The following is a 72,089-nucleotide window of genomic DNA, read 5'->3' as shown; positions in this document are numbered from 1 at the left end:
TAAAATTCAAATCCAAAGTTGAATAAATATTTCTTCAGTTTCAAGCCTACGTTGAAAAACACTTTGAACAAAGTTGGATTAAGCATGTTAGCACACTCAAACTTACCATTGCTTTACTAGGAAGATACTTTTCAAACAACTACATTTGTTATTAATAGACTACCAACACCTATTTTGAAGCAAAAATGTCCCTATGAAATTCTATATAACCGCATGCCTGATTTCTCTTCTATGCATATTTTTGGTCGTGCATATTGGCCTAACTTAAGATCTTACAATACAAACAAGCTCAACTTTTGCTCAAACACATGCATATTCATTGGCTATAGTCTCTATCATCAAGGGGTACAAGTGCCTTGATCTTTCTACTAGAAAATTTTATGTCTCACGAAATGTGGTTTTTGTTGAGACACTATTTCCATACACCAAAGAAAATACTTCCAACCCCTCTCAGCCACAATATGTTCCCTTTCCTCGCAATATCAATGTCCCACTTCCTCTCAGCTCCATAGATTTGCAATCTAACCATATTTCTATTAGAATGGCAACTGCACCTTGTTTGTCTCTTTCTCCAGGTCTAGATGAGGATATCAATCCACAAGCTACTACATATCAACTTCAAATCACAGAGCTTCCCTCGATTTTGCCATCTCATAGCAGTGTTGACAAATAGTCATCCCATGACAACAAGATCAAAGAACAATATTCATAAACCTCAACCATTTCTAAATGAAAGATCCATCACAACTATAGAATCAATCTCTTATACTAAAGCATCAAAATCAATTCTTTGGCAAGAAGCTATGAACAAAGAATTTAATGCATTGATGCAAAATGGTACTTGGTTCGTAGTTTGACACTCACCAGGTAAAAATGTTGTGGAATGTCGTTGGGTGTACCGAGTCAAAATAAAAGCTGATGGAACTCTTGAGCTTCATAAAGCTCAACTAGTTACCAAAGGCTTCCATCAGCAAAACATAATTGATTTTGTAGACATCCTAATTTTTACTAGGTCTCCCTAATAAGTGAGGTGCATGAGATCAATGAAATTTTGAGGTCCCCACATGGAACATTCATTTGAATCCTAATTTGAAAGAAAAATCCCGTCTATGGACCCCTGAGAACAAACCTTGTTATGAAAGTCCCTATCATTTGAGTTCAATCCCTAGTCCAAGTTTGCAATTGTCTTATTTATAATAAGTCCATGGTTTCTATTACCATAGTCCAAGTCTGCATGTAATGCCCCGAACCCTTAAACCTGGGTCTTGTGCGTTATACCTAATAAAATCCCTGATAATCCATAATCCATAATATATGCAGTGGAAAACATAAACATAATCTTCAAAAACCATAATATTGTAATACCACAATACCGTAATACCAGAGTTTACTACTCCTATCTATATTCCATAATATTCATCTATCACCTGCATTTCCATAAATACATACATCCCCAAAATATTTCAGTATTTTCACAACCATTCTTTCCTGAACAGACTTAAAACACAACGACATAAAACATAAAACATAAATATTTACATCCAAAATATCATGAACATATACCCTGTTTCTTTATATTCTTCAAAAAGACTAAATACCCTCGAGCTCCCTAAGCCCAACCTTGAGGATGTCCTAAAAAAGAAATAATCATATTTGGGGTGAGACACATCTCAATAAGAGAAGAAACATACATATTAAAACAGCGTGTGGCCAATATGAGGTAAATTGATATCATTTTAATTACATTTGCAAATCATCATATAAAATTGAAATCGTTTTCTGAACCTAAACAATCACATATAAATATTTAACCGACAAGATTACCCAAGGATAGGGGTGATTACTCGCCCATACAAGTAGCACCCCTCCTCTCTGATACTTAGGTAACCTTTAGGTCACAACTAAAGCATACCAGGGCACTCACCTTACTCAGTAAGCCCTCAAGTGTTAGATTGATCTTATACTCACACCGTTCAACAATAATTGACCGGAAAAGGCCCTAAGGATAGGGAAATATACCTGTCCATACAAGTAGGTTCCCTCTGCCCTAGTACGTTATGCGGCTACTGTCACATCTGAAGCTACTAGTGCACTCACCTTTCTCAGCAAGCCCTTAGGCAAAGAGCACGCCCCGCCCAAATCATAGCATATTCTACGTACATAAATACTTCTAATATCATAATACATCATTCTTCTTGTAATTATTCAATTATACACACCTGTTCATATTCATAACTTAAACATTACAATTACATTTCACTTTAAGTGACTTTTTCCCATTTTACTCGTTCACATTTTACATTTCATTCCATTGCCATTTCATTGCATGATATTTTCATTTCACTCCTTCGTACTGCAGCTGGCCTTTAGCCATCATTAGTTAGTCCACATAGAAATGCACTAAAATCTGCTAACACAGCTCCTTTTAGCTGTCATCAGTTAGTTCACAGAGAAATGCGTTAGAATCTGCTAACATGGTTGTCTTTCAGTTGTCTTACATTTACATAGTTGCATTTAGCATACACAAGCAATATTGTCTATATCATATTTTATTCATAATACTTTACTTAACCTGCATCTCATACATTTAACGTATATTTGCACAGAAGCTCATGCCACACAGTTTGGCAGTAAAATTTATACATATTCCTGTAAAATAGGTCAACCCACATTTAAAATTTATATGCTAAAAATACATTTCATTTCTTACATAATTTCTCAGAAATTACTTTTCACTTTCATCCATTTACGTTCACATATACATAGCTATATAAGCATTCCTAGGCTCAGAAAACATAGTTTTACATGGTTGGAATTTTAAACCCACATAAAAACATATATACGTAAAGAACACATATTCCATTTTAATTCATAAAAAAACCTGATTTAATACATAAATTTCCCCCTTACCTAACTTTCAAACTGCACCTGTAGGATCCCCAAACCGATACCCACAACGTTCACCTAGACCCTGAATCCAAAAATCCAAATTTAATTAAATAAATTCCAACTAACTCATATCTTAGGAAAAACACCTATTTACTACTTCCTAGGCTCCAAATAACATTATACATTAAGGAAATCCCAAAATAACTTACTTAACTAGATTTTGGGATGTTTCCCAAACCTCTCAACCCAACGATCAGCTCCTACAGCCTTGTAGAGAATGATCCTATGAACCTCGTGGTGGTTCTGGATCGTCAAACCGGGTCAGATCTAGCTCGAGATCAAAGAGAGAAGGTGGGAAGATCGTCCTAGAGAGAGAGAAAGAGGAGAGAGAGGTCGCGAGTTCTTGCTGAAAAAAAATGAAGAACTCTCTATTTATAAGCAGGGTTTCATTGACGAGACGTGTGGATTCGTTGATGAGGCACTATAAAGACATCGTTGACGAGAAGATACCCTCGTCGCTGAATTTCAGAGTTTCAAAGTTCTCTCTCGGGATTCCTTCATTGACAAGGAACAGACTTCGTCAACGATCTTCAAAGGACATTCGTCAACGAGGCCTGCTTTTCCTTCTTAAATCCTTCCTTTTTCCTTCTTAAATCTTTCTTTTTTCCCTTATTATCCATTAATCCTTTTCATTTATTATATTTCATAATGATTTTAATTTCCGAGTCATTACATTCTCCCCTCTTTAAGAAATTTCGTCCTCAAAATTTTACTAACTAATCATCCTTTCATATTACTTAAATTCATTTGCTAACTACCATCATAAGAATTTAACATGCATATCATCATATAAATCATTCAATCATTTTCCATTAAATTAAATCCAATAAAAATCCAAAATATTCATATAAGGACCAGTCTCACAATTCAGAAACAAAAACATCTAAGATTTACCATGGCTTTTCTGAGGTCGTTGATTGCTTCAGAAAAATCACAGGAAATCATTGACGTACTTTTGCCTCTAAATTACAAAACAAAATCCTATACTTCCCTACACGAAACCTATTTCTCAATACCTAACCTATTCATCTCCTATTTTCATCCTAACTTATTCATATACTCTGGTATAAATCATTTCCTAATTCTTAAAATCCCAAAAATCATTGCTCTGATACCATAATGTAATGCCCCGAACCCTTAAACTTGGGTCCGGTGAGTTATACCTGATAAAATCTCTGATAATCCATAATCCACAATATACGCAGCGAAAAACATAAACATAATCTTCATAAACCATAATATTGTAATACCACAATACCATAATACCAGAGTTTACTACTCTTATCTATATCCCATAATATTCATCCATCACCAGCATTTTCATAAATACATACATCCCCAAAACATTTCAGTATTTTCACAACCATTCTTTCCTCAACAGACTTAAAACACAACGACAAAAAATATAAAACATAAATATTTACATCCAAAATGTCATCAACATATACTCTTTTTATTTATATTCCTCAAAAAGACTAAATACCCTCGAGCTCCCTAAGCTCGACCTCGAGAATGTCCTAAAACAGAAATAATCATATTCGAGTGAGACACATCTCAGTAAGGGAAGAAACACACATATTAAAACAGTGCGTGGCCAATATGAGGTAAATAGATATCATTTTAATTACATTTGCAAATCTTCACATAACATTGAAATCGTTTTATGAACCTAAACAATCACATGCAAATATTTAACCCACGAGATTACCCAATGATAGGGGTGATTACTCACCCACAAAAGTAGCACCCCTCCGCTCTAATACTTAGGTAACCCTAAGGTCACAGCTGAAGCATACCAGGGCACTCACCTTACTCAGTAAGCCCTCAAGTGCTATATTTATCTAGGACTCACACCGTTCAACAATAATTTACCAGAAAAGGCCCTAAGGATAGGGAAATCTACTCGCCCATATAAGTAGGTTCCCTCTACCCTAGTATGTTATGCGGCTACTGCCACATCTGAAGCTACTAGTGCACTCACCTTTCTCTACAAGCCCTCACGCGAATAGTACGCCCCGTACAAATCATAGCATGTTCTACGTATATAAATACTTCTAATATCATAATACATCATTCTTTCTATCATTATTCAATTATAAACACCTGTTCATATTCATAACTTAAACATTACATTGCATTTCACTTTAAGTGACTCTTTCCCATTTTCATTGTTCGCATTTTACATTTCATTTCATTGTCATTTCATTACATAATGTTTTCATTTCATTCCTTCGTACTATAGCTGGTCTTTAGCCATCATTTGTTAGTCCACATAGAAATGCGCTAAAATCTTCTAAAACAGCTCATTTTAGCTGTCATCAGTTAGTCCACATAGAAATGCGCTAGAATCTGCTAACATGGCCTTTTAGCTATCTTACATTTACATGGTTGCATTTAGCATACACAGGCAACATTGTCCATATCATATTTTATTCATAATACTTTACTTAACCTGCATCTCATACATTTAACATATATTTGCACAGAATCTCATACCACACATTTTAGCAGTAAAATTCATACATATTCCTGTAAAATAGGCCAACCCACATTTAAAATTTCTATGCTGAAAATACTTTCATTTTTTACATAATTCCTCAGAAATTACTTTTCACTTTCATCCGTTTACGTTCACATATACATAGCTATATAAGCATTTCTAGGCTCAGAAAATATAGTTTTACATGGTTGGCATTTTAAACCCACATAAAAACATATATACGTAAATAACACATATTCCATTTTAATTCATAAAAAAACCTAATTTAATACATAAATTTCCCCCTTACCTGACTTTCAAACTGCGCCTGTAGGGTCCCCGAACCGATACCCACAGCGTTCACCTAGACCCTAAATCCAAAAATCCTAATTTAATTAAATAAATTCCAACTAACTCATATCTTATGAAAAACATATATTTACTACTTCTTAGGCTCCAAATAACATTATACATTAAGGAAATCCCAAAATAACTCACTTACCCTAATTTTGGGATGTTTCCCAAACCTCTCAACCCAACGCTCAGCTCCTACAGTCTTGCGAATAATGATCCTATGAACCTCGTGGTGGTTCTAGATCGTCAAACCGGGTTAGATCCAGCCCGAGATCGAAGAGAGAAGGTGGGAAGGTTGTCCTAGAGAGAGAGAGAGAGAGGTCGTGAGTTCTCGCTGAAAAAATGAAGAACTCTCTATTTATAGGCAGGGTTTCGTCGATGAGACACATGGATTCGTCGATGAGGCATTACAGAGACTTCGTCGACGAGAAGATACCCTCATCGCCGAATTTCAAAGTTTCAAAATTCTCTCTCTGGATTCCTTCGTTGACGAGGAACAGACTTCGTCAACGATCTTAGAAGGACAGTCGTCGACGAAGAAAAGACATTCATCGACGAGGCCTTCTTTTCCTTCTTAAATCCTTCTTTTTTCCTTTATTATCCATTAATCCTTTTCATTTATTATATTTCCTAATGATTTTAATTTCCAAGTCATTACACTGCAATTTTCTTGTTTAGATTAAGTCCATAATTTCTTTTACCATAGTCGAAGTCTGCAATTACCTTGTATTTTGGATTAAGTCCATAGGTTCTTTTATAATCAAATAAGTAATTTTCTTTTCAATTCTGGCTACAAATCCATATGTCCTTTTAGTATAGTTGAGTCCGCATTGGTAACTCCTTAGCAAACCTTTTTTAGACCATATTGTTGGAACTTAGTTTTTGTTAAGCTGTTCATGTCAAGTTTTTAAAACGAAGTCCTTGTTAATTAAAAACGGTTTACTTATATGAACTCTTTTGTTTGAAAACTAGCCCTTGTTCTTTTTGTAATTACCATTGAGTTCCCTTTTTTTTTTTTTTTTTTTTTGAGTCCAATGTTAAAGTCTTGAAATTGAAAGTCCATGTGGAGGCAAAAGGAATGAGTCAGCATTTATTATTATTATTATTATTATTATTATTATTATTATTATTATTATTATTATTATTATTATTATTGGTTCAAGAGTAGAGTCTAGAGAGGGGAGGTGAATGGAATCTTTTGCGTATTTAGGTTTTTATCTACAAAAAATAATTCTTGGCAAGATATAAACAATTATATCACAATAAATAAATGTAAATCATGCACAAGACGAAAATTAAAGAGTATAGGGAACATAAGCTTAACACCAATGTTTAACATGGTTCGACCTCTTGCCTACATCTACGTCTTGAGGCATACTCAAGGATTCCACAATCCACTATAAACTCCTTCACCGACGGAGAAGCCTTTACAACCGGGAACAAATCCCTTTTGCTCACCAAGAGCCGCAAAGCTCACCAAGAATCCTTGCACTTTGGTTCACTAAGAACCTTCAACCACGGTTTACCAAGAACCCTTTGCGATCTAGTTCACCAAGAACCTTTTACAACTTGAAGATGGAATACAAAACAAATTCTCTTTGAAAGAGCTGATAATTAATACAACCAAAACCTCACACAATTCTCTCAAAGTACTGATTCACAACAAAGTTAAGGAGAAATAGAGAAGTTGAGTACTTGAAATATGAACTAAAATGTGGTGTGTTTGGGAATGATATATGAACTACTAAATCAATGTTTCAAACAAGTCTTTGGACTTGTATTTATAGGTAAAATGGAGTACTAGCCGTTTTATGGTCGTTGGGTATGTAAAATAATTGTTTACTTTAAAAACTAGCCATTTATAGTTATTTCAGACTAAATCTCGACGCAAATCGTCAACTATTTGACCCAATTTATTGACTAATTTACCTAATTCATCGACTAATTGCCCCAATTAGTCGACTGTTTTAGCTTGGCAACATTCTACATGAAATCATCGACGAATTACGCCAAATTTTTGACTAATTAGAAAAATTTATCAACATAAAAGTTGTGAATTTTTTTCTTAGCTTTCCATAGACACCAAGATCGCCCTTTTTGGACTTTTATATCAAAAGTTATGCCCTAAATACCTAAGAGTGTTCAGGAAATTTGATAGGTGCATAACTGAGGTTTTAAACCCAACCAGGACCAAGTTTTTAAAATATTAACACTAATATGATTTAAAACTTGTCTCATATTAAAATACATTTGAGTAAAGGATATTTTTATAAAACTCTTGTTTTGACTTTGAAAACTCATAAGTACTGAACTTATGATTTGGTGATATCCTATATACTCTTATGTCCTAGTATGCATATGCAATTTGCTCAACTCTTGCTCAATAAACATGCGTGAAACAGAACGGTAAGAGTTACAATAGTTCCTACCTCAAACACTCTCCATTGTATATAATTCTACATTAGCTTCCTTGGATGTGCTTGAGTTCTTCTAAGTGAGCGCCCTTTTGATCTTTCCTACTCAAATGTTTACTCGATCTTATCTTAATTGCCTTTGATCCAATACCTTCATGTATTTGTCACTTATACCTGTACTTAATGTGATCTGCAAAGATATGATACACTTGGAACTACAAATAGGTTAATATCATCAAAACACATTAAATATGATTTTGTAGCCACTAAGGCTAACAATTATTATTAGAGTACACAAGAGTACGTGCCCAATAGGATACAATACATGCTTGTAAAATACAAAGGGAAATACATGGAAAAATAGAAAGAAAATACAAAAAAAAAAATAGAGAAAAATCTCCAAAGGGGCTGAGCCACACCTATGTGCCTTAGGATATTCCACAACATCTTTCAAAATATCCGTTCACCAATTCAAAAACAAATCAATGCAAAGGGGAGGGAAATTCAACTAAATCAAAGATTTAAAAGAAGAGAATCTGCAGAGCATGTGCAGAAATCACAAGATATGCGTTGATTCTGAATTAATTTGGAAACAATCCTTGGAAAATATCACAAAAATTAATTTAAGGATTTCTGAAAATTGAATTGTATCCACCCCCATATTCTTGGCCAAACTCTCTATTGAAAGGAGAATTGGCCATATCATAAGAAGGAGGGATTACATTGTCGTAGGCAGGATAGCACGCAATAGGGTTACTGCTTAGAAGGAAAGAATGAAGAAAGGAAAGACTAGATACTTCCTAAACTAACCTAGGACTAACCCTATAAATAGAGGAGTCTTGCACAGACCAAGACACGAAAAAAAAGAGAAGTGCTTAGACAATTCAAAGTGAAAGAGCAGTACAAGGAAATTCTGAAGAAGTGTCGAAGTAGAAAAACCCTAAAGGATCCCAAAGGTTGGAGTCCTCTCCTTAGAAGGCACCCCCACCGATGCCTGCCATCAACATTCAGAAAGCACACACATCATTGCTTCATCCCACACACAGAGACAAACCTCCTAACCCAAAAGGCTACTTTAGACAGACCCAAAAGACTATCCTAGAAAAGACTCAGAAGAGAGGAAAAGAAGACCAAAGGAGTTGAAGACTGTAAATAAGATTGGCTTTTCCTTCCATATTCTAATCCGTAATACTGAATTGTGGATGCATATTGTTGTTAAATTACTTCCTCTCAAGAAAGCAAAAACTTGAACCTAAATAGGAACCTGAACTTGAACCTAGACCTGAACCCTGAGTCACAACAGACTTGAACGACTGTGCCCTAAACCAAGACAGACCCAAACCTAGACCTGAACCCGTACCTGAACTTAACCCTGAACCTGGACCTGGACCTAGCCCAAACACATTTTAAAACCCTAGGCCCAAACTCCTTTTAAAACCCCAGACCCAAGCCATATTTTAAAAGCCAAGCATGTACCCATATTTTAAAATACCACACCTAAAACATATTTTTAAAACCCCAGGCCCGCAGCCACATTTTAAACCCCAAGCCTAAACACATTTTAAAACCCCAGGCCTAAACTCCTTTTAAAACCCCACCCCAGGCCTAAACCCATTTTAAAACCCTAGGCCCAAACTCATTTTAAAAGCTCAGGCCTGAAACCCATTTTAAAACCCCTGGCCCAAACCCATTTTAAAGAAAACCTCAGGCTCAAACCCATTTTAAAACCCAAGCCCGAAGCCTTTTAAAAAATAGACTAGACCTAACCCATCTTTTAAAGTGAGCCAAGGCCGGCCCATCTCTCTAACCAAAGCCCATTTAATAAATTGGCCCAAAGGTTTGACTCGGCTGAGTCAACCCTAAACCAAACTCACCAGGTTCACCAGGTTTATGGCGGGTTGACTCGCATGAAACCCTTTCACACACATGCAGATTTGAGCACATAATAAACACACACACAAGCCACAAAACTGAACATGAATCTAAACACACACCTGAGCAAAGATTTGAAAACACATCCAACACACACAGACTCTCATACCTAAATGAAATTTGTTGACTTTTTGAGTCCGATCCCTGGTTTTGATTATGGCAAACGGCATATTACTAATGTGTGTGCCTAGTACTTGAACAAATCATTATTTCAGTACACACACATGAGAAAGGATTGTTGGAAGCCTCAAAGACTTAAAGATCATACTCCTGGCATACTCCATGGAGAATCCTAAGAGCAAAAGAAAGAAGAAGAAGATTCCTATTGTAAATGCATTTATGTTTTAAATTTGGTCTATAATAATCTATATCGGTCTGAAATAATCTTTGCATGTCATGCATGTATGTAATTGTAAGCTCAACAAGACCGTAGTTTGACCATAGGGATCAAATGGCCTTAGGGCACCCTTTGGTCGACCTTCGGTCGACCTACACAAATGCAAAAAATAGTCCCCGTATAATCACTTATAATATCAGGTGTAAAAACCCCAAAAAGATATATAAAATATTAGTGGAATGATTTCAAAAAATTAATTAATTAATTAATTAAACGGATTTAAAAAAAAAGGAAAAAAATAATAATTAAAATTAATTTTTATTTTATTAATAAAATATATTATTATTAATATTAATTATTATTATTATTATTATTATTATTATTATTATTATATATGTTAAAGCACTTGAAGCAAAGAAGCTTAAGGTGCCTTCAAGATAATTCCTGCACCGGCCCCCCCCCCCCCCCACCTTTATTCTTCTTCTTCTTTTTCTTCTTTTTCTTTTCTTTTCTATTCTACAGCTTCTGAACTCTCTCTCTCTCTCTCCTCACGTTCTCTCTCCCTCTCTCCTTGATTTTGTGGCGAATTTTTGCCCGATTGAAAATTCGAAGATACCACTGGACTCCATTCGCTGCTGTCGTCATTTCTACCGGAGCGGATCGGTGGTAGGAGCGGCATAAGCGTATTCCCTGGGGTAAGTCATTTTCCCCTTTTTTCTTTAATTTCTTGCAAAATATAAGTCCAATTTATGAACGGACATCACCACGAGAATCTAAGGATGATTCTCTACAAGTTTAGTGGGACGGAATTCTCGTGGTGGTGTTGAGCCAAAACCCCAAATTTGGGGTGCAGGGGTTATTAAGGGGCTTATTTTTAATTAATTAGTATTAATTTACAAATGCTAAAATATTAAGTATCTGGGACTGAAGTAGGATTTCTAGAATTTAGGACCTAGGTGAGCGGCGGGTGTAAGACCCGCAGGCAAAATTTGGAAAATTAAGTGAGGATTTTAAATAATAGTTTAAATATTAATTTAAGGTATATGGAGCCTAGAAAAGGCTAGATGAGTATTATTTTGAAGAAATAGATTAATTAATCTCGGGAAAATGTAAATTGCAGGAGTTAAATTTCGAGCGCCAAGGGCGTAGGATTTGGGTCCTAACGAATTTCTCAGTAGCCAGGTCAGGGAATAAACGAAAGCAGTTATTTTTCATGCAAATTATTATTAATTATGAGTAAATTTATTTTAAGAAAAGCATACGCTATATTGTTTATTATGAATGAAATGTGCGATTGGGAAAATAATGCTATGATGATTTAAATATATATGTATGTATGAGATGCTGGAAAATCACGATTTTAGAATATGAAGTATGACTTTTAACAGCATATGTGTGGCATGAATATTATTTTATGTGAAATGTATTATGATATGAAGGATTCTACGAACAAACCATGATTTCAGGTATTATGAAAAGATGAGTTATGTTGTGATGATTTTGACGATTATATGATTAATGATTTATTTTTAGAATATATATACCTGAAACGATTTTGGAGCGAGGCCATGTATTTATGTTATCGGCACGAGGTCATATTTATGATATCGGCGTGAGACCGTATTTATGTATGATTTCGGCACGAGGCCGTAATTACTATATTTTTGGCACGAGGCTATAATGATGTTATATATATGATCATGTATTATATGTAATCACAACCAGGATGTTAGTTTAGTTCAGTTTAGGAGCTCGGTACCGTAGCTATATTGTAGATCAGATATCTACGTCAGATTAGTGCTAACCATCCCATGAGGGGATGGGAGATGGATAGTCGATGTGGCTTTCAGTAAAGTGTGGACGTCCACCTGGCAGTCCGGACCAGGGTGTGGCGGGCTCATTATACTTACAGACATATTTGACTCGGTAGTTGTCGGCCAGCCATTGTCGGGTGCCGCCTTCGGGCTTCACAACTCGTCATGAAGGGTAATACATGACACCAGCTAACTATTCATCATAGGTTTGTTTTCAGTATTACCGGTATAACAGATGTTTTATGTATGATATGACTTATTAGAAAATATGAAAGCATGTGATTATTCAGTATGATATAATGAACATTTATGAAATATGAAATGTATTGTATATGTATAATTGCATTAAATATTCATGTTGTCACACAACTGTATTTAGTTTATTTTCCCTTACTCAGAACTGTCTCACCCCCAAACTTAATTAATTTTTCAGGAGTCCCTGAGAGACCAGCGGGTCAGGGCCGCCGTTGAGCTAGTGGGATTACCCTGTGAGAAAGGTAAGATTTTATAATAAGATCAAAGTTATTTTGTGTTTGACCCTAGAGATATTTTGATGTATATGAGGATGTATAGAAGTACAGTTTTATAATGTTATAGAAAGCTCTGGTATTATGTTTTATGATTAGATGTTTGAGATTTTATGTTTACTGCTGCTAGGTTTTTCGTTGTGTTTGACAGGTATCTCCACTACCCATGGGTTCGGGTTAACCATTTGATCTATTATGTGACATTTTATGTTAAGAAATTGAGGGACGTTACATCAGGGGAATTAGTTGAAGTGAAAATGGACTAAATAGGCAAAATTTGTGAGAGATCGGGCGACTGAACCCCAGGAGTTCAAAACTCCTCGGGCTCCCAAACTTTTGAGAAGTCAATAGTTTGACCAAGCTTTGGGCGACTGAACCTATTTTGACCCTATCTCCCTCGGGCGCCCGAACCCTTTGAAAAAGACATTTCTCCAACTCGGGCTATCGAGCATTTTAGTTCAAATAGGCCCCGGGCAACCGAACATGTGCGTTCGGGCTATCGAACCTAGGGTTGGGCACCCGAACCGATGAACAAATGTTTCTGACTTTTGTTCGGGCTACTGAACCTACACTCAGGCTGCCGAACCATTTTTAAGGCCTTTTAAAAATGTGTTTGTTTAGGCGACCAAACCTCGGTTCAGCCACCCGAACCTTGTCAAGTCAAAATTATTTTAACCAAGGTAAAATTGAGTTAATTAGGGTTAATAGTGCTTAAGTATTTTAGAACTTTTCTAATAATACCCAATAAGTCCCAAACGATTATGTTTTTTACATTGTCTATAAATATGGGTTCATTTGTGAAGATTAAGCAGAGATTAGCCAAAATAATTAGCAAAAATCCTCTCCGCCTCAAAATCTCATTTTGTCCAAAATACTCTAAAATATTTATTCCCTTGATACATCTTGATATTGTGAGAGTTTATTGATTGTTCTTGTGTTTATTAGATAGTGCTAATAATCCCATTTGTTTGGTTGATTATTTGATTCATTTTTGGGAAGTTTAGTTAAGTTTATCACACAGATTTCAATATTATAAATCTTGTGTTGGGATAAACCAACAATCTTAGGGATCTTTGCATTGTCATTGCAAGATTCCCTTAGCTTTGATTTTGTTGTATAAAAACATTTTCTACAAGCTATAATATTTTTTCAAACTACTTTTGAACTCATTACATTGAATGAAATTATTTTGAATTAGTTTGAATATTTGATTAAGCATTTTGAAACTCTGATTGAACATTGAGATTTGATATTAACTTGTTTCAAAGATACAACTTGTTTAGAACACTCGTGAACATTATTATGGTCATATCTTGTTAAGTGCTATTCACATATATTCACATCACTGAACTTATATTACCTATAATGTTGTCGTGCATGTGATAGATTATATTGGGTACATATCTGCTTTACTTGAGAAGCATAATCACTATACTAGTTATGTTGTGAAAAATACTATTGTATTCCAGGCGTGACCTAAGGGGACGATAATCTAACCCGTAAGGATTGTTAGGGTCTTCTCCGCCCCGCAAGGAGAATTTGTCAAGGTTGAGGTCAGCCCTGTGCTAATTGACCTGGTTGTATTAGGTGCTGCTCCACCCGTTAAGTGAGCATTAGTAGAATCTTTGTGCTTGCGAGCTAGAGGCGGGGACGTAGGCACAGTTGGTCGAACCGTCAAAACATATCGTGTGTGTTCTTTATATTTCCGCAAATTTATTTTTCGCACTTTTATTTTCAACACATATATGTTGTATGCTTGATTCATTATATGTAGTACATGTGTTGATTGGGTTTATAATTAAATAGAAAGACTCTAGGTTTGTGTAATTCAACTATTAGATTGGTTGACCTAGGGACAAATTTTTTAATACCCAATTCACCCCCCCCCCCTCTTGGGAATACACCAAAGCTAACAAAATCACACACACCCGAATCATCAAGCCAACACTCGAAACACGACATTACACCTACACAACATCACAAAAAGCACACACATTCACAAAACCCAAAAAAAAAAACACAATCAGAAAGGGATACTTATCTTTGAGTTCGGGTCAACCCTATAGATACCCACCATCGCAGAACCATTGATCAAATCCCTCATGGATCTCGAGGTTATTTCAAAAGGGGAAAAACTAGAAGACCACATGGGGTTTCACTGAGGAACAAAGAGAGAGAGGGGGATCTAGGGTTAAAGGTTTGAAGTAGGACAGAGAGAGTTAGGGTTTTAGAAAAGGATGCTCGTAGGTATAGAGAGAAAAGGAGGGTGAGGGAAAAGAGAAAAGGTTAGGGTTTCAGGTGTGCTCACAAGTATAGAGAGAGAGAGAGAGAGAGAGAGAGAGAGAGAGAGAGAGAGAGAGAGAGAGAGAGAGAGAGAGAGAGAAAGAGAGTGAGAGAGAAGAAAATGAGAGTGAGAGAAAAGAAAAGAGAGTTAGGGTTTCGGAGGGCTCATAGGAATAAAGAGAGAAAGAGATTAAGAGAGAAGAGAGGGTTATGGAGAGGAGAGAGAAGGAAAGTGAGAAAAATGAATTAAAAAGGAAGATTTGGGCTTTTTTTATGAAGTGCTTTCGAGGCCACATGTCACCACCGATGTGTGACACTTGGCAAGCCATCCTCCACGCATTTTGATGCAGCATGGCCTCTCTAAGATTGTCCAATTTGTGCTTTTTTAGGACAACCCAGATCTTGCCACGTTAATTATCCTCATCCCTCAAACCCATCCACCCAGTCATTGACACGCATCCTAGGTGATGTCGTGATGATGTGTGGAATTGACATATGGCCCGGCTTACTGACCCAGACTCCTTCCCCTTGAACCAATTGACCCGGTTTAGACCGATTTAAACTGGTTCATTTATTTTCCTATTTATTTTTGATATTATATTATTTATTTAATTTTTAAATTGAGAAAAATAGTAGAAAATTAGGAAAATCACCAAAAATTTAAAAAAATCAGAAAAATGCTGGAAAAATATTTTGATTTATTTTGACTCAGAAAAATGAGAAAAATTCCCAGAAGTTATAGAAAATTTTCAAAAATGCTCATAAAATTATAATAAAATAATCTAGGAGTATTTTTCTTAAAAATAATTTCTTTATTTTTAAAAGGGGTGTGTCATTATGATTTTAAAAATGACAATAGGCCTTTCAAGTCTCACTTGTGTTAGCACTAAGGGAGGTTTTTCTAATGATATCCCCACTTTTGAGGGTCTTATTAGACAATTCCTAAATCACACCTCGTTTCGATTATACTTTATAAAAAAAAATGTGCATGTTTGTTTGTTTATTTGATTGTACATAGTTGTTAATTTAAAAGGGGCAAAATAAAAGGTTTTTAGAATTCAATTTGTAGGATAATTTTTAATTAATTAGGTACCATTCGAAGAATGGGAGCATAGGGGGTGTTAGTACCTTCCCCTTGCATAACTGAACTCCTAATCCCGATTCTAGTATACACAGATGGATATTATTCTTGATTGAGTAGTAATTAGGTATTCTAACCACGCCAAGAAAAAAGGTTAGTGGCAATTCCAAACTTTCAATTTTTCCTGAAAATCAACATTAAATATTTTTATTCACTTCCCCGGGGCACCCTCGCTCCCGAGATGTCGCAACAGTTTAGCGACTCCACTTTGAACAAACGGTAAAAAGTCGAACCGTTAATTAATTAGGAATTGTCCCATGTTAGAATTTAATAAATCTTTTAATTACCCCTTCTTATTTTGTGAATATTGTATGTATACTTGTGAACATCTGGTTGAATGCTTAGTTGTATATTTACTTTTGTATATTTTGTGGTTACATATAGGCTTGAATATATTTGATTAAGTTTTTGTTAGAATAAGCATGAGAATAAGGGATGAATAGTATATCTGTTTATATGATTGGAATATGTGATGATATATGCTTAAATGACAATTTTGTGAATATTATTGTAAAGATTTTATATATGTTTGATATGTGATTGTAAGTATATGATTAATTGTGGATTATTAAATGTTGCATGATATGTGGGGAGAGTGGGAATAGGCTATATATATGAGCTCACACACATTTTCACGAGCCTTCTACCCAAGCCTCACCTTTTAGGACTAGATAGGAGTGTATTATCGTTTGTCCCCACGAGGCAGGATCTGTGAGGACCCGCGAACCACTCCACTTAATTTGAACTTTATCCAAACCTGTTGGGTGAGGATAGGGTACATGTTAGGAACCTATTGTCAATAAGGATTAGAGCTTTACTACACATACTTGGCTATAGGATTCCTTCCCTAGGATAGAGCCTTAAAGAACATTGCAAATAAATAGATCTACCTTGGGTTATGATAGGAGCATAAATAGATCTTTGCACCAATGGCAAAGCTTTTCTCAAGTAGTGAACTTGTCAAAACAATCTAATATGTAAATATATATATATATATACTCAAGATTAGTCTCTCAAATAATATGCAGCAATGGATTTTAAGATGAAACAAAGTTCTTTGGGAATAAAAATTAACAAGTAAATCGATTTAGATGAAAAGCTCTATAAAAGTGAATATTAGCAAGCAAATCAATTTACCAAACCTCAATACCAAAATGAAAGCACAACTATTGCTAGATTGTCTTTTGAAGATCAAGATAGCCTTAGCTCAAATTTGACGTATAAACTTTGAAATCCCAAGAAAAAGTTTCAACAGTATGTTCAAAGTTCTCCCAAGTTGTGCTAAACGTACAATATCCTCAATCGTATGCCAAAGGTTCTTTCTCATTGGGGCACTAGGGTTTAGATGTTGATTATATAGATAACCTTGCCCTTAAGATGATTTCTAATCGTTGTATCAACTTGATGTAGAAATAACTCGCGTGTTCTCTCATTAAAGATTAAATTTTTAATCTTTCCCGCAGGTTCAGACAACTAAGGGCTAAGGCTCAGACGAATGAAGTTCCTTAGAGTTTCGAAAAATTAACCTAGACACAAAGTTCGATGACTAAAGTTAGGGTTCAAACTTCTAAAGTTGCGGGCTCAGACGACTGAAGTCAAGGTTCAGTCTTCTAGTGTGCATCTGCCTGTTTCTGTGTTTCTCCAATAATTCTTTAGACGACTGGACTTAATCTTTGATCTTCTAAAGAAATTTTTCAGACGACTGAGGTTAACTTCAGTCTTCTGAAGTTGAATCTTCAAAAGACTGATCAGGGAGTTCAGTCTTCTAAACAGTATATTTTCTGGATTTTTATTTTTAGTTTCAAAAATTTATTTTTGTTCCCTTTCTTTGCTTTTTTATAAAATATTTTTCGGGCTTTCAAAAAGATCTCTAAGTCCATTAGTATCCCCTAAAGATGTTCATAAGATGCATGAATCCTAAGGTCAGTTTAGGGTATATTTTGAGCTTCGAATTAAATCATATGAAATATGTAAATACATTCAATTCTAAATACTCATTCCCATAATGGTCTTGAACTTGCCGCTTGCATCTTCATTTTTTAACTCTTTTAGTTCCATGAATTTTGCCAAAATGTACATGCTTTAGTTTTCATGCCTTTCGTGACTTTCTAGCCTTCCGTACATGCTCAAGGTTCAGTCTTCTAGTGTGCATCTGCCTGTTTCTGTGTTTCTCCAATAATTCTTTAGACGACTGGACTTAATCTTTGATCTTCTAAAGAAATTTTTCAGACGACTGAGGTTAACTTCAGTCTTCTGAAGTTGAATCTTCAAAAGACTGATCAGGGAGTTCAGTCTTCTAAACAGTATATTTTCTGGATTTTTATTTTTAGTTTCAAAAATTTATTTTTGTTCCCTTTCTTTGCTTTTTTATAAAATATTTTTCGGGCTTTCAAAAAGATCTCTAAGTCCATTAGTATCCCCTAAAGATGTTCATAAGATGCATGAATCCTAAGGTCAGTTTAGGGTATATTTTGAGCTTCGAATTAAATCATATGAAATATGTAAATACATTCAATTCTAAATACTCATTCCCATAATGGTCTTGAACTTGCCGCTTGCATCTTCATTTTTTAACTCTTTTAGTTCCATGAATTTTGCCAAAATGTACATGCTTTAGTTTTCATGCCTTTCGTGACTTTCTAGCCTTCCGTACATGCTAAATAATGTTCCTGTTCACAATTTCAATGAATAGATAAAAAACCAAGTGATTTATCATTATCAAAATCGGATTGGACTCATAAAGTCAACAATCTCCCCCTTTTTTATTATGACAAATATACGAGCAAAAATATAGAATAGGTTACACCTAATAAGGCTCCCCCTCAAATAATGCATGAAATATTCAGCAAATGAAATATGCTCATGTCAAATAAAATATGCTTATGCTCATACACAATTAGTTTTTCCAACATTTTTGTCCATTTTTGCTATAGCTTAATTCTTCTCCCCCTTTTGACATCAACAAAAAGGTGTATAATAAACATGAGTGGACATAACCTAATATTCTTCTCCTCCTTTAAATCTTAAAGTCTTAAACTTGTTCAACCATCAGATATTGAAAATTTGTATTATGAACTACGTCTCCTTGTGTTACTTTAATTTACTTCGCCCCCTTTGCCAATGCATAAAGCTGCGTTATTGAATGTAAATTTCCATGTGAACATACAAAGTGTAGCAAATTTCATATACATGGGTAAGCCAACACAATTACTAAAGTTCAAAGATTATGTGAGGATTAACAGGTGTAAGTCAATGTGCTCTTATCATGATATGAGTTTAATACCAAAACTGAACAAATGTGATACCAACTGGGAACAAATGAACATAATTTGAAATTTTGTTAACCAATTGTGAATATTAAGTGATGTTGCTCCCCCTGAATTATGCCATCCATTATAATTCTAGGTAACGTCTTGACTATGCATCATGTTGACTTTACGAGTCCAATCCGATTTTGATAATGACAAATCACTTGGTATTTGATCTATGCATTGAGATTGTGAACAAGAACTATATTTAGCATGCACGGAAGGATAACAAGTCATGGAAGCCATGAAGATTAAAGCATACATATCTTGGCACAATCCATAGAACTCAAAGAGTACAAGAATGAAGATGCAAGTGACAAGTTCAAGAACGTCATGAGAATGGGTACTTAGAAATCATATATTTACATTTTCATATGATTTAATTTGAGGCTCAACATATACCCTAGAATTACTTTAGGACTCATGCATTTCATGAATATCATTAGGGGACATTCATAGACTTAGAAATATTTTTAAAAACCCTGGAAAATATTTTTATAAAGGAACCAAGAAAGAGAGCAAAGCATATTTTTAAACTAGAAAGAGAAAATTAAAAAAATGGGAACTTCAATAGCCTAAAGTTAACCTCAGTCGCCTAAAGAATTTCTTCAAGAGACTGAAGATTAAGTTTTGTAGCCTGAAGAATTAATGGTGAAACACAGAATCTAGCCAAGGCACTTTGGTCGCCTGAACTTTGCACTTCAGGCGCCTAAACTCGTCACTTCAGAAGGCTGAACCCTACTTCAGTCGCTTGACCCTATGTCCAGGTTATTTTTTCGAAACTTTAAGGAATTTTAGCTGCCTAGGCCTTCAACCTCGGTCGCCTGAACTTGTGAGAAAACTTAAAATTTTAATTTTTATTAAGAGAACTCGCGAGATATTTTTTAATCCAACGGTCAAGATTGATTCAATGGGTAAGACACCTATATATTGAACATTTAAACCCTAGTGTGTAAGCCAAGACAAACGAGAAGAGAAGAGAGCATCTTGTTGAAAAGAGAATTGAGAAACTTGAACATCTTGATATACAATTACCTGCACTCCAACTTATAATCATCAAGTTTAGGCAAATCAACTCAGAAAATCAAAGGGAATCTATTTACACATCTTGATTTCAACTTGGTATTGAGGTTTGGTAAATCCATTTAGTGTTTTTCAAGAGTTTCTCATATTATCATCTGTTATTGAATATCATTAGAGAGTTTGATCTTAAGTGTTCCTAACCATATAGAGATTGTTTTTTGACAAGTTTGTTACTTGAGAAAGTTCTATTGTTCCATTGATATATATTTTTCAAAGAACTTCTCATTTCAAAATCTATTGTTGAAATAGGCTGAGTGATAGATAGTGAGTATACTTTTATATAGATTATTTAGATAATCTCACTACTTGATAAAGGATTTCATCATTGGTTAAATAGATTTGATTCAAGTGTGTGTTCAGTTAAAGGATCCAAATTTTAGATATATTAAAACACTTGATTAAATATCCTTGGTGTTCATAAATATACATTTTATTGAGGGATATTTTCTAAAAGATATTACATTGGGTTTTTGATCTTTGGAATACATATCGTATATATATATTTGCATATTACAAAGATCGTGGTGTAATTGAATATTTGAAAGAAAGATTTTTTATCTAGATCTTTAAAATATTCAAGACAAATTTTTAACAAGTTCATATTTGATATTTGTGCATCATGTCTTCGAGGCTATTACTCATAAAAATATTTTGGAAGATTTGATAAAAGAGAATTTGCGTGTTGAAGCATATTATTCATAAACGATTGTATCGTTTCATACATTCTGAGCTTCAAGTTTCACCATATGATTATGTATTAGGAATTTCCATTGTACTCACTAGCTTTGTTAGAAGCAACATTGAGTATTTTGCATATTTGATTATATTGTAATCAAGGTTCGAGTTGTGAACCGAGTTTGAGGAGAGAGTTGTATCTATTGTAAGCAGCGGATTATGAGAGAGTTGTATATCTTGTAAGCAGCAGATTAGGAGGGAGTTGTACCTCTTGTAAGCAGCAAATTGTAAGGGAAGCTCCATCCCAATTTAAGGAGCAAGGATTATAGTGGAATCCTTGAGTGGGTTGTTCAAGGCGAGGATGTAGGCTGGGTTGGTTGAACCTCGTAAAAACTGTGTTTGCATTCTCTCTTCCCTTATCCTTTTAATTTCCGCAACGCACTTCATTACTTACATTGCATGTATGTTTGTTGAATAATTTCACGAACTTGTTAAGTGATTGGTTACATTTAGACATAGAGAATAAATGGTGAATAAGTTTAAAAGAATTTTTAAAATACCCAATTCACCCCCCCCCCCTCTTAGGATTACACCTAAATCAACACATCAGACCTAATTCAAGCCTAATTTGGATAAACCTATCCTCTGCAAGTTGTTTCGTGAATATGTCTACCCATTATTCATCTGTGCATACAAACTCAAGTGTCACATCTCTTTTTTACACATGATCACAAAGAAAATAATGTCTTATTTCTATACGTTTAGTTCGTGAATGTAATATGGGATTCTTTGAGATGTTTATTGCACTCGTATTGTTGCATCTTATAGGAATTGTGTCATAACTTAATCCAAAATTCGTCAATTGTTGCTTCATGTATAGAGTTTGAGCACAACAACTTCCTGCCGCTACGTATTCTGCCTCAGCTGTGAAAAGAACAACTGAATTATGCTTCTTGGAAAACCAAGAGACTAATGAATGTCCTAAGAAATGACATGTACCACTTGTACTCTTCCTATCCACTTTTCTACCAGCAAAATCAGCATCTGAATAGTTAATAATCTCAAAAGATATATACTTAAGATACCATAACCCAAGTTCCACGATTCCTATCAGGTATCTAAGTATTCGTTTGACAGCTAAAAAATGTGATTCTTTTGGTGCAACCTAAAATCTTGCGCACAAACATACACTAAACATTATGTCAGGTCTACTGGCAGTTAGATATAGTAAGCTATCAATCATTCCACGATAGAGTTTGACATCTACTAGTATACCTTGTTCATCTTTGTCTAATTTCAAAGAAGAGCTCATAGGTGTTCCTATTATTTTTCCATCTTCCATATTAAACTTTTTGAATGGATTTCTAATGTACTTCGATTGGTTTATAAATATTCCATGTTCTGCTTGTTTGATCTAGAGTCTTAAGAAGAAATTGAGTTCACCCATCATGATCATCTCAAATTCATTTTGCATAGTTCTATCAAACTCATTGCACAAGTTTTTATTTGTAACTCCAAATATGATATCATGTACGTATACTTGAACTAGGAGCAAGTCATCTTTCTTAGACTTTATGAAAAGTGTTGTGTCTATTCTCCCTCTAATAAATCCATTGTCCAGTAGAAAGCCACATAGTCTCTCATACCAAGCTCTAAGAGCTTGCTTTAAATCGTACAAGGCTTTTGTTAGTCTATAAACGTAATCTGGATTCTTATGGTTTTCAAAGCCTGGGGGTTGTTCTACATATACCTCTTCACTTATATAGTCATTTAGAAACGCGCTTTTGACATCTATTTGATATAGCTTGAAATCCTTAAATGCAGCATAGGCTAAAAGCATTCGAATGACTTCCATTCTAGCTACAGGTGCAAAGGTTTCTTCAAAATCTATTCCTTCTTCCTCGTTATATCCCTGAGCTACTAGTCTTGCCTTATTTCTAACAACTATCTCATGTTCATATTTCTTGTTCTTATCTATCCATTTTGTTCCAATAATTGTTTTATCCTCAGGTCTAGAAATTAATGTCCATACTTTGTTTCTCTCAAACTGGTTTAACTCTTCTTGCATGGACAACACCCCCGATTCATCCTCAATTGCTTTACTCACATTCCTAGTTTCTTGTTGAGAAAGAAAGGCAAAGTGATTAAACATATTTCTAAGTGAGGATTGAATAGCTACTTCACATAATGGTTCACCTATTATTTGATCAATGGGATGATTCTTTATATATTTCCATTCTCTAGGTAGTTCATTAACCACATTTTCAATTTGATTAGTTTTAGCGGATGGTTCCTTAATTTCATTTTTCTTTTCTAAATCATCTTTAATGGACAACTTTTCAAATTCCTTATTTATCTCAATTTTATCTTCGCCAGTCCTTTTAGAGAAGGGATTTGACTCATTGAACACAACATGAGTGGATTCCATAATGGTCAATGTTCATTTATTGTATACTCTATAGACTTTACAATCTAAGGCATACCCTAGGAAGATACCTTCATCTGATTTCGCAACTTTCCTAAATGTTCATTATCTCTAAGTACAAAACATTTATAGCCAAAGACATGAAAATATGATATGTTTGTTCTATGGCCATTCCATAATTCATATGGAGTCTTATTTAGGGATGGTCTAATCAACACTCTATTTAGAAAATAGCAAGCAGTATTATTTGCCTCAGCCCAGAAGTAGCTAGACAGTTTATATTCGTTAAGCATAGTTCTGGCCATTTCTTGTATAGACTTATTCTTCCTTTCAACTACACCATTCTACTGTGGTGTTCTAGGAACCGAGAAATTATGAGCTATTCCTAATGAATTACAGTAGTCCTCCATACTTTGATTTTTAAATTCTATACCCCAATCACTTCGAATTTTAGTGACAGTATAACCCTTTTCATTTTGAATTTTCTTACACAAATTTATGAATTGTTCACACACTTCATCTTTGTGAATATCTTGAATAATCATCAACTATGACAAATGCGTATGATTTTCCTTCTAAACTCTAAATTGGGTTTGGACCAAATAAATCAAAATATTGCATTTGAAGTGGCCTAGTAGTAGAGATTACTTTCTTCTTCTTAAAGCTCGTTCTTGCTTATTTTCCTAGTTGGCATGCATCACAGATTTTATCTTTCACGAATTTTGTCTGAGGCGATCCCTTAACTAATTCTTCCTTAACAAGTTTAGATATTAAGTTCATGTTTGCGTATCCTAGTCTCCTATGCCAAATCCAACTGATCTCATTTATAGCAGAGAAACAAGTAACATGTTGAGAAGCAAGGTTATCAAGGCTAGTGATGTATACATTTTCATGACAATTAGCAGTAAACAATATTGTTTTTCAGACAGTGCATTTGTCATGTTCAAATGAGACTTTATAACCTTTATCATATAGTTGACTTATACTCAATAAGTTATGTTTCAATCCATCAACTAACAACACATTATCAATGACAAATGAAGGTTCCTTACCAACCTTACCAACTCCAATGATTTTGCTTTTAGAGTTATCCTCAAATGTAACAAATCCTTCATCTTTGGATATGATAGATGTGAATTTAGCTTTATCTCCTATCATGTGTCATGAGCATCCGCTATCCATATACCACTTGTCCTTCGAGGATGACAATCTCAAGCACATCTGTAGGATATAATCAAATAACTACTTTTGGTACCCAGATTTTCTTGGATCCATGGGGGTTAGTACTGATTCTCCTTTGACTTTCTAGACTTTCTTAAGTTTGACATCTTTATTTTTGAAAGGACGGTCAAATTTTATGTGAACCAACCTCTTACATTTAAAACATGTAATATTTCTATGATAGTCATTAGTTGGAACATATGATTTTGACTCTCTTATAAAATATCTCATGTAGAGATGTTTTAGTTTTAGATTCTCCTTCCCATTAAAACCAAGACCTTCCTTCTCTAGGGAATTTCTTTGAGCCCTTAGAAGTTTTTCAAAATTATTTTGACCTTCTGTAAATTTACAAATAATCTTGGATTTATCTTTCAAATTCTTTTCTAACTCCTCAATTTTCAATTCCTTGTCTTTCATGAGAGATGCATGAGATTCATTTTAACGTTCAACTAACTTTGAAAATTCTTTCAATTTTTAATTTCAAACCAAAACTTTTCTTATTCATTTTCTCAAGCATTTTAAGGGTATAAAAATATTCCTGATGCAATTCATCATAAGAAAGCATGCTATTTTCATTTTCAGAATCACTTGAATAGTAAGATGAAGCAGAACAAAAGGATTGTACCTCATGGTCATCGTGAGCCATCAGACATAGATTCTCAATCTCGTCATCACTAGATTCAGACATAGATTCTCAATCTCGTCATCAGACATAGATTCTCAATCTCGTCATCACTAGATTCAGATTCTGAACTACTGAAACAGTGTGTGTCCCAGCCCACCTTTAGAGCCTTCTTCTTCTTTTTCTTAGACACTTTCTTCAGCTAGGGACAATCCGGCTTCATGTGTCCAAATTCTCTATAGTTATAACACAAGGGAGGATCATATTTTTGCTTCCTTCTGCTTGACTCTCACTTTTCTGCTTTTGAGCCCTTGAATTTTCTGGTGTATTTCTTGTTCTTTCTCATGAACTCACCAAATTTCTTAGTGATGAGTACCATGTTATCATCTCATTCTAAGTCACTTCCCTCACTGGAGCAGTGAGATAATGCCTTAAGTTCTGTAGCTTTCTTTGCTTTTATTTGCTCATTCTTCCTCTCATTTATTGCAAACTCATAGGTGATGAGCGATCCAATTAGTTCATAAACCGACATCTCCTTGATATTTCTCCCTTACGCTATTGTAGTAGCTTTAGCTTCTCAAACTAGAGGTAATCCCCTGAGTATTTTCCTAATCAACTCACACCCCTTCCTGAGAAGGAAACACTACTAGAAGTATCATCCCTATCTTCTGAGTTTAAAGATGTCATCTCTAAGCCACCTAGTGAGTCATCTCCCATGAGAGACAAACAACATGTCACTGACCTTGTTCCTTTTTCATCTCTGTCTCATTTACCACATCATAGAGTGAACCCCATGAGGAGCTAAAACAAGTGAATGAATTGAAAGAATATGACTTTGTTCAGAAGATTTTAGGTCCACTTACTTGCCAAGAAGATAACACGTTGAACATGCATCAATAATAGAGCAACCAACAAGATTTTCATCGAGCATAGGTTTCTCAAGACCATTGTTTCCGATAGAGATGTACAACTCATACGTTACTTCTTGAAAGCCTTGTGGACTATGTTACGCTCATATTTTAGTGCCTATCATCCACAGACTAATTGGAAAGTTAAAGTAGTGAATAGGATACTTAGGGACCTATTGAGTTGTTTGGTAGTTGAATACATCATAGCTTGGGATTTATGTCTTCCTATGGTCAATTTTGCCTTCTGTAGTTCAGTGGATAGGACCGCAATACTCAGCCCATTTCAAGTTATCACAAGATATAGTCCTAAAAAGCAAATAGATCTTATTCCACTACCACTTAAGTCTAGGGTGAGTAAGCCAAATGATGCTTTTGAAAAACATATACACAATCTACACTCTAAAATAAGAATGAAGATTAATTTGAATCATGAACATTATAAATCTATTGCTGACATATATTACAGGTTGAAAGAATTTTCAAAGGGTGATATGGTTATAGTCCATATTTGTCCTGAGCAGATTCCTATAGGAAAGGTGAGGAAGTTACATGCTAACAAGATGGATCATTTCAAAATTTTAAAAAAAAATCGGTTATGATGCTTACATGCTTGATATTCCTGTTGATTTTAACATAAGCAATGTGTTTAATGTTGAAAATCTAGCCCCTTTTCTTGAAGCGCCATATTTTGTGAGGCCATCAAATACGAACCTTGCAAGTGACCCCACTCCTCTTGAACCTAAAAACCTGAAATTGCATTTGCCTCTACCCTTACCCATACCCAAGAAACTTAATGCAATCTTTGATGACAAGATAATGTTCACACAAGTGGGATCATACTAGAAGTTCTTAGTCAAGTGGAGAGGTAAGCCATTTCCCAAGAAGAGCTAGAATTTTAAAGAATACCTCATTCGTCTTAACCCGGAGTTATATTCCCAGCACAACACTTTTAATTCATCGAAGAATAACTCTTTTGGGCCTAGGAGAGATTATGGGGATCAACATGCCTTACCTATCTCTTTTACAGATGTTGTGACATGTGGAGGACCTCCTGACGTCTACTCCTGTGCTAATATTCTATCACATGGATGACCCCCAGATGTCCACTTTAGTTCATAACTGTTTTACAAGAACCCATGGGATTAACGGAAAATCATACTTGAAAACTTCTTGTGATGGAAGACTATTTTGAAGACTTTGTTATTGTGTTGACTTTATATTGTGCTAAGATGTATTATTTCACAAATATTAGGTACTTGAAGACTTTCGATAGGAGAAGATCCAAGTGAAATATTAAAGCAAGAAGACACATGTGAGTGCCACACGGTCTTATGGGCCCCACAAGAAATTGACTTTCTTTTGGATTATGTTTTTATATTTAATTTGTAATAAGTTTAATTCAACTAAGCAACATGTGTGTGCTTTGTGAGTTGTGCTAGTGTTTATGAGCTTAGTAACTTGTAAAAGTTTAGTATATGTAGTAGTTAATGTGTCTTGTAAGTTGTCATATTTATTAGCTTGTCTCCCATGCTTGTATAGGGAGTTTTAGCTAATTAAAGTTTTGTCCCCCCAAGCTAGCTTAGCTAGTTAATGCTTTGTCTCCCCCTTCCCCTTGCTAAGTATATATATGTCTTGTATCATTGTAAGAAATGAGCTAAGTTTGAATAAGGAAATATTGAAAGGAAATTTATTTGTTGAAGCTTGTTAGCTTTGTCCAATCCTTATTGTTGGCCTAACAAGGTTTAATCTCATTTTGATGATAACAGATCAAGGTTACTTAACATGTCCATCTAAGTTTGAGTTTTAGGTCTTAAGTGATCTTATGGTTTCAAAGGGATGTGCTTGAAGAGTTTGAATGAAAATCACACTTAAGGCTATGAGACATGATAAATATAAAGTTTCAAGTCATGTGAGACACGAAGATTCATTGAAGTAATGCATATCGCCCATAAGAAATCTTTGAAGCTTTGCAACATGAAGACTTAAGAACGTAGATAAGAATATCGTATAAAAGTCTCATGTAAGTACCTCAAATTCCAATATTGAATGATTGAAGCTCCTAGGATATGTCATTGGACTTAGAAACCTGATTTTATATATAGAAAATATTTTCTCAAAGTCCAAATTAAGTTTTCCAATACATGAATTTAAGTTTGGAACCAAAAATATTGAAAAACAAGTGTTGTTGAAAGGACAGGCAACTGATGATGTTTCATCAGGCGACTGTAGTGCTACAGAGTTTGAAAATGTAAAAACAGAATAGGCACAGGCAACTGATCTATCAGGTACAGTCAACTGACTCCATTCTAACTTTCAGAATGCGCTATTTTTAAAAGAGCACGGGCGACTGATCCTTCAAATACAGTTGACTGATGCATATGTTTAAACATTTAAAAATGCTAATTTTGTTTCCAAAACTTGCATGATTAGTTTCCAAATTAAGGGAAAACTTGAGGGAAACTTTTTGAAACCCTAATGCATTATTTAAGAATATATTCTCGCACATTAGGGTAATGAACACATGACAAGAAGTTGAACGGCACCACATATTGTTTGAGAAACTCTCTAGTTATACTACTGTTGTGTTCTCGGTGAATTCTCATAGAAAACTGATTTGATCTTTTGAAACTCACACTCTTGAATCGGTTCTGGTGAGGCAACTTTCATATTGTTTATTTGAAGTATTGTTGATTCTAATGTGTACTAATATGCTCATTTGAGGAGCTTTATCTTGTATAAGTCATTGTTGCTTTGGTTGTATTGTTTTGAAGATTCAGGTATTTTAAATCGTTGCCTAGCGAAAGGATTGTGCTCGTTAGAGAGGCAAACTCCACCTTGAACAGAGAGAAGTTTTACTTCACCTAGTAACGAAGTTGGGAAAAGAAATCCTCACAGCAGGTTGCTTGGGGCAAGGACGTAGGCTACGGCCGAACCTTGTAAAAATACGGTGTTCAGCTTCTTCTTCCCTACTCCTTTTAATTTCTGCAAGATATAACCTACGTGCTTGACTATATTTTCATTATAAACTTGCTGAATATTGAAACTTTCTAAATATTTAATCTTGTTGACTATCGTAGTGTGTTGAAAATCTAAACTTACTGAATATCGGATCTTGCTGAATGTTGATTGGTTGTGATTGAACATATATCAATTGTATGATTGAGTTATTAAATTAAAATTTTAAATGTACAGATAATTCTCAATTATTGAGTGAATATGCTGAATTAACACTTGTATTAATTAACTTTTAGATGAAAGCTTATAGTGCTAAATAGAAACAAGTGATTTTACTGAATTGGTTTTAAAAGAAAATATCATCTTTCACTGAATATCTGATTTTAATATTGATTGTATCATTGAGGCTTAAGTCAAATCACTGAATTTATTTTTCTTGAATACACTATTGTAAATCTTATTGATTCCAACTAAAAATAATATTATGAATAAGTGCTTAACTAAATAAATTAATTCTTTATTTCATATTGTACATTCAGATTTTGTATTGACTTTTAAATTCATATCTAGGATTTCTCATTGGTATAGTTCAGTAGCTTAATAGAAATGTTTTTTGTGATATTGTTAAAAGTTAAAGTAATTAAGGGTTAACGTAACTAAAAATTTTGCAAATTAATTTTAAATAGCCCAATTTACTCACCCTCTTCAGAATACATCCAAATTTCACTTGTGATTGTGTAGTGTGAGGCTACGTCGTTCTTCCTCGAGATCAAGTGGTGAGAGACCGCTATTCTATCTAGCGACCATCCACATGGCCACACCAAAATACCCCCCCCCCAAAACACGGCCACTTCCCCTCTATTACATTGCTGTATTCGTCTCAATGTTTCAAAGCTTGTTCCAAGGAATTTTCATACGTGGTCTAAGACTTGTGTTAAACGTCAAATCATCCAAACAATTCTTTTGGTAATTTTAGTACTTGTGTTTGAACCCTTGCGATATATTGTAAACCCTTGCTTATATTGAAGCCTTTGCTTGAAAGTCTGAAATTCCATACTTGAATACCACATTTGAATCCATTAACTTCAATATTGATACTTACTAGTTTAAAATCAATTGTGGGAATATTGCTATGCTAACAATAGAACTTAAATTCTTGAAATTTTGAATAACATCTTCGTTGTGTATAACTTGATTCCTTTATGAAAGAACTCTTCAGACTTATTTCTAAAAAGCATCATACACCATTTAAAAATTCAATAACATGTGAAATGAAGCTTGATTTATTGTGTTTATGTTTAGTTAATTGAGTTCTTAAATCAAAGTGTCTTGAGTGTATGTACTTGTGTGAGGGTTGAAACCGTAGGACATATGTAACAATCCCAAAAATAATATGCATGGAAGGGTAAATAATAATAATAATAATAATAATAATAATAATAATAATAATAATAATAATAATAATTAAAATTTTAAATTAAATTAAATAATTAATTATTTAAATTAATTAAATAATATAATATAATAATAATAATAATATTATTATTATTATTATATAACTTAACCAAGCTTCAGGAAAATGGAAGTTTACTTCCAGAGAACTCTAGAAACCCAACCCCCCCCCCCCCCAAAAAATTCATCAAACTCTCTCTCTCTCTCTCTCTAGATTCTCGGCTGATTCTCGATCGAATCGAAAAACGAATACCACTACGGGGTCCTAGCGACAATCATTAACAAGTTAACCGAAGTGAAATCGTCATTTGGAGATCCTAGACACGACTCCAAGGTTAAGGTAAGGGGAATAAATTATGTCAATTATTTTCAAAATTGAATCGATTAAATTCAGAATTCGGATACTAAAATACTATATATGATTTTTCTGAATTATTTGATATAAGGAAACGATGATTTTTGGTTATTATATATGGTTTTCTAAATAATCAGGCATATGAAAAAGATAGTTTTGGGTTATTATATATAAATGTGTATGTTGTAAAGGATTTTCTGAATAAATTAAACAGTTGAAATAGATGGTTTTGGTTTATTAAAGCATGATATATTTTCTACAGACAGTTTATTAAAGTATGGTTTATTACTCAAATCGTGTGGCATGAGAATAATTGTCTTTATTGTATAAATGAACTTGTTGAAATATGTATATGGTATCATACAAGAAAAGTTTGGATATTATACTGGGTTTTTTGGAATATTGAGAATGATGTGAATTTGTTAATATGACAGTGTTACGCCGAGTTGTGTTATGTCGGTTTTATACCGAATAGGAAATGATAGTTTTATATAGTTTTACGAAAATGGAATCAAGTGGTGGATTTATTACTGAAAATGCAATATATAGTTTAAGTATCTTGAGGGCTTGTTGTAATGAAAGCTCGGTACCGAAGCTATAGAAAGGAAGTATAGTGCAACCATACTAGCGTGATAATGTTGGCATGGATCAGTCGATTTGGCTTGAGTAGAGCTCCTCCTGAATGGGTATTCTGGGAGACCTCTCTCGAAGGATTTTTCGGGATGGGGTAGGCAAATCGTACTAACAAATAGGATTATACTTGACTTAGCACTAGTCGGCAGGCCTATTGCTAAGTCCAGCCTTCGAGCTACACAACCCATCATGAGGGTGAAACATGTCGATTGCCCAATAAGGAAGGTACTTTTATGCAAATATGTGAATCAATATATAAAATGAACTACATTGAGACAGATTTATGAAATAAAGGAAAGTTAAGTATTTTAAATATAGGTGTGAGTTACGATTTATTTATGCAGTTTTCTTTAAAGTGAAATTAACAGTTATATTATGTTTACACTAAAACTCATGTTGTCACACACTGATAATAATCTATTACGTCTTACCGAGAGGCGTCTCACCCAATCATTACCTAATTTTTTTTAGATGTCATGAGGAGTATAACAGTAATTAGAGTGCACAGTGGAAGCGTTGATGGGGTAAAAGGTCCTTGGTTAGAATTGTTATTATTTTATTTATGTTGTTGATAAGTTCAAAACTTCATTGGGATACTGGGATGGACTTATTGTTACATTGGGATATTTTAGTTACTCTAGTAATATGCTTGGAGATGTATTATTTAGTACTCTAGTAATGGATATTGAGGTCTTCCAATGTATAATTATTTGGTATCAGAGATTTATTTTTAAATAACACTCTGGACCCCAGTTTTGGGTTTGGGGCATTACAACACAAGTCGACCATTCCCATCCTACATCACCTTCCTCCTCTCTAGACACTTAGATTATATGTGCCTTTTTTCCGAACTTAAAACATTGCACGTCCTTCTTCTTCTTGGACTTGGACCGAGCCTTATGGCTGCTCGATTCATCATAGAAATTGCTCCTCCCATAATGCTAATTTAGTTTTGCCATGAGTCCTTCAGCATATGAACCCTCATTGCTGGCCTTCTTCCTTTGGTGGAACCCCAGCAATGCACTTGTAATGTCCTCCAACTCCAAGGTTTGTTTTCCCCAAGTTAGCATCATAACTAGGTTTTCGTATGTAGGAGATGTCAGTAGGGAATTCAGCAGCATCAATGACTTATCCTCTTCCTCAAACTTCACATCAATGCACTTCAAATCACTAATGATCTTGCTGAGTCAGCTCTAAACCCTTCGTCATCTTAAGGCAATAGGCCTTTTTCTTAAGATATAGCTTGTTCGTAAGTGACTTGGACATGTAGCGACTTTCAAGCTTCAATCAAATCACAGCTAGCAATTCCTCATCCATGACGTTGTACATCATGTCATTAGCCAGTCAATGCTAGATAGTGGACATTGCCTTTGCTTCAAGCTCCTTCCAACTTCCATCGTTCATGTCGTTTGGCTTCTTTCCATATAAAGTCATCACTATCCCTTATTGTACTAGCAAATCTTTCACTCTTCGTTGCTAAAGCCCAAAATTACCAATTCCATCGAACTTAGTCACATCAAACTTCATCGAAGAGACTCCAGCCGTTGAGAACCAATAGCTCTAATGCCACTTGTTGTTCTTCGGCAGATGCGCAGTGGAAGCACACAACGAATTAATCAACAAATAACCAATGCAATCAATCGATGATGAAATATACTCAAGAAGAAAACACGCTGTAATGAGAAGAATGAAAACACAGCCAAAAGACACAAGATTTACATGGTTTGGAAATTTTCCTACGTTCATGGGAGCAGCAACTTCGTTTTCACTATAAACAATGTCAAAGCTTACATTAGGATTACAAAACAATGATAATATGCGAAACCTAAATATACAAGAGCCTTAGATCCTATCTAAGCAATCCCTATAACAATCCCCAGAGAAAATCCCTTCGATTAGCCCAATCTAATGGCCTCCCAATCTAAATTACATGACTTGAGCTAACTGAAACCATTAACGGTTTGAAGCCAAGAGTAGCACCCTCCATTCTTTCTGAAACCATTGAAGGTTAGGGCCCAAACCTTCGACGGTTATACCTCTGCCTATAGCCTCCTCTCAAGCCCTTTGCTCCTCACTTCACGTAACTTTCTTGGTACATGTGTTCCCATGCTTCATAGAGTGACTCAAAATCATGTTGCTTCAGTTGACCAATGTCACTTCTGAGTTAAGCTATTTTTGCAGGTGAAAAGAATTTAGCCAAAAACTTTTCTGCCATGTCCTGCCAACTGGTGATACTCCCTAATTGTAGAGATTATAGCCAACTTCTTGCTTTGTCCCTTAGAGAAAAAGGGAACAGTTTCAGTCTAATGGTGTCTTCAATAACACCATTAATCTTTACAGTGTCATAAATCTCCAAAAACATTACCATATGGATATTAGGATTATCAAGTGATGATCCAGTGAATTGGGCCTACTGCACCATGTTAATTAATGCGAGTTTGAGCTCAAAATTGTTGGCATTAATAGGCTAGTGTCTAATACCCGAATAGTTGTCATTCACAACTAGTCATATATAAGCCTTCAAGGCGCATGACTGCACATTTTGTTGTCTGTTATCCATAGCTAGTACCCTCTTTTTCCTTAGTGCTTTGAGCGTTCTTTCAATCTCTGAATCAAAAGGAATAGTGTCACAGGTTCTAGAATGGTGCATCCAACATCAAAAGAACACCTGAAAAAGAAAAGAAAAAAATAGAAATAAAATAAAAAAAAAAGAAACAAAATAAAAATAAAAATAAAATTCTAAATTAAAACCAAGATTACTTTGTATCGATATTGGCAAAAATAAGAAAAACTCAATCCCTAGTAACGACGCCAAAAACTTGATCGGTGCAAAATTGCAAGTGTACAGTATCGTAGTTTTATAATATAGTGATGTGAAGAGTATCATCCTCAGGGATTGATGTCTTAATTTTACCAAGTATCGAAATAATACTAATCTTGATTTTATTTTAAAATATTAATAATTTTAGAATGCGAAATTGAAATAAGGCTACTTTAAATAAACTATTCAAGCGAAAATAAAATTAGTTGCCACGTATCAAATTAATGGGGGTGAAAACTTCTAGGAAACCGATTTCACCTAGATTCTCACTATGCTTTACTCATCTAGCTAATTAGATTTCTTTTTCTTTGTTTGTTAGCAAATCTCCAAATTTTCCAAAAGCCTCTTTTGATAGTCAATCAGAACCTATTTTTGTTTATTATTTAGCATAAGAATATGAAAATTAATAATGTAAGAATGCAATAAGACCCTCGATTTTTAATGTTACGTAAGTTCATACAAGTCTTTCGATCTCTATATTCACCTTCGCTGAATTATCCAAGATTTATTCTATAATTCCCCCTTTTGGTAGAAAATCACAAGACCAACATCATCTAATTAATGGCCAGTTAATTAAAAGCATTAAGCACAGAATAACTCAGACAAACATTAAAAAAAAAAAACTACTTCTGATTAGCATTGAAGAGAAAGCATAGTTTAAAATTGGGTTACATCGTTTTCCTAGAATACAAAAATTAGTTCATGCCGAAAATTAGATCAAACATAAACAATTTCACCATACTTTCTTTTATTTGGAGAGTAGAAAGCAAAACAACACCCACAACACCGTCATCGCGCACCGTTTTCTTGTTCCCGAAAAGATTTTAATTTTCTGCATGCCGTCAACCCCCCTTGTTGTTCGTTTGTTGCTTTTGTCTTTAGTGCTGCCTCTCAAAGACTCCAAGAAAACCTCCTGCTCGCAGCTACCTCCAAAAAGAGAGACTCCCTTAGAAATCCCCTCAAAACCCCCAAGAGATCCACCCCTCTTCCACAACTCTCTCTACTTTTTTTTTCTTTCTGTCTGCGCACAACCACCTTCCAAAACCCCAAACTCCTTTTTTTTTTTTCTTTTTTTTTTTTTTTCAACGGCCTCCAACCTTCAGCGCAGCTTCGCGGCCTCCCAAGAAAACCCTAAATGGCCTACTTTCTTTGACTTTTCCAAATCCTTTCCTTTCTTTCATTTCTTTCCTTTCTTTTCTCTTTGTTTCGTGCGGCCCTTCTCTTTCCAGTGTTGACCTCTCACGTGGGCGTGACCTTCAACTCCTCGCATGGCTAGGTTACATCACGACCCAGCCCCCTTCTTTATTGTTTTGTTTCACAACTCACACACACACAGCCCTGCTTCTAAAGCCTATACATCCGCAAGTTCTTCTCACAGTTTTGCACCTCTCCCCTTTTTTTTATGTTATGTATGTCTAGCACACATCCATAGGCCCAAAAACCTGAGGAACTCGTCACGAGCATGGAGCCTGACTCCCTTGAATGGCTAAATTCATCTTTAACATTCTTCAAAATACGGTTTCTTTGTGTGTTGCATGCAGTGTCTTCTTGTCACATGCATAGCTCGAGTATCCAAATTTTCTACGTGGCTCGTGTTGGGCTTTTGTGGAGCCTAGTTATGTTTTGATTTGGATGACGACCCGACCTCTATTTAATTAGAGATTTCTATCCTAAAGCTTAGTCCATGGAGCGAAGGGCCCACGGCCTAAGCCGCATATAAAAGGGTGCTTTCGGGTGATTAGGGTTTCTGTGGTTGTATCCGCGAGAGAGCGAGAGCGAGAGAATTGTATCGCCGCACTCTCTGTGCTTTCTTCCTGATAATATTGAAATCCCTGCAACTCCGTGGACGTAGGCAAAATTGCCGAACCACGTAAATATTGTTTTGTGCGTGTGATTGAATTTTTCTTTGGCGTTATTCTTTCTCTATTTGTTTCTCACAGGTTTCGGGAATTTGTTCGTATATTCCTAACAGCTCGGCTTACAGCTTGATGTACACGATTTCATGCATGGCACCCAGTTCATGTACATAGCTCACTATCATTTTAAATTCGGCTCTAAGATCCAAAATGCATCTTCAAATAATAAAACATGAAGATCTGTAAATTCACAATAGCATTAGGATAATTATCTTAAAATTAAAAAATGAACTCGATGATCAAAATATTAGATGTAATCGGACATTTAATTAAAATTATGATTTTTAATGCATGAATTTTAAATGCCTAATTACGCTACTTTGACGCGTAATCAATTTCTACTCAAAATATGAGCCACATCCCCAATAATATATAGCATGTAAGCTACAAGAAAATTAATGAGAAATACAGAGATCTTTTAAACACTTTCTTTCTTCAATTTCTTTACAATTTGTGTATGTCGTTGCTTGTAAATTATTGCATTTAAGATAGCCTTTAGTCGTGAGATGGGTTCTATTAGCTAGCCTAGTTAAAAGGGGGCAAACAATTATAAACAGTCATATGTGATAACTGGATCATCTGTCAATTTTAGAAACAATGGAGTACTAGTCCTATTTATATTATAGTAATTAATAAAGCAACATAAAATTAAGTGATCTTAAACTAACAAGTTGGAAGATAAACATTTTTTGGGTGCTAATGAGGACATATGTAAGGTTAAACAAATTGATTTGATTAGAAGTTGGTCAAATTACTCAATCTACATCTTCAAATTAATTAATTTTTATATTTAATCATGTCATTTATCCATAGAAGAAACACATACCAACGTACAATTCCATACTATTACACCATAATAGATTCAATAATTACAACAAAAATATCAATCAAATTAATGATGCTTATAAATGCTAACCAACCAATCATATCAATGTATTTAAACAACAAATTCAAAATGGATTTACACCCTCAAACGCATAAGCATATCTATACCTAGTGAGAGGTATGGCAAAAGGGACTAATATACACTCTTCTAATACTCACACGCCTCTTACTTACTAAGGCATTAAAGGTTCAACATTGAAGCACTCGTAGTGACCTAGTTTTATTTTGTAAACTCTTAGCTTGAAATATATTCTACAAATTTCTTAGCCTTTTTAAGCTCTTAAACTTAGAGTTTGAATACTTAGTTGGCATTGCTTGCGATAACTTCAAGACCCAAACTATGGTAACTTTGCAGGATGAGAGTGTGAATCCAAGGAGCAATATGCTAGCAAGACGTGGTCATTCTTGTAATTATGAGCAACAAATTTTTCTCAAATTTTTTCTTGAAAAAAATATTTGCATTTAAGTTATATTTTTTAAATTAAAGCCATGAGTATTTCATTCTGATTAGACAACCCATCAAAAAGGGGCATAAAATGAAAAAATATGTATGTATGCTTTTTGAAAATATTACAACTTTTTGGTTAAAAGCGCAATATGACTAAATGATTTCAACTTTGGAGACAATGAACTATTGTAACTGAGGAAATTCAGGACAATCTATAGAAAATTTTAACTAAAATTATAAAATAAGAATGTAGCAACATTAACATCGTCTCATTCCCTCCCTATATAAAGCAAGGTTCCCTTGACCAATTTACTCTTTATTCAAAGTTTATTTATTTCTCGTAAGAGTAAAAAGTCTACCAATCATAGAATCAAGTTCTTAGTTGGGTTCTAATGGCCATTCACATGTTCTTACTAGGATTGGTCTTAGTTATTTCCTCCTCTTCAACCTCGGCATCTGAGTTTCCAAGTCGTTATAAGACCATATGTGTCAGGCCAAACATGAATAGCACAGGTATATCTTGTCAATCAACATTTTTATTTTTCATTTTGTTTAAAAAAAAGAATATAATATTAAAGGGGTCCAATCATAACTAATTAGCTACCTTTGTGATGCCTAGTGCGACAACCTCTGCCATCAATGTCCAGGTAAATAGATGTTTGATCCCATGAAGATTAAACACGGGACGTCCGAATTGATGGCTCGCCCTAGGAATTGCCTCATTATTGAGCTACCTATGAGGGGTGACCAAATTTTTATTCTATTTTTATTTTTAGAAGCAAAATGAGTGATTTTATTGAGGAATTAATTTTTTATATATATAGATCTTCTTACGAGTCATGCCCGCCAAAATCACATGCAACTTTAATTTTGAAAATTATGAGCTAAAAATAAATAAATTAATGTGGACTAATCAAATATTCACTATTTCTTTAAAAAAAAAGATTTTTAAATGCAAAAGGCCCATATATGTCGACGAATCACTCATTATTATTTTGATTTGATAAGATTATTCTATAAAAAAGATAAAATTTTAACAATTTAAAAAGAATAAAGCACACCAATTTCCACTTACTATTTGTTTTCATTCTAAAATTTTCAATCTTCAATTTTTGAAAACAAACAAATACATATCAATACTACATATTTGTACTTATATAAATATATATTAATGATTTTTTTGGCCGATAGAAAGTAATTGTTATTTGGCTAAGTTTTTGTAGATTGTTATTACTTGTAATATTTTTTATTTAGAAGGTAAGACAAATGTTTTGTGGTTTATGATATGTTAAATGCTTAATGGGGTTTGACCTATAAATATAGTTGTATGCAAATGTTTAGCAATAGTAGTATTTTAAAAATCTAAAACTAAATTCTAGTTTATGGGTGATCGTTGGTCTTTAATTATATAAAACTGCAATTGAATTTTCGTACGTTTAAAGCGTATGTGAAATATCCAAATTAAGGAAGTGTCTAAATTGTGATGACTCATAATTGATCATGAGGTTTAATAGACAAGTAGTTGAATTCTTTTTAATAACTAATGCATATGTTTCATTTTCTTTCTAAAACACTCTTATTATTGAAACAAGAGCAAATGTTTAATTGATCATCCTTGTATTATTATTATTGCTGAAATCTATTCCACTACTTACTCATGCACATACCAATAGTGGTGCTGGTAAATGGTTTCTCATGCAAGGACATCAACGAGGTTCAAGCTAATGACTTCTTCTCAAGCGGACTCAACACACTAAGTGAATTCAATCCATATGGAGCAGCATTAGCGTGGGCGACAGTGAATGAAATCCCTGGACTCAACACCCTCGGCCTCTCAATGGTGCTTGCCTTCTTTGTGCAAGGGGGCATCTTCCCACCCCACACAAACCGAGCGGACGAGCTAGTGTTTGTCTTGGAAGGAACCGTCGAAGTGGGCTTCGTTACACCCTTTCCCGATGACCGTCTCATTTCAAAAGTGCTTCATCAGGGTGAGCTGTTTGCAGTTCCGTCTGGTGTCATCCACTACCAGAAAAATCAAGGAACCACAAACGCCACTGTCCTAGTTGCTCATAGCAGCCAAGACATTGCGCCCGTCATGGTTGCAGAAGCGATGTTTGGGTCCGACTTAAAACTCAAGAAGGATATTCTTGCAAAAGCTCTCCATGTGGATGAGGGAATCATTGCTGCAATTGCATCCATGTTCTAGCTGGATAGTCTGTTGTCTTGTGGACAATAAATTATAAAGAATAAATAAATAAAATGGAAAAACCCCACCTTTGTTGGTATTGATTGCGACCTATATACTCATGCTACAGTACTTTTCATTCATATACGTATAAATCCAAATCCAAATTTTGAAATTCACACTCTCAAACACAATATTAAGATATTTTAAAATCCTTAATTACTACAGGTTTGTTCGGTAGCCCAACTAAATAGGTTGTCGGTCACGAACAAGCAAATGCTTTTCTAGAAACAACAGAATTGCTATGCAATTTCAATTGTGGAAACAAATCTTTTGGTACACTAATTTTTTTTGTCATTATTTTGCCAAATATAATAACATAAAAGAAGGCAGCTTTAATTTAACAAGTTAAAATACAATTTTTTTTTTTTTTTTACCGATATGGAAAGATTTATCTAATAAGAAATTTTCAAGGTATAGTCAAAACATTAGTTGAGTTGAGTCGATGGTGACAATCAAGCCTAAAGAAAACAATCCAATACAAACCAATCGAACTAGTTAGCAATGACAACCAAATTTAACATAGGTAGTCTAGCCTGGACTTATCAAGTTAAGCCAACGAAAGCAACATGTTAGATTGATTAACTATATCGTATATCAAGTCAATCATTCATACAAGGATTCCCTAACTATGCCTAGCTAGCTAGTATATCTTCATAATGCATTCAATAATTGTTGGATAGTCGATTACATACATATAATTGCTAACTAGTCTTGTTTACGTGGTTAAACAAGAAATAGAATTTGCACCCCAGATGTTCTCTACTTAACAAATGTCTATCTTTAGAAGTAGATCCATAGGCTCACCAAGACAAGCACAACGAGCAATACTTGAGTGGTAGGGTAAAGAGACTATCTATAAGACACTTGTTCATACACATATACCTCTTATAGCTACTTAGGCATAAGAGGGTTCATCGTCATAGCACTATTTAGTCTATTTTATTTTGTAGATTTTTTAGGTGCGCGATCTTCCTCGAATTGCCTAAGCATTTCAAGTTTTTGGATTCAAAATCTTAATCATCAATTAGCCCTATATAGGAACTTCCACCCAAGTACCATGGTAACACTATGGAATTGGATTGTAATTTTAAGAAATGATATGAGGAAGTAGAAATTTTGACTTCCCTTATGTATTTACCATTTCCCTCTCGTAGTTAGGTACGGTCAGGATTTAGAAAGAAAGAAAACTCTTTAAAAAAAAAAAAAACAATGTGAGATTATGAAGAGAAAGGAGAGGTTGGATGACCATGCCTCCTACATATGGTATATAACCACTAACAAAAAAGATGGAAAGAAAACCAAAATCCCAATTACTCAAAGAACACACCTTTAACTATGCATAGGTGGTCGATATTCTATTTCCTAACACAAGAAAACAACAATGACTAGATTTGTTGGCCTAGGAAATTAAAGTTGATATCACAACAAGGGACATAAGTGGAATTGTAATTTCCATGGAGATCATCACCACAATACTAACTATTGTCAAGATCTCAAAAACACAATTCAACATCTCATTCGAAAGGTTGATATCTCGACTATGCAAAATGTGCATTCAAAGTCTCCTTGAGGAAGTTCTTTGGATTTATGGTCACCAAAAGGAGAATCAAATCCAACTCAGTTAACGCATCTTGGAGGACGTGGATGCTAAGGGATGGAAATACCAATTATGACATGTAATTTTAAAAGGTATGAGGCGGGAACAATATTGACCATGAGAAATGGGGTTAATGAAGTCCAAGGAGTGGCCACTAAACATTTATTTACATAGGTGTGTTTAGGTCACCTAATTACTAAGGATTAGTTGGTCTATAAGTCAAACCTAGGGTCAAGGAAATTAATAGTCAAAGTCTGCATCCCCAGAATCGAATTTGGGAGTAAAATTATGTAAGAGGAAGGTATTAGTACTCACTTACACATTCATTCTATGAACAGTACCTAATAAGTCTAAAATCACCTTCAAATTTGTTGTGCAAAGAGTATACACCAATGCGTAGTAGAAATACAAATTGAATCGAAACGTGCAATGCCGCAATTAACGATCAACAATACGTAAACAATCAATTACAAAGAAAATAAAGGAAAGCAATAAAATCACATGACACAAGAATTTATGTGGTTTGACAATGTGCCTACATCCATAAGAGCAAATGACTGATTTTTACTATCAATTTGTCAAAAGCTACAATCAAGGGTTACAAATATTGTTTATATATTAACCATATGCGTACAGAAGAGTTAGAATGTATCTAAAACACTTCTATAGCATTCCCCAAAGGAAAACCCTCTGAAATTCCCAATCTACTAATCTTCCCGATTCAAATCCTGTAAATAGCATTGAATAATACCGTCAACGGTTGAATGCTGAGGATAAAGGACGCAGACTGAAACCATCGATGGTTTCTTCCTCCAACTCAACTACCTTGTTCTTGCTTCACTATGCTTTCCCCTGAGCATGTATTTCACTTAACATGAGCCACATACTCCAACAATCTCCACATTGGCGAATATTCACCACTTAGAAGAAATACGAAAGCATAACCCGCAACTCCACCTGGGACAACATATTAGGATGCCTCTCATCTAGTAACTGGAGACGTTGATCAAGTCCAAGCAATGCTTGAACTTGTCCATTGTAACAGGCTTTGTTAATATGTCAACTGCATTCTAAGACGTGTGAACCTTCTCAAGTAGTAGTTCACTAGAAGCAACCATTTCCCTAATCTTGTGAAATCGCAAATCTATGTGTTTTGTCCTTGCATGATACACCTGGTTCTTCGCCAAATAAATGGCACTCTGACTATCACACTACAGATGAACTCCACCTTACTGGATACCTAGCTCCTTAACCAATCATGTAAGCCACAATGCTTCCTTGGCAGTCTCAATCACTGTCATGTTCTCCAATTTAGTAAGAAATAAATCAATAAGCGACTGCACCATAGATCACCAACAAGTAGGTCCTCTTACAAAGGTTAATACATACCCTGTGGTAGACCTCCTATCATCCAAGTCCCTTGCATAGTTAGCATCCACATAACCTATCGCTAATGGATCACTCTGTTGTCTGTTGAACATAATGTCATAGCTAGTTGTACCCCTCAAGTATCTGAGAATCCACTTGATTGCATCCCAATATTGTCGACTGGGATTCAAAAAGAACTTGCTCAGTACGTTGACAGCTTGTGTTAAGTCCAACCTTGTACATACCATGGCATACTTCAAACATCCCACTGCACTGGCATAAGGTACCTTCGATATGTCACGAATATCATCATCCATCTTTCGGCACTGGGCGATAGATAGCCTAAAATGATTCGCTAACAACGTAGTCACCAATTTAGCATTAGCCATGTTAAACCTCTCCAACACCTTCTCTACATAGCTGCCCTAAGATAGCCACAATCTCCTTGCAACTCTATCCCTGTGAATCTCCATCCCAAGAATCCTTTTTGTCGCACCTAGGTTTTTCATGTCAAACTCTTTACTCAAGAGAGTCTTCAACTGATTTACCTCAATCATATTCCTTGCAGCGATCACATGTCATCAACATAAAGCAACAGAAATATGAGTGAACCATCCTCAAGACTCCTCACATAAACGTAGCAATCGTACTCACATATCCTATAGCCAATACAGATCATATAAGAGTCAAACCATTTGTACCACTGCCTTAGAGACTACTTCAGCCCGTAAAGTGACTTCTTTAGTTTACAAACCAAGTGCTCCGGTCTAGGTTGGCAAATCACTTTTGGTTGTGTTATGTAAATTAGCTCCTCCAAATCACCATGGATGAACGTTTTCTTTACATCCATCTACTCCAGATGCATGTTGTAATATGCCACCAATCCCAACGCTACCCTAATGGAAGAGTGTCTGACCATAGGGGAGAAGATTTCATCATAATTAACTCCTTTCCTCTACAAGTATCCCTTTTCTACTAATGGAGCCTTGAACTTCTCTCTCTCTCTTTTTGAAACTACTTCTTTCTTCTTGTCGCCCTTTTCCAAACTAGAAACTGCACCAAATCCCACATCTGGTTCTTATGCATTGATTCCATCTCCTTCACCATAGCATCCATCCAACTACTTTTCTCTTAAGTGTGCACTACTTCATAAAAGGTAATAGGATCCCTGCTACCAATGATAAGTGCATAAGACACCAAATCATCTACAGTTATACTGCAATGGCGCTGCTGGTCTCCTGAGATAGAACTCCCTACATCCTAACCATTGTTGTAAAGACCCAAAAAGGGAAAAATAATAATAAATAATGAAAATGGTAAAGAAAATTAAGGATGTAGGTTTAGCATAGGCCAAACGGTCAACGATTTTCTGAGCTCAAGAAAAATCGTCGACGATTTTGAGTTTTTCGAGGCTCAGTAAAGGTTATATGATAAAAATTAGGTTGGTTAAAAACCAAATCGTCAACGATTTTGTCTGGGACAGTGGCTTATAAATAGGGCAACAGCTCATTTTGTTTGGGATTTTAATCACTCTCTCTCTCTCTCCCCTCTCTCCTAGGGTTGCAAAGCTCTGCTTCTCTCTCTTCAATTTCTCTCAAACCATTTGCTTAATTGATGATCAGACACCATTTCTAAGGCCTAGAAGTGACCCTCATCAATTTAATCGGAGCAAATTAGTTGTTTGGGGGTCCTAGGCACCACTCCAAAGTTAACGTAAGGATAATGAAAAATGTAAGTTATTTTTAAAGATTAACCGGTTAAAATGAGATACGAGAGCCTAGGAATGTTATAGGGGTAGTTATCTCAAAATTAATCTGATTAAACTAAGGTATATGAACACAGGGTTTTGCACGAATGCCGCAGGCACTGTTTTAGGATCCTTATAGGCATTTTACCAGAAATCAGGTAAGGGGAATAAATTATGCCAGGTATTTTGTAAATTAACTAATTAATTTAAAGCATGAGAATATGAAAATATTGTATATGATTTCCTGATGTATCAGGCATTTGAAAAATATTGGTTTAGATTATCATATATTTTTCTAGGCAATTATAATATTATGGAATATTACTTAAAATTTGTGTGGCATGAGAAATGGTTTTGTTATCGCATATTAAACATGTGGGAATCTTTTATGATGAAATGTGATTTATACCTATTTATGGGAAATATTGAAAGTACGGACACGATATTTTGATATTGAGAAATGTGATTTATATAGACATGATATTTTTGATATTGAAATATGTGATGACGATATTATATCGGGAAATGAAATAATAGAAATGACAGTTTTTATACAAATATTACTATGGAATTGTCGAAATGAGAACCTTGATGGACAAGTGATGTACATGAAAGCACGTTACTGTTGCTAGGAAATGATTCAGTGCAACCACACTGCTCGGGGAGAGTGTCGGTATACTACTGACAAGATTTGTTTTAACTTAGCCTAGTAGGCCAACCATGGCTAAGTCCCACCTTCGGGCCGCACAACATGGTCAAGTGTGGTGATTACATGACGGTAATATATGAATGTCCACTCAGGTTGGTTCCTCATTACAGACATGATGAAACTACGTTTATAGACATGTTGGGTTTCGAGCCCAGAGAAATGTATTGAGCACGTGCATATTTTTAAGAAAAATACTTGGTTGCAAATGTATATATACGTATATGGATATGAGTACAGTTTTCATGTTTACTCAGTTAAATTATTTATTAAATGAAGGTATTATGATACATTAAAAATCATGTTGCCACACACTAACAATAATTTATTCCGTCCTACTGAGAGGTGTCTCACTCCTTAAATTTTTAAACATTTCAGGTAATCCAGAGAGATGAGCTTAGAGAGCTCTTGGCAGGATTAATGGTTTTGGGGTTGAAGTTAGTGTCGGCGAGACACTGCTATTTATCTATGTATGGATATGTATTATGTACCTTGGGATGTATAAGTGGTTTTTGGAGAGACATACTTTTGTATCATAATGGTACTAGTACTCTGGTATTGTATATGGGATTTATATATATTATGCTTCCACTGCGTTGTAGTATAGCTTATGGATAGTTGTACTCGATAACCCTTTTGGGGGTTGGGTGGTTTATATATGGTATCAAAGTTTCGTGTATTAAATATATATATATATATATATAGTAGAATTTTCAGGTCGTTATAATTTGGTATCAGAGCCAAAAAAAGGAGGCAAGGTTTCTTTGGCCACAGGGTAAACCATCAGGAGAATGAGTGTTTAGCAAATCATGCATACTTTGGAAGAACCATGACGATCCAATTATCCAAAGGATGAGATGGAAATTCAGGAGCACTTGGATTGCTCCCCTCTTGTGTGATCACATTAACTGGCAATTGGCTCTTTAGTATGTTTGGAAGTCCCTCAAGCTCAGCATCTTCTTCTAAAATGGCTTCCAATCCAAGACAAGCAATGCAGGAAGGCCTTGGAAAAGTGTATCGAATATGCAAAAACACTAGACCATGCTCATATGGAGTCTCCCCTTAAAATTAGCCAGCCTTCTTTCTCTTCGCAGGGCTATAACATCGACCCTATCCTTTTTTGTTGTGTGGAATTCGAGGTCAAAAGTATCCTTATAGTTCTTTAGCATCTCTAGCTTGGCTATCCCTTGAAAATGTTTCCAAGCCCTTTACCCACCTCATAGTTTTGTTTTAGCATTTGTCAGGCAGACATCATGTTTATCTCCTCAATTTTTGGTTTAGGAGCTTCAAAATATTCACTAACATAGGTGGGGGACACTATCTCAAAAGCTTGAAAAGAACTCTTAATTCTCTGATCATCGGTCCCAATGTAAGGTGCTATATCTAAACTATATGCTCGGTGACTCTCTTCTCCTTTCACTATTATCAGATGATTCTCATATATAAATTTCAACTTTTGATGGATGGTATGGCCCTTATTATGTGGATCCAACACCATTCTGAATTGCTTGGGAAGGTCAAAATTAGTTAAAAAGGAGCGAAACTATAACGACCTGAAGATTAATGGTATTTAAATAATAAAAAAGGAGAGAAATGGAAATAGGAACAGAAGGAGGCAGTCAACGACATTGCATTTTGAAGGTGAGAGTCCCAAGAAATTTTCCATGTCTCGTCGACGAACACAGGGGTTTCTTCGATGAGTGTTCTTCAAGATCTCATCGACGAGGTCCCGTCTCGTCGACTAGAAGATGCTGAGAGAGGATTTTTGGAAGTCTGAAATTCATTGACGAGGGTGTAGGTTCGTCAACGAACTTTCTACAGGACTCATCGACGAGGTGACGTGGCTCGTTGACGAATCCCGCAGTATAAATAGTGTTTAACTCGGTTTTCTCGCAAAAAAATCCACTGAATTCACACACTCGGGAAGTTCTCTCCAAGTCTGCTGGAGCGGATTGTCGGTGGGACAAAGTTGGATTTCATTCCAAATTCAGGGTAAGGTCTTTTAAGCAAAATTTGGTTTAGTAGCAGTTGTAGGAAATGTAGTAGACGTAAAAATAATGATGTTTTGTTATGGGATTTATGATTTTCAGGGTGTTGAGTGGAGAACCCTGCAGGTGCAGGACTCGCTACAATAGGGGGATTTTAGCAAAAATCAGGTAAGGGAAATATGCTATGCTATGCAGTTTGAGAATGATTTTCAATATGAAATGTATATTTTACCATATTATTATTCAAAGCAGAAATTTATATAGTTTATCAATTAGGTATAATATGTTTTAAATTATTGTGTGGCTTGAGAATATAGATATAGTACAAAGATATGCTTTACAGTATTTTTCAGAGCTATGTTTTACTGATTATACAAACAATGAATATATTTATAGTAATTACAGAATATCATAATTATATAGTTGATACAGATACATTTTACAGTACCATGACATACAGTTTTACAGTTTATTTCAGAAAATACAATTGATACAGATACAGTTTATCACAGCGTTATGGTTTCTACAGTTATTACAGAATCATGGTAAAACAGATAGTTGTATATAGAAATGTATTATATAGTATCAGACCCTGATAGACATTACAAATACAGTTTACAAAGCATGGTATCGTAGCTACATACAGTATAGAGTGCAACCACCTATTTAGATAATACGTGGTATATAAGTCGATCGTATAGAACCCACGAGTGGACAGGCTTCCCAGCAGATATGAATTGAGGAGGGCTGATCAAACTGATGGAGTATAGTGGTTTATCCTAGTCAGTCAGCCAGGATAGATCCCGCCTATGGGGCCGCACAACCCTGTCATGAGGGGTTAAATCACGACATACAGTTATCCACAGGGAAGTTTTCAGTTATTATTATGTATATATAGATTTACAGAGACAGAAAATATACTTATATATATATATATATATATATATATATATTAGAAGTATTTTGAGTAGAAACCTAAAGTACAGATATGTTAAGCAATAGGAAAAATGTGATAGTGTATATTACTGGTATTGTATTTACAGATTCAGTGATACATGATTATATAGTAATAGATTTTCATAGTATTGTAACTCATTTTCCACACACTAGCAATAGTATATTTCGTTTTATTGAGCGCTGGCTCATCCCATTACTTTAACATTTTTCAGGTGATCCAGATAGGCGAACAGATCATGCTAGATAGAGAGATTTCTTGATAGCCCTAGTTTTACGATGATTTTGTGATTGAGTTTTGTATTTTTGGGATTGGTGTTACTAGAGGGAGTTGTTTTATATGACTATGGTCTAAATGTATTGAACTTTGGTATTGTATTGTATGTATGGATGTATGGTTTATGTTTCCGTTGCGTAGGTATTAATATTGTATACAGGCCTGAGTTTCATAGAAGAGGGTATCAGAACAGTTAATATATATGTGATATGAAGGAAGGAAAAAAAATGTTATAAACATTTGAGGTCATTACAGAAACGCTTGAAACGGGTTGAGCAAATGGGATCAATATGATGCAGGATCCAATTGTTTGATTTTGACAGTCTCGTCAAGAAATGACTATCGACAAACATGAACCTTTTGAAAACTCTACAAGTTGTCGCCCATCTAGCTCTCAGTTTCACTTTGAATTTTAGCAATTTCAACCCCCTCCTAATTTTGATCTACTCTTTGATTTTTGTAAAAACTAATCACATCTTAATATCTTATCCAAGCTCCCTTCTTCTTCTTGTTCAAAAGGTTAAAGCTCTCACTGATGGAGGATAAAGGGCTTGAAAATAAGAGACAAAGAGGGTAAAAGTTCCTACATTGGTTTCTCTTTGCCAAAAATCAACTCCCACCCTCATCTTGTTATGCGCACAGGAGTTATTTTATAGTGTTGTGTTTTGTGGCTCATATTTTTGAGTGGATGACATACACAAAGGAGAAGAACATAGTCGAATTAGCATGTTGTGGGAAATCGTCAACAGTTTGCTCCAACTGTCGACGGTTCGACTGAAGATTTTAGAATGTTGCTCTCAACTTTTATCCATCGAAGGAACTATTGACGGAATTCTCTGAATTTTACCTCGAACCATCGATGGTTTCAGCAAATCGTCGACGAATTCATTATGAGCAGCGAGGCTGATTTCAAATTTTGAATGTGAACATTAGTGTGGTTAGGTGTTTAGAGGAAACCTCAGTAATGTTTATAAATACATCATTATGGGTGTATTCTCATTGTAAGAAGATCATTGTATTGTGTCTTTTGATGCTGAGATAGTGAAACTTTACCGATTGCTCCCATGGAGGTAGGCATTACCGAACCATGTAATTCCTTGTGTTCTTGTATTGATTTCTATTTGCTGTCATCTATATACTGCGTGGGTGTGTTCCATATTTGGTTTTCATTGATTGTTGCATTAATATTCCGTTGTGCAATATGATTCTATACACAACAAATTGGGATCAGTGTGATTGTTGTTATGGCATCGGGTACTTCGTTTGCGAAATTTGATGTTGTCAAATTTGATGGAACTGGTAATTTTGGTCTGTGGTAGAGAAGGGTGAAATATATGCTTGTGCAACAAGGGATGATGAAAGTTGTGTATGGTGTTCAACTAGAAGGCATGGATGATGCAAATTGGAAGGAATTGGAGGCAAAAACGGTATCTACTATCAAGTTATGTCTGGAGGATGACGTGCTGTATCACGTCATGGAAGAGGATTCTCTTGCAGCTATATGACAAAAGATTGAAATCCAGTACCTGTCCAAATATCTTATGAATAAACTTTTTCTTAAGCAAAGACTTTATTGGTTTGAGATGGTGGATGGTTCGAATTTGAACTAACAAATCAACGCATTTAATCAAATCATGAGTGATTTAATGCGGGTTGATGTAAAATTCAAAGATGAAGATAAAGCATTAATGCTACTGAATTCTTTGTCCGCGTCTCACACGTATGAGACCTTGGTTACAACTCTTACATGGGGCAAAGAGACCCTAAACATGGAAGAGGTGACAAGTGCATTGCTTGGCTTTTATCAAAGAAAGAAAGTCCGCGATGAAATAACTCATGTAGAGGGACTTGTTGTGAAAAGTAACCATGAATGTGGGAGAGGAAATTTTAGAAATGGATCAAGTCAAAAATCTCAATCTCAGTCCAAGAATAAAAAGGAAATCTTGTATTTTAAGTGCTACAAAAAGGGGCACATTAAATCGGATTGTCTAGAATGGAAGAAAGGGAAAGCTGAAAATCAGGAAGGTAATTCAAAATTAGAGTTGAAGAAGGGAATTCAAACTGTAGTGACAATGATATACTTTCAGTTTCATCGGGGTCGGATCGCCTCACAAACTTGTGGATCCTTGATTTAGCATGTTCTTACCATATGACTCCAAATAAAGAGTGGTTCAACACTTACAGGTTGGTAAATTCAGGTTCAGTTCTTATGGGTAATGATGTATCATGTAAAATCATTGGCATAGGAGATGTAGGAATCAAAATGTTTGATGATGCTATAAGAACCTTAAGTAATGTAAGACACATATCGGACCTATAGAAGAGTCTCATTTCACTAGGCACTTTGGATTGTAATGGATTCAATTACAAGTCTGAAAGTGAAATTATGAAGGTGTGCAAAGGCAATCTAACAATGATGAGAGAGCAAAAGTTAGATAGGAACATTTATGCATTGCAGGGAACTACTGTTGTAGGTGGAGCTGCAGCCATAGATTCTGAATTTGATGAAACTGTTTTATGGCATATGTGGCTTAGGCATATGGGTGAACATAGCATGAAAGAACTTTATAAGAGAAAACTCTTGAAGGACATGAAAACATGTAAGTTGAACTTCTACAAGTTTTGTGTCCTCGAGAAGCAAATCCAATTGCAATTCAAATCAGTTGTTCACAATATGGAAGGTGTTCTTGACTATGTACATTCTGATGTTTGGGGGCTGGTGAGAGTAGCATCAAGGGTGGACATGTTTATTTTGCGAGTTTTATTGATGATTACTCATAGAAAGTCTGGTTTTACTTCATGTGGCACAAGTCAGATACGTTTTTTAGATTTAAATTGTGGAAAGCTGAAGTGGAAAACCAGATGAGGAGGGGAATTAAATACCTCATATTAGACAATGGGACAGAGTACGTTGATTCTTGTTTCATGGAGTTTTGTGCGCAATAGGGCATTAGGAGACATTTCACTATTCGTTGGACACCTCAGCAAAAGGGTGTGGCTGAAATGATGAACCAAACTCTAACTAAGAGAGCTCGGTGTCTCAAGTTAAATGCGGGGCTAATGAAGAACTTCTAGGCCAAGGCAGTTAGCATGACTTGTTTCTTGGTAAACTGATCGCCAAGGGAATCACTAGAGGAGAAAGTGGCAGAAGAAGTATGGACGAGAAATGTAATAGACTATTCTGAATTGAAGATATTCGGGTGTCCAACCTATGTCCACGTGTCTAGTGAAGAGAGATCGAAGCTTGATGTAAAGTCTAGATGCTGCTTCTTTTTAGGGTATCAAAAGGGTGCGAATGGGCTCAAGCTGTGGGATCCAATGACAAACATTGTGGTGATCAGCAAGGATGTAGTTTTCGATGAGAAAGCTATATTGAAGCGTACTCAAGTTGATAATAAAGAGAAACAGGAGCCAGTAAGCTGGAGCAGAGATAAGCATGTTGTGCAGGTGGAGTTAGAAACTCAAGACAATGACAATGACTTGGTCCCCCGATTGCATGGAGTTCTAGCTCGAAAAACTAGCAAGTTGACAATGTTCCTATACTGAAATCTAGACGCACTATTAGACCATCGCCAAGGTATGGCTTTGATGATTTGGTGTCTTATGCTTTCATTTCTAGTAGCAATGATCCAACTACATTTCAAGAGGCAATGCATGACCATGAGAAAAGTAGGTGAATGACTGCTAAAATGGAGGAAATAGAGTCTTTGCATAAGAATTAGACTTAGGTTTTGGTGGAACTTCCAAATGGGAAGAGGGTGATAGGCTGCAAATGGGTATATAGGAGGAAGGAAGTAATTTCAGAAAATGAAGGAGATAAATTTAAGGCACAATTAGTGGCAAAGGGATACTCACAGAAGAAAGGAGTAGATTATAATGAATCTTCTCACCTTTGGTTCGACACACTTCCATTAGGGTTATGTTGGGATTAGTAGCTCATTATGATCTGTATTTGAAACAAATGAATGTGAAGATGCCTTTATCCATGGTGACTTGGAGGAACAGATTTATATGGTATAGCTGGAGGGATTCAGTGAACTCAGGTAAGAGCACTTAGTTTGCAAGTTGAAGAAGTCTCTTTATGGGCTGAAACAGTCTCCAAGGCAATAGTAAAAAATGATTTGGTGCATATATGATCTGAATAGGCTACAGGAGGTGTGAGTATAACTGCTGCATGTATGTGAAATACCTTAATGACAGTTCTCTTATCTTCTTATTGTTGTATGTCGATGACATGTTAATAGCTGCGAAGGACTTAACTGAGGTAAATTAGTTAAAGGATTTGTTACATAAAGAGTTTGACATTAAGGACCTTGGCGCTGCCAAGAAGATACTTGGGATGGATATTAGTCGGGACAGGACTGTAGGGACGTTGTGGTTATTTGAGGGTGGTTATGTGGAGAAGGTGTTGGATAGGTTCAGCATGGTAGATGCTAAACCGATATGTACACCTTTAGCGAATCACTTTAAATTGTCTACTGTTGAATGCCCAAGGAAGGATGATGAAATTCAGGACATGTCAAAGGTTCCCTATGCTAGTGTTGTGGAGAGTTTAATGTTTGTCATGGTGTGTACAAAGTCAGACTTGGCACATACAGTGAGTGTGGTAAGTAAGTTCCTTTCTAATCCGAGTAAACGACATTAGAGGAGATTGTTAAATGGATTTTTAGATACTTATGAGGTACATCTAAATTATGGTATCATGTTCAGCAAGCAACAAAATAGTTCATCAGTTGTGGGGTTTTTTGATGTTGATTATGCAGAGGATATGGATGACAAAAGGTCTACAACAGGTTATGTTTTTACTCTTGTAAGAGGACCCATCTATTGGAGGTTCATGGTACAATCTCTGGTGGCATTGTCTACAACTGAGTTTGAATATATAGCAGTTTCCGAAGCTACAAAGGAAGATTTTTGGCTTACCGATTTGGTCAAGGAGCTAGGTATACAGTAAGGCGGGGTTGTACTGCATTGTGATGGTCCGAGCGTCATCTACTTGGTGAAGAATCAAGTGTACCATGCTAAAACCAAGCATATTGATGTAAGATTCCACAGGGTTTAGGAATTGATTACTTCAGGTGAACTTGTACTGGAGAAGGTTCATACATCTGAAAACGTAGTGGACATTTTGACAAAACCGGTTACTACTGAAAAGTTCAAGCATTGCTTAGACTTATTTATGTCTCCAAGTGCTAGAAGGGAGACAGACCCAACCTAACATTCTAAGGTCAAGATGGAGCATATGACTATGTTATTTGGATTTCTCCTATCGGGCAGATATTCACCAAGGTGGAGATTGTTGTGTTTTTTGGTTCATATCTTTGAGTGAATAACATACACAAAAGAGAAGAACATAGTAGAATCAACATGCTGTGGGAAACCGTCGATGGTTTGCTCCAACCGTCGATGGTTTAGCTAAAGATTTCAGAATATTGCTCTCGGCTTTTATCCATTGAAGAAACCAGTGACGAATGTGTCTGAATTTTACCTCAAACCGTAAATGATTTTCTTAAACCGTCGATGATTTCGTTCAGTGCAATGATACTTATTTCAAATTTTCAATGGGAACATTAGTGTGGTTGGGTGTTGGAGGGAAACCTCTGTAGTGTTTATAAATACATCATTCTGGGTGTATTCTCATTGTAAGAAGATAATTATATTGTGTCTTTTGACACTAAGATAGTGAAACTTTGTCGATTGCCCTCGTGGATGTAAGCATTGTTGAACCACGTAATTCATTGTATTCTTGTGTTGATTTCTATTTGATGTCATATATATCCTGCGTGGGTGTGTTCCATATTTGGTTTTTCATTGATTGTTGCATTAATATTCTATTGTGCAATACGATCCTATGCACAACATATAGGTTGGAGAGAAAGTTAGACAAGTTCCCCCTCCATATGGACCAATAGAATTATTGCAAAAAAGATTGTTTTTTATTATTTACATTATTGTTAATGGTCAAAGATTCCCTAATTTTCTTTGGTGTGGGTAAGTGTATGGAAGGCTTAGAAGTGAGGGAATATTAGATGTGTGCATGTGCATTTAGTGATGTGCATATGTGCAATTAGTGAGATGAGGGTTTATGTTTGTGTGATTTAATGAGATGTGGATGTCATTAGGTGAAGTACTTCTGACATGCTTGAAATTGAATGTGACGTGAGTGAAATTAAGTGGATTGTATGCTATAGTTGTGTGAATTTCAAGAATGTGTAGGTATATGTGGGTGGAATTTGTGAAATTTGGGTGAAATTGAGTATACTGTGTGAAATTGCATACATAAAGTTGAGTGCATTATTTGAATTTAGATGTTGTGAGTGTAACATGAGAGAGATACATGAATTTTGATTTGAATTTTGTGTATGTAGTGTAAATTTGTGTTCAATGTGAGGACGTAGCACGCAAATTTATTTGAGTTTAATTTTATAGATTTCATGTTCAATCAAGCTCAAATCGAGGAATTAAAGTTCAAATGAGCATCAACTTTTCAAATTGGAATCCAATTTAACCTCAATTTGCAATTAAACATCATTCGGACCCTAATTCTAAAAAATAAGGCTCGATTAAGCTTCGATTCCAAAATTGGAGCTTAATTAAGCCTTGATTTGAAAAATTAGATTGGATTTGGTGGAAATGAAGTTTTATGATTCAAGTTTTAGTTTGGGTGAATTAGTTTTGTTTCTATGTTGTATGTGAGTTTTAAACTTGGAATTAGACGGATTTGTGTATGCTTTGCAAGTGAACGTGTGATGAAGATGGAATTTTGAAAATTGTTGTATTTTGTTGATTTTGTATTAGTTTTGTGATATTAAAACTGAAGGTGGATGTGTTGAGTTGTCATGATTGTATTTGAGAAGGTGAAGGTGTATCATATGCATACAGTGCAAAGAAGAACCTCTTTTATTTTTTATTTTCGGTGAGATGGGAGGATGAGAATGACAAGAACAAGGCTTTTTAGAGAGACTAAGTATGTAAAGACCCTAAAGAGGTAAAGAAACCGCTAAAAGATGTGGATAGAGGAAAATAAAGGGATAGAAAATATCATTATGGCATTTTAGTACTCAAAGAAAATGCATTTTTTTTCTATTTATTTTATGACTTAAATGAAAACAATAAAGGGAGTTTTGAATATTTTATTTAATAAAAAATGAGATTAATCTATTGAAGATGAAAGTGATGCAAAAATGCATTGAAAATGGCCAAGAGACCTTATTTCTCTGGCTCACAATCCACAGACCTCCTAAAGGATAGAGAGACCCTAAGTAGGTCTGCAAAAGCTTAAAGTACAGATAAAATTATGTGTATACAAATATGCATATATCTACCATTCTTTTCCATCCTTAATTACCACTAGGCACTTCAATGTAAGAAGCTTATGAAATAAAACGACACTATAGTTATCCTCTTTCACTTATAAAGTCAAGAATGGAATACAATGCTCACACCAATATATGATAAGCCGCGTAATCAAGCATACCCAATAGAGGCACGTTGCTTCATTTAGTGGTTAAAAAAATTTGACATTAAGAGCCTGTATTTTAATTTTTTATATAATTTCTTTGGGGATTGGAGAGGGTCTAAGTGCAAATAAACGAAATTCGATGGGCTTTTTTAAAATTTAAAATAAATTAATAATTAACAAATAAATAAAATGAAGCAAATTCAATTGAGGATAGAGGAGGAAGGCAGCAGTCGACCGCCTCGCCGCCATATCTACACCGCTGCTGCCTGCGGAGCTGCGCGAACGTGTCCGGCCTTCATCTGAACCATCTCCCCTTTTCTGTAGCTGATATCAGCAAGACAGCAAGTCTCAATCATATTCGAAATCTGATTTCAATCTCTCAGCTCCCAGGTAAACCGAGTGCTATTTTTTCCATTTTGTTTTGCTAGTTTTATGGCTAAACTTCTTATTTGAAACTAAATTCCTAGTTTTATTTTTGTATTTTATGAAAATTTTATCTTAGTTTCGTAGAATTTTGAGAGCCTGAACAATTTTATTAAGAGCCCTAATTTGAGGGCGACCGTTAATTAAGCTTTGATTGTTTATGAAGTTCTCTAAAGTTGGTTTATTTTGGTAATAAATTTTTAAGAACTTTTCGTGATTATATCTGTTGATAAGTTGGACAAAGTTTGTTAATTCATGAGTACGAGTTATGGAGATTTGGCCCAATAAATTTCACAGCCCGTCGTAACCAAAACCCAGGATTTCTTTCTTCATCTGCAGCCAAATAGACCCAAAATGCCAAATTCTAGAGCTGGAAAAGCTCAAAACCAGATAAGTGTGTTTCTGTTATTCTATACATGAAGCGTCTTCGTGCCTCTTGCTCAAAGAGATCCAAAGGACCAAAGCTTTATCTTTTTCCTTATGTACACCGCTGTCTCTCTGTTTCCACTTTCTATCTAGACCAAAATAAACAATTAAATTTATTTGCCAGACTCCAAACCAAACACTACATAGCAAACTTGTATGACACAATCAAATAAAATAAAGAAAACATTAGGCAGCTCAGTTAAACAAACACCAGATAACAACCAAATTAATGAACCAAATCTATCAGTCAACTCAATCAAGCAAACAAATACCTTTTAGCATAAAGCTCAATAACTGCGATAGTATTTTTGTTTTTGTAGGAAAATCAAGTTTGCTTGAAAAAGTGTTCTTATGTGATTTCCCTACTCCAACTGCTCTCCCTTTATCTCTTGCTATGGTCACCATGCTTCGCCAACCTAGATTACTCCTTTATGAAAATGTTTTCAAGAACCAAATCTAATTTCAATATACATCAATTCCTTGAATGCTAGATCGTAAAATAATTTTTTTTTTTAATTTATATAAGCCGACCTAAGTAAAGAGTTGGAATGGAGAAACATTGCAATAAATATGCTAATGCACTGACCAAAAAGAAAATACATTTATTTATGTAGAAAATGATGGAAATAGGGAAATTTAATGCGTAATGCATCTATGTTCACACAGGTTTTTCTTCAAACATGTGTTGGTAATTACGAGAAGTTGTATTATTAAGCTTAGGAATCATTTGGAACCACTTATAGAAAAGTACTTTTCCAAAAAAAAGTACTTATTGATAAGTAATATGAGATTACTTATTATAAGTACTTCTTTAGATAAGTACTTTGTTCAGAAAAAATATTTTTCAAAAAATAGTTATTTTATTTTTTAAAAAAAGTAGTTTGAAAAAATATTTTTTGAAATAAGTACTTATTTAAGTGTAAATCGAATGATGCTTATTGACTCAAGTACTTAAAATAAGTACTATTTTTGGAAATGTGCTTCTTTTTTAAGGCGCTCCAAATGGGGGCTTCGTTGACTAACCATTGCTATGGCCTATGGATATTGACAACAACAAAAAATCGGATCAGAAAAAGGAGATACAATATCTATAGAGCTTAGATTCAAACCTGTTGAACCTAAATACCAATTACATGTTTAGATGGAAAAATAGAACTGGAACGCAGAAATACGTAATTTAAAATACAAAGAGAGAATTTGGAAATGAAAAATAAAAAAAGGAAATATTGTAGATACTGATCCTACAAGAAAAATGTAAATTTAAAACCACAATAGATTTACAATTTTGAGCTTTTGCATCTTATTTGAAAAACTATTAAAAAGAAAACTTATAATCAAATCAACAAAGAGAGGAAGAAGCAAAGAATGGAAGAAGAAATCTATTGAGCAGATAATAACTAAGCAATCCAATTATAATAACAATCAAAGATGGGGCAGAGAAATGAGGAGTCGTAGAAGCATATCAAGAGATGATAACTAAAGAAGAAATACATATACAAAGAGAAAATAATACTAATCAGAGAAAGAACTTGGGCGGGGGGGGGGGGGTTAACCAACAAAATTGGTATCAGGTTGAATACTTGAATCTTGATATTCCAATAGATTTATGTTTAAGAAAATGCAAAATAATAACCAACAAGAATATAACCATGTGCAAAAAATTCAAAATTCTTCTCTAAACTGAGGAGAGATATAACAACAAAAGTTAACCCAAAACTGAGGGGCTAAGCATTAGTAGCCACTGTCAGCATCATCCCTATGAAATGCTGCCTTCAGTTGTTACAACACCATGGCCTGCCACCAGTGACATCATTATTTGCACTGCACTGAGATCTGCAAAGAGAAAAGATGATGTGAGGTCAGAGTAATTTTTTCAAGGAAGAAATCAAAATTTTAAAAATAAAAATAAAAAAAAATACCAAAGAGATCTGCAGTCCTCCAAATTTTGCCATCCTTCTCATCACCTACAGTCTTAGCGAACTCCAGATTTGTGGAGAGCAAGAGATCAGAGGAAACACACAAAACAGAAATCCTAAAGTAAAACAAAAATTTAAGGGAGACATGACAAGCCATTGTTCAACCTCACCATCAATGACCAACTGTTAGCACTGCTCTGCTCACCTCCAATCCAAGAGACGGAGAGAAGCCAATTTTTGGCAAGAAATTGCCATCTAAAAACCCCTTCACAAGAGAGGAATCCCATAACTATTTTATGAGATTATTCGTGCTTCTTCTCTTTCCAAAACCCACCCATCTCATGTTTTAGCAGTCTCCTCCATGCATTTGCAATTTTGCAGTGCACTCTACTCGCTGTTTTTCCAGTTCCTTACTTTGCATGGCAAGAGGGAAAATGGGAAGAAAATACACACATACATCACTAAATTGCAAGAAGAAGAAGACGAAGACTGAAGAAGAAGAAAAAGATCAGACCATTCATATGGAACTTCGAAGCCATATATGCACCAACAAAAGCTACCACCCTGATAAGAAGAATCTCAATATACTGCCACTTATCATTTGAATTGGACTTTCAGATATCTCTCTTTTCCCCACCTTTTTTTAGCTTCATTTGGACAATCCAGAGTCCAGACTTTACCAATTTGGGCATTGAACACAACAGATATTATTAACTTGTGCCTGACACTATGTAATGGCATGCTTACAATCGTTAAAACTTGCTGCTTTAAAATTTTTTTTTTTTTTTTTTTTGGATAAGATAATGTTTTTTTAAAAAATATTAAAATATTGTGACGAGAGTAAATTGGTCATTAAGCCCATGTAGACAATTTCTTCCACATCTACTTGTGGGGTAAGAGAGCCATGCTTATTGATGAAATGCTGAACATGTGGATTTGTTCCATACCTTCAGACGTCCTCTATCTCCAAATTGCTGTAAGCTATTCCTGCAGGATCTTCCTTCTGACAACTGTTCTTACCCTTTCTCTGATTCCTTCCTCTTCCATTCAATTCTGAGGTACAATCCTTTTCCCAGATGCAATTCTTGCAAGGAACTTTCATTTGTTATAAAAAACTTGGTTTAGTCAATCAAATTGTTCTTAATCTGGATATAATTAACACGAAATTATCTTTATGATGCACAATCTCCCTAATTAAAATTACAAAATCTTTGTGGTAATCTGAGTAGTTTGCTGTTTATGTTGGGTCCTGCTTGCTTCTTTTTTTTTTTTCTCTTTTTTGGTTCAAAAATTCTCCCCAATTTGTTATTCTCCTGCTGAAATGATGTTAACTGCAGTTGAGGTGGCAGAAATTATAATTCTTAGAACATCATAATCAATAGGATTAGATACAGTTAAACTGAGGCTTGGGTTAGTGGGTTGCTGGTTTCAAAATTTAGAGAAGGCTTGGTATATTTTACCTATGAATGTTTATTATACAATGAAAGAAAGTGTTTTTAGTGTTATTATTAGCTTTGAAAAGTAGCATGCCAAAAAATTTCTGACAAGTTCTTTATTGTACCCTGTAAAAAATAAAATTTACACGGGATAAGAGAATGGAAAAGCTTAGTCTTTAATGCAAAGGGGTGAATTTTCAGGTTATTTTGTGTACTTCCATTGCGATGTCTTCATTGACTGCAAGTACTGTTGCTGCCCCAGTAAAAAGACCTCAAGGTATGCCTGTATTATATATATGTATATGTCTATGCTTTTGTTACCTGTGTGTGCTATATTTAGCTGCCAATGCTGCAAAACAAATACTAATACTTGGCAAGGAAACACGAGAGGCTACTCTTAGACTGTCAACTAATAGGGCAATTTATGATGAATTTTACCAGAGCCAACAATGCAAAATGATTACATGAGTAGCTTCTCTTAGACTATCTACCAGCAGGGTGGCTCGTGATTAAGCCACATTGACACTTAAAAATGGAAATACCAGCATTCAATAAATCAGTAAATTAATTCAGATATGGATATGCTTTGTTTATTACCATCCTCTTGATGGAGACACCCAAAAGGCATGTTTTAGTACAGACAAGAGGAACTCACTTCTGGTTCTCTAGTTCTCAAGGAAATGTTCTTGAACCTTTGTTCTTGAATATTTCAAAAATAGTGAAAGACTAATATCAAAGAAAGTGTGTTAGATACGTACTTTTTTTTTTATACTAGAATATAAAATTGGATACTTTGATGATCCAATATTATCCGCTGTCCTGAGATTTCAGGATTGGATGAATTTGGCCTCTAGGCACACACACTGAATATGCAGGCACAATCAACCTAACATAGACCTGAAAATAGTTCAAGCCTGTAGCTGTTTTTAAAAAATAGAAGATCTTGGAAATAATTTTCTTGCTCTTAACAGCTAAATCCAATGCAAATTTTCCATCACAAGAGCAATGATGTCATTACACTTGTAATATTTATTTACATGGTAAGTAAGCTTCAATGAGAGAATGATCTTTTGATTCACAAAAGGCCAGCATTGTAGTCTTTTTCCGGGTTCTTGTTTTTTTTGTTGAATGGTCCACATTGTATCCGGCTTAATCAATACAAACATTTTTTTCCGTGAGATCTCTTTTTTTTTTGTGGGGTGGGGGGGGCAGAGGAGGGCAGTGGGGAGGGATCATTGGTGGACCTGGCCGCAGGGTCACCCTACAAGATCTTCTATTTTTTAAGAAGAGGTTGTTCTTTCCCTCTTTATCATTGGACTACAAGTCCCTGACATATTCCCTATAGCTATAAGATTAAGGTATTCTCTGCTTGGTAGTCCTTAATGAAGTGAACACCAATAAGCTGATGTTGAGTAGAAGGCCCTGTAAGTCTTTATCCTTGGATGTTTGCTCCTCGTGTTTTAATGGGCTCCAGACTCCATTTTTTTGTTGGGCGGGGGCATTGTACAGCTGCTTGGAATTTGTGGAACTGATTACTTGGCTTCTTTGGAGAGAGAGTTGGGTTTTCCCAGAATCATTACAAGTTTGGGTGGAGTGAGGATGCTAGCTGGTTGCGGAGTAGCGTGTTTTTTGCTGTTTTGTGCAAGATTTGGTTGGGAAGGAATGTGCACATTTTTAATAGAAGGGTTTTGACTTTACCATTGCTCTAATATAGAATTCAGTTTTTGGCTTCTCATTGAGCCTTTTTTCCTTTGTTTTAAGAGGACTTGATTTTCACACTTCCAGCAAGATAGGCAGGATTCACCAATTTGATGTTGTTAATTGTTTTTCATTTTTATTTTTTTTGTATCCTTTTTCTTTCTATTCTTGGAAGTATATCTTATCCCCTGCTTGTATACTCTTTCCTCCTTTCATGAAGTTTCCTTTTTTCTTTTGTAAAAGAAAGTGTTTTTTAGGATATGGAGTACTGCATTATTGTTCCCCTAAATTTGTTTCAAATACTCCTCCCAACCCCAACCCCAACCCCCATAATAATAATAATAATAATAATAATAATAATTTATATTTTACTTCATAACATTTTATCCACTTTTAGCATGAGATATACATCTGTGCCCACAAGTGTATGGAATCAGGGGTTAGTTTTGGGTAAATCAGCGTACAAACTTAGAATTGTATCAACCTTGACACTTCTTAGAATTACCCAGTATTACGTTGTGTACATCTATTAATAGTAAAACCAACTCAATTTTTTTAAAGCCTACTCTGTTTTCTTTCTATTTCATATTTTTTGTTGTCTCAGACCTAGTTGCTTCCCTACAATTATGCACTGGTCCTTTATATGATGAAGACACGTGTCATAGATTCCATGATCTTTAAGTTTTTATCACATTGAGTTAGAGAACAAGTTATTTTTTGTGCAGTCTTTTCAGAGCAGATAATCAACTTCTTGGTTTAGCAAACTGAGAATTTCTGCAGTTTCCATCTCAAGTGAAGAACTTTTTGGTTTTATGGAGAGAGATTTCACAACTATATGTTTTTGTTATAGTACTAAAGTGTAGCATCTTCTTTATGCAGTAAAAAGCAGACGAAGACAGTGCAGAGGACAATTTAATTATATTAGATTTGGACCTGTGGCTCCGGGCATGCTATCTTTTGATTTTGGAAGAAGAAGCCCCATTAGTCATGCTATCCGAATGCAGACTGCTTCTGTAATATGTGGTGCTGCTTTAGTAAGTTTTGCACATCTTCTTTTATCTACTGGTGCTTTTATATTTTCAGTCAGTTGTCATAGTTTTCACTTTTCCATTGATTTCCCTTTTCTCAAGAATGTAGAGCTTAAAATATATGAAAAATTGCAGTTTTTGAAAGATGGCCTTAATTCGTTGTTGTTACTTGGGTTCCCACCCTCCCTATGACCAAAAAGAGAAAAAAAATTTGTTGTTTAAATAAAGATACTTTCATTTTGTAGTGCCAACCAGATTCAAATTTCTACATTTTCAAATTAAGTAATTACATTGTTTTTCATTTCTGAGTCTTTGACAGTAAATTGTTATTACTGTCACTTGTCTATTGATTTCCTTCTTCTCAGAATATAAAACATAAAACAGCCTTCCTAGGGACTCTGAAAATAGCTTTTTTTTTTTTAAGAGGCATCCTCATTTCTTTGTTGTTACTTGGGTTCCTGGTGTCCTTGGGATGAGATGAGAAAAAATGCTTTGTTTTCATTTAAATGAAGATACTTTCATTTTTTTGTGCTGACCAGATTATAGTTGTTGCATTGTGTTTTACCATTTCTGACATTAATGACTGAGGGAAGCCTGAGTATAAGATTCCTGTGCTGAATATGGGCTTAGTTTAGGGGACTTTCATGTTTTTTTACAAAGGATTTTAATCATGGAGCCATGTGGCTTCTATTGTGAAATATCTTCTTACTGAGCTGGTTACAAATGAGACTGTTAATGACAAGATGGGACACTGGTATTGGGAAGAATCATGGAAAATGCAAATAATGCACATAAAGAAATGTATTGTCATATCTATTTCTTCTGTATGCCTTTTTATTTTTTCGGTTAACTTGAGAAATAAGCAGGGTGACTGCTTGATGATTAAAATAGGATACTAAGATCTGTTGTGCATTTTTTTTTTTTTTGGGCAGAATGCCAGATGTGCCGCAGAGCAGACTCAAACTATTACACGCCAATCTCAAACTATTACCATTTCTCCATTACAAGGTAGTTGATATATCCACTTTTTGTTTTCAATTCCTTTTACTTATTTCATGGGGAATAATATTATTGTGGCTTTTTTTTTAAAATGATATTCTATTATGTAGTGCATTGAAACATACAGATGAACTTATTAAATTGAAGAATAAAGATGTTAAATGTTGAAACACAAGCTTCACAACCAGCTAACCTCCACTAAGCATAAGCTTCGCAATCAGATCTTTGGGTGTTGGCAAGAGATTGGAAATATGAGTTGGGATATGGCATTTGTAAATCATGCTTAATACATGGAATGACTTCGGATATGGCTGAATATATTGCATAAACTGCAGTTGAGGCATCATTCTAGTTAGACACATAATTTTGTCTGTCTTTTCACAGTGGTCCCAGCTTAGTAATGGTGGCCAGGCAATTACTAGGTAACACCTCTGGATGGCTAGAAGACATAGAGCAGTCAGGTATAGGAAATTGCTGAGCCTAAATATTTACGTAAGGCCTTAATTCTCTAGTGGGTCATGTGATAAGTGTATTAGATTCAAAAGTAGCTATTCTGTAATAAGGAAATAGAATAGGCCAACAATGAACATGATCAAATGAGTTTTAATCATCTTATTTATAAATGCATCAAGAAATGTTTAAAATAATTTGAAGTGTCTATTTTAGCTGGAAGTCAGATGTTTCGGAATCATCCAGTTGTATATTATAGTAGAATCTGTCAATATTCTATGCCAATTTTCTGCTCTTTATAGTTTATAACCACACGTAGAAGACAAACAGTCTAGTAATGATGAATGCTTTTTTTTGAAATTGTATATTGAGAATCATAGTCCATATGCCCAACAGAGCAATTTATGTAATAGCTTAATTGCAATTTGTAAGTCATCAACAATATATTGTAAACGTAGTTGAAAATAAAGGCCTGCTTGTTTGGCCTTGCCTCTACATTGTATAGGGGAAGGCCCTTGGTCTAGGTTCCTTAAGGAGTTGGATACTGATGAGGCATTAGCATGCCTATCCATTGTACCGCGGACTACATTCAATTACTACTAACTCCTCAAGCACAGTAGATTGCATGGACATCGGAAAGGGGAAAAGAGTGTTTGGTGGACATTATCCTGATCACACAGAATCATTGTTATTCCATAATACCAGAGGCTATAGAAAAGTGTATTACTTATTTCTTGAAGTGTAAGATGAAGAGGAAAAGGGGAAACAGTTAAGTACAGTTATGATCAGATTTCTGGGGTCTTTTAGTAGGTTATTGAATTGCAATTTTGGCAAAAATTAAGAAAAGTGTGGCTAGAGTAAGGATGAGAATTGAGGTTGGGTAGACTAGTTTTATCTATATGCAGGAAAAAGGATATGAGGTCTCACTGCAGGTTCCACAAGGAAATGATATGGATTTATTCTTTGCATGTATGAATTTTGGATCTAGTTCTGACTTCAAAACTTCTTGAATTTTGGATCTAGTTCCGACTTCAGAATTTCTTGAACTCATTTGATTCTTTTTGGTCTTGCCCCTTGCTTCTGATCCCTTGTATTGGCTGAATTTTATTTAGAGCCATATAACTTTGTCCTTTATGTTAGAAGGACCAATGGATGGAATTTAAGGGATTTGGGCCAGATTTTAGGTGTTCAAAAAGAATAAGATATGTTTAATGGGCAAGCCCAATATATGACCATTAATTTGGGCCCAGAATACAAGTAAATCTCTGGTTATAAAATTGGAGATGAACAGGATGCTCTCTCAGGCTTTGTAGCAAAATGATAAATCAAATTCTCCAAAAAAGTTTCTTTTGCAAGAGCAGATGCCAGCTACTTCTTCACAAGCAAGGGACAATGGAATTGTAGGTTTCAGTAGGCAGGGATTGCAAGAAGTCATGATTGGCTCAGGTAAAACTAATTCCGAGAGTTAAACTGCTTTCTCTGATTACTTAGGGACGACAAAACCTTAAGAGACTGGCTCAGATAATTGGTGGGGATGATGTTCACGTTAATCTTGGAGCTTCAGGGAATCATTGTTGTGACAAAAGGTTAGTGGTAGTATGGTTCATTCTCAGCAAGCAGTGAGAGAGGTGGATGTCAGTGGTCAAAAAAGGGATTTAGCTGAAAAGGTTGAGGAGAAAAAAAAAATACTGGGGTGATGTGTCAGAGGATGAAAGTGATGTCGCCAGTGAGTTTGAATGTTGTAACAGTTTGTTATTGGATGTTTTTCGAGAATAGTATGGGTATGTGTATGAATCATCTGATGGTCTTGGGGATCTGTCGTATGTGCCACCGTCTCCAGTGGAGGGTTTGGAAGACATTCCTATTTTTGAGGAAGATGGATTGTGTAAAGAGCAGCAATGTCAGATGGCATTTTGCCTATTTCTGTGGAGGAAATTAATGAAAAGGATATAGAAATACAACTGTTTTGGGTTATGGATGTCCAGCCCTAGAGGAAATGAAATTCACATGGATGGTGGCACAAGGAAAGTGAAGAAAGGTTACCAAGAATTAGCAAACTTGCAATTTTCAGTGCATGACAGTGGTAGTGGTTTAGAAAGGGTTTTTCGTAATTAGGTTCTGTTAGTTCTTTTTTCTTTGTTTCATTCCTTTTTTTTTTTCACAGTTTGTCTCTTATTTGAGGATTTCTTGTCCTATCCTTTCTCTTTATTCTTCTTCCTTAATGTATTTATTTTTTCTATCAAAAAAAGAATAATGATAACTAATATAATAGGGTTTTTTTTTACCACAATTTCTATCTGAAAAAACAATTGCAATAATTATGTTAAATATTTGTATTGAATGTCTCTTGGACATTTCAGCCTAGAGCTTGTACTGTAAGGGGAGTTCTGGAAGCACAGAATTAGTTTGGAACGATGAACATCCTAATGTTTGGTTAGTGCTTACCACATGTCTTCTGTTTTGGCAGTATGCAGACTCGTCAATGCTTTGGTGCTTTTCGAACGACGAGATTGTTTTTCATTGTGCTGGCAACCTCAAGCTTGGCTTGCCCACTTTCAGCTTTACCAAATTATACTCTAAATTCTATTTTGTGGCATACCCATGTATGCTAAAAGACTAAAAAAACTGTTTTCTTTACATTTTCTCTCTTGCTGGGAATGTAAAGCTTTCAGTAGTTTTTGTAAGAGTGGATATTCGGGTCTTTTTGAGGCAAAAACTAGTGAAGTAGGTCTAGATTAAATCCTCAATTCTTACTTTCATGCTTTGGAGGTCTAAATGGTGTCTTATCCTATGTGCCTGTAGACCTAGCAAAGCAGATCAGGTCAGATAATCCGTGGCGGATTGGGTGGATTATCGGGTGAAGAAATCATAATCCATATTCGACTCGTTTAAGTGACGGATTGGTGGTGGTTCGGATCAGATAATTCATGGCAGATAATCCGCCATTCTCAAATATAATTTTATAGTTATTTTATTAATAATTTATTTTGTGTCATAATAATTTATAAATGAATGAATAATTCTCTCTTTTTTGTATTTTTAAATATTTTTTAAGTTGTCAAATAATCGTAAGAGATCACAAAGTTACATGTTTCTCAATTAATCAAATGAGGCAACATGTTAAGAAAATATCAATTTAGATAACTAAATAGATCAATATCAAACAATCTAAACTATTCAATTTTCAATAGTTTAAGCCGATCTTGAATTAGACTCACCAATTTAGAAACAAATTAGGCATTGGCATTCAGCACAGAATGTTTAGTTTTATCACACACCCAAAGGACGGGGAGCGGTATATCAAACTTTTATTTTCAATGAACAAGAACTTGTGGGGAAAATGAAATCAAGCATCAATAATGGAAGGAGGTTATGGAAATGGTCGTCTGTGGAAGGCCATTTTCAATCTTACAAAAGGAATGGCTTGGGCTTCACAGTTAGGTGCGGAGTAATCAACTTTGTTTTGAGAGGATTGGTGATGTGGGGAAGACACCCTCAGGTTTAGTCATCAGGAAATGTTGTTAGCTGCTGTTAACAAAAAAGGGTTAGTAGAGTGATGGAGTTTTGAGGGGGTTAAGTGCATTCGAACCCAAATTTTAGGAGATTCAGATTTCCAATTCTCGGACTGTAGACGCCGAACTCAGAAGAAAAATCTCACCAAAAGAGAGGGAATTGAACTTGAACCTGGCTCGGTGGTTCCGTGGTTCAGCTGTCGGCACTTCGGCGGTTCAGCATGTCGTTGTCTTCAGTGTGTAATGTCAGACTACAGATCTACACTGGAAGAGTGTAAGGGTGACTAGGTGAGCAACTCGAGTGAGCGATGAGCCATGGGTGGCAGTCGGTGATGGCTCCCTGCGTGAATCATGAAGCTGAAGCAGTGATGGGCTGTGGGTTGCAGTCGGCGACGGTGACGGCGACGAAAATGAAACCCTAAGCCTAACCAAGAATGAGAGAACAGTATTCAGCTGCTGCTGTTGTTGTGACTCTCCCCTCTGGCAGTGTGGCTTCTCCGCGGCACTTCTGTGCTAAGGATCTGGGCCTGGGAGTGGGAGGGGGTGTGGGCCTTTTGGCGTGAGGGCCATGTGGACTGTGACCGCGTGCACGTGGCCGTGGGGCATGGGCACTGGGTAGTGGGCTTTTATGGGTTAATCAGTAATGGGCTTTTAAGCAGGTTGGCAGATTTTCGCCAAATGAGCCCCGACCTGACCCGCTAAGGGGGCAAATATAAAATGGAAAACCATATTCGACCCAATTAACAAGAGGTTGATTATAAGTCGGTTAAAACGGGTCGGATTCAGTTCGAATTAACAGATTTGTATCCATTTTGCCAGGTCTATGTGCCTGGGTTGTGGTTTTTAGCTTCATGAAGATGATGAGGTATATCTATTGTAAGATAAGAATAGGAGTATGAATGAACAAATTTGAGGAAGTTGGAGACAATGCTACTTGGGGTGAAGATGGTAAAGATTTGATGAATGTTTGTGCTGGTGTAGCAAACATGAAGAATGGAAGCAATGAGGCGAACATGGACGTAGCCAAAGTTGCAGAATTGTTGTGGGGAAATTGTCTGAGATACTGAAAAAAAACATTCTTGGTTATGGCTTACAAAACTGCCAGGCTAGTGGGTTAAAGGATACAATACTTCTTTGATGCTAGGCTGAAACCGTTACATTCGGTATTAGAGCCACCATAGGTTGTACTGTCATGTGGGTGGATCCTACATAGATGTGTAGTTTTCACATAGGAGTGTGGGCCACTCTAATGAGCGTGCAAAGATTGAATAGGAGAGCCTGTCACAATTTCACATGGAACATGTGCTAGATAGATCTTAGACATATAGGGATGGTTTAGGCTTGAATTATGTGGGTGCTTTTATAGGACAAAGCCATGAGGCTAATGAGCCGAAGTAGAGAATACCTCACTGTTGGGCTGAGATTATCTTAAACTATAATGGAGATCTCATGTAATAATATTCCATGAAAATTTTAGGATGACTATACCTAATGGTGAGTTGAGGCTATTATTGATTATGTGGAATAAATATCAAGATTAAAAATTATAAATATATTTCTGTAGTTATTTTCCCCCCAGTAATACCATAGTTATAATATTTGTTCATTGTAAATAAAGTGCATAATCCATGCTTGTGTTGGGAGTGTTGTTTAGTGTATTACATATCCTGATGAATGAAGCCTGAAGGTAAAAGCAAGTCTTGGCTATTGACTTGTGGTAAATTTATGAAAGTGTTACTGATGCAGTAAGATCTTGAGATCTACAATTAAAAGGAACAATAGCTACTAGAAAGAAGCTATGGAGAAATGGAGATATTGCCGTTCTACACAAATGTGATAATTATACTCAAAAATTCTTACTGTGTCCTTCAGGAAAATTTTCTGATCACTATATTGAATGATGTCATTATGGAAATTGGATTTGATGATCTGGTCAGCTTTTCCTACAGACGACCATGGGAACCATTTTAGCTTTTGCTGCTAGAGGTTCTAATCAAGGTTGGAAGAGAAGCAAGGAACCGACGGGTGTTAGTGTCATGCCTAGCAGAACGGATGCGTGAGCCTGGAAGTGGCTTCCCCCCCCCCCCCCCCTCCTTTTAACATAGAAAGGGAACCCTATAAAATAAGACTTTAATGTATGCAAAAACCTTTTAATTGCTGATCAAAAAGCATAGGTTACCAGCTTGAGGGAAATAACGATACGAGGACAAAAAAATGTCAATCCTAATGCACTGCAACATCTCTGAGCTGAAAATTATCTGATAGGTAAAATATGTCTTGCATGTTACCACAAGACTGCTAATTTCTATTTCTACCACTTGTTTGAAAATTTTGTATCCTTGTAGCTCACTGCCCAAAACCCATATTTTTACCTTTTGTGATGTCTTGTCTGTCAAATCAACAATTAACTCATGCATTTCAGGATGGCAACTACATTTGAAACGGTTCATAATGGTTTTTAATGAATTTTAGGGAAGGAAAAGTCACCGGAACTTGATGATGGTGGGACTGGATTTCCACCCCGCGATGACGATGGTGGCGGCGGTGGGGGAGGTGGTGGTGGAGGTGGTTGGGCAGGCGGTTTTTTCTTTTTCGGCTTTCTTGCCTTTCTGGGCTTCTTGAAGGACAAGGAAAATGAGAGCCCTTACCAGGAGAGAAGGAGAAGATAAGGTTTGAGGTACTTGTTTTTTTCCCCATTTTTCATGATAGAGTCGAAACATAACCCATCCAACCACCCATGCTGATGCCTGCTTCACTTTGTTCCATGGTGGGACAATGTTATAGTTTTACCTGCTGTGTGAAGCAATCATCCTTCCCACTTTCTACCAAAGGATTGGCAATTGCTGCATTTGAACTTGCAAAATGCTTTTACAGGCAGAAAATTTTATGGATATTTGTAAGCCAGTCACGTTGGAAACATTTTTGGGTGTTATAATATATATTTTTTTCATATATTTTAGGGTGTCTGATTGTTAACATTGTGGATCGTCTCGTAAGAATCATTGGATCTTGTATGTACAAAAATGGACATTTTGAATGATATTTTTGGTCGAGCTGGGGATACACATTTCGCTGTCTTCTTTTTCAAAAGCTACACGCCGTTGTGTGTCATCGGGAGTATACTTAACCTTGTGGGAGCACAGGCAAAAAAATGTAGTATTAAATTACATTAAATTTTTTTTTTGAATTACACAAATTTAAATTTAAAGCCTTAAATATATGCTTTCATCATTACACTTCTTGGAATTTAAATTGTAATGATCTCTCTTTTATTTTCTTTAAGTAAAATTTACTTGAGCTTATTAAGCAGGTGTTTGGTATCATTAGAAAAATGAAAATCAAAAATAGAAATAAAAACTAAAATCTAGAAACTAGCAATATGTTTGTTTAACATTTATAAAATTAATATAAATTAAAAAAATTCTCATTTTCACCTTTAAATCAAAATATTATAAAAATATGATTAAAATGATAAGATTACAAATAATACATATTTAAAAATTATTATAATAAAAATAAAATTTATTATAATTATTTTACTTAATTGTTCAACTTTCAAATTTTACTTTACAATAAAATTTTATTGAACATGATACTTGAAAAATAATAAAAGTATTTTGTAATTGGTTTTATTATTATTATTATTTGAAATTTAGGCATATTTTTCTTTTAATTATGTTTAAATCCATATGATCATTTAATTTTGATTTTAATTAAAATTGTATAAAATGAATAATTTAATTCAAAAAATTATTTATGAATATTAAAATATCAGACAATAAATTGTCAAAACAACGAAAATTGAAATAGAAAATTGAATATCTAATTTTTAATTTTTTGACAAACAACTAAAATTGAAATAGAAAACTTATAACATAAATAATAAGTCTTCTAAAAATGTCATTACATGTCATAAG

The 72,089-nt window shown here is 35.1% G+C and overlaps 2 protein-coding genes across 2 annotated transcripts; both read left to right on the top strand.

The window, feature by feature from the left end:
* The first annotated feature begins 39,594 nt into the window (after positions 1–39,594).
* Positions 39,595–40,143, top strand: LOC131163542 (putative germin-like protein 2-2). Its single transcript, XM_058120136.1, has one exon. It carries the CDS (start codon positions 39,595–39,597, stop codon positions 40,141–40,143), a length of 549 nt encoding a protein of 182 aa, XP_057976119.1.
* A 16,332-nt stretch (positions 40,144–56,475) lies between these two features.
* On the top strand, positions 56,476–71,126 carry LOC131164957 (protein YELLOW LEAF 1, choloroplastic-like). The gene is made up of 5 exons (XM_058122523.1): positions 56,476–56,674; positions 60,687–60,762; positions 63,063–63,217; positions 64,144–64,219; positions 70,645–71,126. Exons 2-5 carry the CDS (start codon positions 60,711–60,713, stop codon positions 70,839–70,841), a joined length of 480 nt encoding a protein of 159 aa, XP_057978506.1. The 5' UTR covers positions 56,476–56,674; positions 60,687–60,710; the 3' UTR covers positions 70,842–71,126.
* The last annotated feature ends 963 nt before the right edge of the window (positions 71,127–72,089 follow it).

The sequence above is a fragment of the Malania oleifera genome, chromosome 9, assembly GCF_029873635.1.
Source record: "Malania oleifera isolate guangnan ecotype guangnan chromosome 9, ASM2987363v1, whole genome shotgun sequence".
In the NCBI taxonomy this organism is placed as follows: domain Eukaryota; kingdom Viridiplantae; phylum Streptophyta; class Magnoliopsida; order Santalales; family Ximeniaceae; genus Malania; species Malania oleifera.
This window is presented reverse-complemented; position numbering and strand designations above follow the sequence as displayed.

Coding starts and splice junctions, on each gene's coding strand:
- LOC131163542 (XM_058120136.1), top strand. CDS start 39,595: ATGCACATACCAATAGTGGTGCTGGTAAATGGTTTCTCATGCAAGGAC.
- LOC131164957 (XM_058122523.1), top strand. CDS start 60,711: ATGTCTTCATTGACTGCAAGTACTGTTGCTGCCCCAGTAAAAAGACCT. Junction 60,763..63,062: donor CCCAGTAAAAAGACCTCAAG/GTATGCCTGTAT, acceptor TTCTTTATGCAG/TAAAAAGCAGACGAAGACAG. Junction 63,218..64,143: donor TAATATGTGGTGCTGCTTTA/GTAAGTTTTGCA, acceptor TTTTTTGGGCAG/AATGCCAGATGTGCCGCAGA.